The sequence below is a fragment of the Labeo rohita genome, chromosome 19 (assembly GCF_022985175.1).
Source record: "Labeo rohita strain BAU-BD-2019 chromosome 19, IGBB_LRoh.1.0, whole genome shotgun sequence".
Lineage (NCBI taxonomy): Eukaryota > Metazoa > Chordata > Actinopteri > Cypriniformes > Cyprinidae > Labeo > Labeo rohita.
The window spans coordinates 8,636,064-8,708,152 of NC_066887.1; the positions used below are offsets into that span (position 1 = coordinate 8,636,064).

Genomic DNA, 72,089 nt, shown 5'->3' on the forward strand with positions numbered 1-72,089 from the left:
TATATTGAGAATTGTGCCCACCACAAGGATTTAAAAAAATAATAATAAAATAATAAAAAAGGTAATTTTTTTAATAGGTTCTTCTTCTCACAAATCAGACCTTTTTGTGGAAGAAAATCAGAGTTGTGAGATGTAAACTAAGAATTCTGACTTTTACATCTTTACGTTTACATCTTGCAGTTTATATCTCACAATTCTTGCAGTTTATATCTCACAATTCTCACTTTTTTCTCTGGATTCTGAGTTTACATCTCGGATTTTTTTTTTTACTACAAAATACAGAATAAAAAAGGTAATTGCGAATTTTTCTCACTTTTTCTTACAATTGAGTGTATCTATGATTCAGATCTTCTCAAAATTTCAAGCTAATTTATTTAAAAATTGTGAATTAACATCGCACATAAACAAAGCTGGGTAGATTACTTAACAAATTGTAGTCTGATTCCAAATTACATTACATTACTGATTCCAAATTACGCAACAAAAATTCTAATTAGTAATGTAATCCATTAAATTACATTTTAGATAATCAGACTACTTTCAGATCACTTTTAGATTACTTTTGACCTAACTCGTTTATCACATTGACTTAAATAGGACAATCTTGTAAATACTGATATAAAAATATAAAGAATAAAAAAATAATATTCAGTTCATTGTTATTAACAACATGCAGTGCAGTAAACATTAAATTTTCAGGGTTTCTGAACTGGGATTGTGAAGGAACTGCAAGAATGTAATAATTAATTAAGTCATAAAAATTTTAAATTAAAATAAGGCATTTTAAAATAACATTAAAAATAAACCATTTACTACTTTTTTGTTTGTTTGTTTACTGCTAGTTTATTGCTGTTGTGTGAATAATATGTAATCATGTAATCAATAAAAAAGTAACTGTAGTTTGACTCAGAGTATCAAGTACTTAATTTTTGGGATCTGATTATATAATCCAGGTTACATATAATCAGTTACTACCCAGCTTGTGCACAATCCCAAAAAAAATTCTGAATTGACGAGTTGACTAAACTAAAAAATCAGTTTGTTAAACTTAAAAGCTGTGTGTGTTACTCGGCTGCCTTAAAATTGTAAGTTGAATCAATCCAAAAATCTAAGCTGTCACTTAGTAAAACTTAACATTTCAAGTTGCCTAAACTCTTTTTGAGTTGACTGAACTTAAAACAAATCAAAGCCAGGTAACAAATTATTTTAAGTTGACTCAAAAAAAAAATTTTTTTTTTTTTTTTTTTTTTTTTTTTTTTACAGTGTAGAAGATACTAAATGAAAAACCATTAAAAAGTCTGATAATTTACATATGAAATTTAAAAAAAAGGAAAATTAATTTTGTCATCATTTACTCACCCTCATGTTATTTCAAATTTGTATGACTTTAATCTGTGAACCTAAAAAGATAATATTTTAAATAGAATGTTTTATAGCAGAATGTCTCCATTGCTTTCCGTTGTATGGGAAAGAACAGCTTGGACATTGTGATAAATATATTTTGCGTGCCACAAAAGAAAGGTTTTGGAGCAACATCATTATAAGTAAATGATGACAGATTTTTTATTCTTTTTATTTTCTTTTTTTACTAAAAACTAAATTAAATTAAATGCCTGTAATCACCCATTTTTCCTTATAAATTGCAAAGACTTTCTGATTAATACTGATATCAATCTTGGTCTTGAAAGTACTTGGTAGCAGATCAAAAAGAAAATAACTGTTATCACCCATGGCTAGATCGTGGTGTTCTAGCCCTGTCTATGTGATGTCATTATAACCCCCTCCTTCCTGTGTCCTTTTCCTACCTAAACTGGAGCATTTCATAAATCACAGCAATCTTTCTGGAGAGCAGAAAACTGAAGAATCCTGGAATCACCTTGAGCGAGATTTCCTGCATGATGCAGCGGGACAGCGACTCATTTATTACTGTCCTCATCCTGGCTGAAAAAAAAGACGAGAGATGTACATAGATACAGTATGTTCACGATTTCCAACTGAGCTTTTCAAAAAGGCTCTAAAAATACATTTTTCCCACATGCACTGTGCCATAAAACATTTATAGTCCACCACAATCTGCTACACCGCCGTTGATGCAACAGTCTTGAAATATTCAAAGGTTGCTAGCTTGTTGGCTCGGAGAGAACACTGGGAAAAAAGGTAGAGGAGAGAGAGCGAGAGAGAGACGATGTGCTTACATAATACGCCAGCCGCAGTCTGAGATGAGGGCGCAGGTTTAGACACGCGTCTCCACGGCCAATATCAACAGCCAGTCTCTCCTTTCGCTGCAGTGCATGGTGACATTAACGCTCTTCATCCCTGCCCTGCTGTCGATCTCTCTTCCTCTCTGCAGTCTTACACAACCACACAGCTTTATACTGTGTGAGATAGAGGTCAGGTTAAGACAATGACTAAATGCACATTCAATTTTTTTTACATGTGGCTGCTGTTTGGTGACAACAGAGCAAAAGATATTGCTTTACATAATTAAGAAGACTGCAGTCAAACTATTTAGGACAAGAAACAAATTAAACATGCAATCAAAATGGACAATATTTGCTTTCATTTGTCCCTGGTGTTTTTATAAATGATTCATCTGTGCACATGGTTTCAAAAACAAGGGGAAATAAAGACATTGCTTGTGTTTGTAATGCTTAATTGTTACACGTGCACTTATAATAGCTATAGCGTGTTTTGTATTTGAGCTTCAGTTTAGTAGTATACTACTGTTCCAAAGTCTCTTATGCTCACCAAGGCATTTATTTGATCAAATAATGAAGTAAAAACAGTGATATTGTAAAATATGATTTAATTTAAAATAACTGTTTTCTGTTATAATATATTTTTAAAATGTAGTTTATTTCTGTGATGAATTTTCAGCTTCATTTCTCTAGTCTTCAGCGTCACGTGATCCTTCAGAACTCATTATGCTGATTTGCTGCTCAAGAAAGCTGGTTAATATTGATGTGGAAATTTATATATTTTTCAGGATTTGTTTTGATGAACAGAAAGTTTAAATTAACAGCATTCATTAGAAATAATATTTTTTTGCCAAATTACAAATGGTTTCACTGTCACTGTTGGTCAGTTTAATAAAAAAAAAGCCTGTTTCTGCCATTGAATAATTTATTTATTTATTTATTTTTTTAAGATCATTGTGAGTCTCACAATTCTGACTTTTTTTGGCAGTTGCAGGTTTACATCTCGCAATTCTGACTTTTTTCTCAGAATTGCATGATATAAACTCGCAATTGCAAGTTAGAAAGTCAGAATTGTGAGATATAAACTTGCAGTTCAGACTTTTCTCAAAACTGCATGACATGAACTCACAATTGTGAGTTAGAAAGTCAAAACTGCAAGATATAAAATAAATATAAAAATCGCAATTCTGACTTTTTTCTCAGAATTGTGAGATATAAACTCGCAATTGTGAGTTATATGGCCACCATTGCATGATATGGAGATTAAACTCGCAAATCTGACTTTTTTTCTCGTAAATACAATTCTGTATCTCACAATTCTGACTTTTTTTCTCAGAACTTGCAACTGCGAGTTAGAAAGTCAGAATTGAGATATAAATTTTCAATTTTGATTTTTTTCTCAGAATTGTGAGAAATAAATTTGCAATTGTGAATTAGAAGTCAGAATTGCATGATACAGAGATAAAAACTCACAATTATTTTTTTTTTCTCAGAATTGCATGAAGCAGAGATAAAAACTCACAATTATTTTTTTTCTCAGAATTGCATGATACAGAGATAAAAACTCACAATTATTTTTTTTTCTCAGAAATGCATGATATAAACTCACAGTTACGAGTTATATAGCCACAATTGCATGATATAGAGATACAAACTCGCAAATCTGAATTTTTTTTTAGCAAATACAAGTTTGTATCTTGCAATTCAGTGTTTATGTCTCACAATTTAGACTTTTTTTCTCAGAATTGTGAGATATTGTTTGAATCTTCAGAATTCTTCAAAATATTTTCTTTTGTGTTGCAAGTTTAGAACAACATGAGGGTGAGTGAATGATGACAAAATTTTTGGGTGAACTATTCCTTTAATGCATCCTTGCTGAATACAAGTATTAATTTCTTTAAAAAAACTCACTGACCTATTTTAAACAATAGTGTACATGGCAAAGTGTGTAACTGAATATCTGAAAGATTAAATAATAAACATCATGTATCATCTCATCAGTGTCAGTTGTAGAGCGGTTAACTTGTACATGCTAGAAACTGCTACAATCTGTTAGTCTGAAATTGCAAAAAGGTACAGTTTCACTCTGACTAAAGGTGTTTACATGTCATTTTCAAAAGCTGAATTACTGTTGTAGTCTAACTTTTGAAAAATGAATGTTGATATCTATAACATCGAGTCAATTACCACTGTAAATAATTCTGAATGAGCTCTCAGTTTGTCATTTGTTACAGTAATGCACTATGAGGCAAGGTACTGCACCAAAATAAACAAGCTAAATTCTAAACACATTTAGAGTATAGTCACATACTGTAAACTTATACTGGACTAGTGTAAAAAAAAAAATCACTTGGTAACCTCGTCTGTACAAAGTCATATCCAATTTCAATTCTTGTCATGAGCAAGTCAGTAAACGCTGCAACTTGAGACATGCAAGGATACAAGAGACAGACTTTTACATCCACCCATAGAAATTACATTAAAAAGTTCCAGAAACCAGGTGTTCATTTGTCTAGAACAGCAGTTCCACTGCTAAATGGACAATTTGAACAACTTACGGCTCAAATAAGACCCATTTTAAAATAAATATAATATTCGAACTGCTTTATAAAAAAATATGTTGCATATTTTTGCATTTAAAACTGAATTGATAGCATGCCGAGCTGTCAGTAGAGTTTAATTGGTGTTCATCATGGTTTCTTTAAGATTTGAGATTTGCATGGACGCTATTGCAAATGCCTCTGCAGACGACTGCTGCATCCCACAGCATTGGTTTTACTAGATAAAGTTATCTGAGTTTATTTCAATTCATTTAGTTTGAAGTCCAAAGCTTTGACTATAAGAGCAAAATAACATATTTCCCATAGGCTCACTTCACTACGTTCTGGATGCTTTACGTTTTTACTCATCTCTCTGAGATGTAAATGTATGGATGCCTTTTCCATTAATAATTGAACTTATGTCTTCGCTATGAGCAATGATTACTCGTTGGGGGTTGTCGAGATCTTCTGCTCAGCTTCTGGAGTGTTCCGAAGGCCTAATATGAATATGTATTAAAGAGCAGTGTGATTTGAAACACGCCGTGTTGCTCATAACGCCTCGCCGACCGTGACGCAGTCGTCATGGCCCAGAGGTCAGGAAGAAATCAGAACTGCGGCTGTCTTCTGAGATGTGCAGCAACACTGCAAACCAAATTAGCTCCACCCAGCAGCATTCAAATGGAAATACACCCACTCCTTTATCTCAGCCAACTGGGGTTTGTTGTTGTTATTTTGTCTGCTCTTTGAAGAAGTAACCTTCAGAGGGCTGGAAAATAAGGCCGGAGCTGTATTGTCTGCTACCTATCTGCTGTTTGCTGTCCAGCAGTGTTTGTTTACTGCTTTTTAAAGTGAATTTCACTATCTAGTCTGGTCTGCACTGCAGTCTGGGAGTAGACCAGGGGGCCTTTAATGCTGCAGATGAAATGTTCTCTTTCTTATATTGTTCAGATGTCCTCTATCGTATTGATTATCTGTTCTTATTCAAAGTAAACCATTTTAGTCTTTGATGAGCAGTTTGCAGTAAGGCTTTTTATCTGTGTTTATCCTGAACACAGAGACATGATGTTAAAAGAATTCTCAGTGTTGGGGAAAAAATGTAGCTAGCTGAGCTACAAACTACTCTATCCAGCTTATTCTTTAATGCTAAAGTAAGCCTGTGGGTGAGACTTCCAGCTCATTATACACTATAGGGAAATAATGAAGAATAACAATGTGCAGTAAACTGAAAATCTGTTTGGATTACAAAACAGCGTGTTCATAATTAAGATAATACATTAAAATAATATGGTAAGACACACCGATTTACAATATCAAGCAGCAAAACAAGCTGTTTTGTACAGCTACAAATAGCTGGATGCGGATGAGACCGGAAGCCAGACACAATAAATGTACAAATGGCTGCGCCCACTCTAACGGAAAAATGATCATATAAAGTAGGCATTTATACTACATGCTACACATTAAAAGCTGACTACATTAGAACTACTTTTTCATTTTTAATGTGTGATATATTACAAATAGTTAGATGCACTTTCTTATATATACCTCCTAAAGAAGTATAAAAACGTTTTATTGCCCTTGTTTTGTATGTTGTTTGCTGAGGCGATAAAACAGCTAATTCATGTCAGCTTACCTCATTAGCACATATAACAATGCACACTGCTTCTCTTCTAAAGTGTATTTTAGAGTCAATTTCGTCATATTACTGTTTAATGTATTTTACAAGTGAGTTTTTACTTGGATATTTGATTGCAGTCAGAAGATGCTAAGAATCATCCACGTTACACCAAGATTTTTCCGCCGTTTCGAAGCACCGTCCAACCGATTCAGCTGAGTGAGTTATTTATGCTAGAATCGCTCCAATCGATTCCAATTTAAACGGCTAATTTCGACCTGTTCGGATGATTCACTGAAAAGAACCGACTTAAATGAGTCATTCATTTCTGAACTGGACATTACTGCTTGTCATTCCAACTAGGTAACTGAGAAACAGTTTTCACTGATTAAATATTATTAATAAAATGTAACATTGTAGCAGTTCACAACTCTGCTATTAAATAGCTTCGCTGAATCGCTGATAAAAAAAAAAAAGCTACACTACAAGTCAAACGTTTTTTAATGTTTTTTAAAGAATTCTCTTCTTCTCACCAAGCCTGCATTTATTTGAAAAGACAGCAAAAGCATTAATGCGAAATATTTTTACTATTTAAAATAACTGCTTTCTATTTTAATGTATTTTAAAATGTAATTTATTCCTGTGATCAAAGCTAAAAATTTTTTAGCATCATTACTCCAGTGTCCCATGATCCTACAGAAATCATTCTAATATGCTGATTTGCTTTTCAAGAAATATTTATTATTATTATCAGTATTTAAAACGGTGAAGTACATTTTTTTCAGGATCCTTTGATGAATAGAAAGATCAGAAAGCTTTTATCTGAAATACTTTTGTAACATTATACACTATACCATTCAAAAGCTTAGAGTCAAAAATCTTTTTTAATTTATTAATTTTTTTATTTAGCATTTTATTTTAACTTGATCTATTTCAGATAAATGCAGTTCTGTTCATCAAAGAAACCTGAAAAACCTTGCTCAGCTATTTTCAACATAGTAGTAGTAGTAATATTAATAATAATACATGTTTTATTTAACAGCAAATCGGAATAGAATATTTCACTTTTTTATTTTTTATTTTTATTTTTTTTGCTGTACTTTGGATCAAATAAATGCAGACTTGGTGAGCAGAAGAGACTTCTGTAAAAGCATTGACACTCTTTTGACTGGTAGTGTACATGATTTAAAAAATAAATAGTAATGCTAACTACCTCGCTAGAGAGAAATGTAGTTGAAGTACGCTTTAAAAAAAAAAAAAAAAATATATATATATATATATATATATAAAGCTGCTTATTTATTAAATCCAAGCATTGAAATATATTTCTCTTGCATACAGGTTTACCAAACCCTCTGTCTCTTTCTGCATGGAGAGAAAGGTTTGAGAAAACTGCTTTGTGCTCTGGGATCAATTAGAGGTGCTTTCAGCACAGACAGACTGTGACTGAAGCTGGCTCATGTGAGAAATGTGTTTTGTTTGGGTGAGAAATGTGCTCGGACCTCATGACCTACCCACACGTACTTATCAGTGTCCTTGTGAGCCCCAGGGCAGAGCAACCGAGGCCAGCTGTCCTTCCTTCATCCTGTACACACTGTTCCTGGATCTGGAACGCAACTTCTGTACTCTGTCTAATCTGGGACTGGAGCTAATTACATTTTCTAACTCAATTTACATTTTCTGAGGGAAATTTGAGTGCTGCGGCCGGTGAACACCCTAGAAACATGGCTGCAACACTTGCAGCTATGTTTCTAGGGTGTTGCTAAGGTGATCTGAGTGGTTGCAGTTGCTAGGTGATTGGTTATTAAGTCCAAGATTAATATTAAGATTACTTATTAAATCCAAACAACCCTCTTCCACCAGGTGTCTGACAATTTGGTTGTTAAATTTGACTTGTGTCCCTCCGTAAATATGTGTGTGTGTGTGTGTGTGTTTTTTTTTTTGGGCGAGGTAAATATGTCTTGCCTTTAATTGCCTGAATTCAACTGAAATTATTGCAGATTAAAGGCAGGATCATCTCTAAGATTTTCAATAACATGGCAGGGTCATATATTATCCAAAAAAGGGCCATTCTACAGAATTGGTGCAAACTGCTTTCCCACAATCAAAAAACAAATTTTTATTACCTTTTGCAATAATATTCCACAATAATATTTCAAATATCAGTAAGCTTAATATATACATAAAACCATCCTTTAGTGGGTACTTTCAATTGGGAGGTGGCTGTCACAAACCCCTAAATTTCAGCTTATGAAAATGATATTGAAATAATTTTTGCATTTTATTCCATTGCTGTTTTTAGAAAATAATTTTTTTTTTTTTTTTTTTTAAAGTAATGTTAAATATGTATATGTATATATATATATATATATATATATATATATATATATATATATATATATATATATATATATATATATATATATGTATATATATAATTTAATTTAATTTATTTTTTTTTTTTTTTTTTTTTGTAAATTATGAAACAATGTAAAAAAAAAAACATGTTTCCCATTTTCATGTCACTACCAAAACAGTGCATGTTTTAGTCCATTGGCTGAGGCTGATTTTAACTACACCCCTACATTTATGATCAGAAAATATTTATGTGTCACTTTCTTTCATACACTAAAAAATTCTGGGTTAAAAACAGCCCAACTTGGGTTATTTGGCAACTCAGTGCTGGGTAAATATTGGACAGAACACATGTTGGGTTAATTGGTTTTTTTTACCAAACATGCTGGGTATTTTATTTAAGTCAACTATTGTTGTTGCTATTTATTGTAACTATTGTATTGCTGGTTTAAAAAGGACTGAACTTATAAAAACACACAGAATTACTAGAGGCAATAGCAAAAATCAAAGGATGAACATTTATTTTTAAGCAAGAACACATGGACAAAATACAAGACAAACTGAATTTATTTGTGTGGATACAGCATAGTTTACAATATTACGTACATTTAAACTCGTTTAGCAAGCATTTAGACATAAAAAATGTAACATTCAGAAGTAGAATTTTAATTTTAGTGTATTAAACCGTTTTCTGTAATCGCTTTTTACCGGAATAGCGCTAATTCTCATGTCGGTGTGTCGCCGATATCTGAGCCGGTGAAGGGCTGCTGTTCGCCCGGTTAACTGCGTACTTCAGACCGCGGCCACGTGCTTCACTCGTAGCTAAAACTCCAAAACCTGCCCATAAACAAACAGTACTGACATTAGAGAACATATTTTAAGATTAAACTCAGTAAAATAACAAATAAAATAAATTTATTTTAGGCAAGGCAAAAGGCATTTCTCGTCCTTTTGTTGTTGGGTAAAACAATGCAATTTACAACACAGTAAAGACTTTATAAATTAAATTAAATGTATACAAACCTTTATTTCGCTTTATAGTGCAACTCGGTCCTGTAAAGGACACAAAAAGCCAGCGCTCTTACTGTAACTCAACAGCCAGGGTTGCCAGGTTTTCACAACAAAGCCCACACCATTGCTACTCAAAACTAGCCCAATCGCATTTCAAGGGGGGACCAGCATCACCTGTTAAAAAACGCGTTCCGGCAGATAAAAAATACACCTTTTTTTGCCTGTGTTCCCCAGGTAAATTTGCATTTCAGAGGCTAAATATGACGTTATTGGGGTCACTCCATCCCGCGGACATCAAAATCTACCCGCACCAACAGTGTAAAAGTAGCCCAGTTCCACGGGAAAAAAGTAGACTTTGCAACACTGTCAGCAGCTGGGTTGTTCCGTTGGAGACAGGCTTAACTATGTGGTTGGGTAGAAAAAAATAACCAATGTTAAAAATGACCCAGCAGCTTCGTTACAAAAAAAAAAAAAAAAAAAAAAAAAATTCTACCCCGCAACTGGGAAGAAAAATATTAAAAATAACCAATAAAATGACCCAAGAAGTTGAATCCAGCACTTGGGTTAAAAAAAAAACCCAGCGCCTGGGTAGAAATATTAAAAATAACCCAATAAAATCACCCAATGGGCTGAACCCAACATTTTTTAGAGTGTAGCTATACATGCTGAGTAGATAGGCCCCATCATTTTGAGGTAAATGTGTTCAAAAGTATAAAAAATCTGTGTGTAGAATATAGAACACCATCTTTCTATTAAACCCATTTTTTGGGAGTTTTTCCACAACACTTAGTTTTTATATGTGTACCACTGTTCACAACTGTGCTAGCTAACAATGTGCTAATCAGCATCTTAGAGCTAGCTTCAAAAGTATCTAAAATGTTCACTACCAAAACAGTCAATCGAAACATTTGGCGGCGTTTCGATAGTGACATCTTTGGTTTTTTGGGTGTTGTCCCATAGAATTGTCAGTACCCTAACAATCACAACTAAAACATGTCATTTATTTCAGTAGTGGAAAAGTGAACACGTAATCCTTTATTTGGGAGAAACAGACAACTTTTTAATACAGTTGTGCAATTGTTTTTGTATTTCAGTATGTTTTGTAGTGTTTTAGTTTGTGGGTTAAAATTTTGTAATGTGACTTTGTCGCTACTGAAACATGGGATGTTTTGTCGAAAATAAAGTATATTGAATTATCAACTAAGATGTTATGATTTTTGGTTCAATGTGTATTCACATTCACTTTTTGCTTTTTACAAAGAATAATTGGATTCAAAATACAACGTATCATAAATCACACTTGAAATGTTGTTAAAATTAAAATTGAAAACAATACATTTACAAGGATGATGTAAGCAAAATCTTAGGTCAGTATAACCCTTCTTAATAAATTATATATTACTGTGTTTTGGTAGTGACACATTTAAGAAGAGGACAAATACTCCAAACCTTTCTGAAAATACAATATAAGAATTAACTGTGCAATTACTAGTGTGTCCCTTGGGGACCCATAACAGCTCGTTATTTTTGCTGCAAAGCAATGAGCTGTTACGTCAGAGACTTTTAATTTAAACATGCAAATGAACAGAGTTGTATCATAATTACTGTGACAACAAGTGAGCTACATTCTGAAAATGTGCACATGGTCTCGATGAGGGGAAATGCGGACCAGTGCACACTGCGTCGATGGGGTTCTGGTGAGAAGCTGCTGTTATCATTCACCGTCACGGGTGATTTGATATCCTCGAACCCACAGGGCGGAACAAAAGCGCAAGTTCCAAACCTCAGTGGCTGCGGAGAGCCTAGAGAGCAAGGAAGACAAACACAAAATTGTTCCAGGGTGGAATCAGCCTACAGCCTTTATTGCACATTCCTGTTTGGTTTTGCTCTGACCACATCCTGGCATGATGTTTATGCAGTGCAGAAAACACATTGTCTTGTAGTTTTACCTTTCACCCCGTGAAAGCCTGAGATCACTACATATACCAGACTCCTTTCAATTCAGGTACATATATTATATTTTTTTTCATTTATTTTTCTTTCTCTTTTTATCATCAGTGACAATGCCTGCAACATGCTTCAAAATCTTCATTTTGGCAAACTACAAATAAATTAAAACACATTCATAGAACACAATTTGACATTTAAAGACATTAATAAAGAAAATTAGGACAAACTCAACAAACAAACAAATAAAAATACAAAGAAGCGGCTTCTGCTCTTTTTCATTACTTTCTTGCTTTTTTTTTTTTAAGAAAAACAAAGAAAAGGAAAACAAGTTAGCTAGCTAACAATCACAGACCACATGCAGATATAATACAACAGAATCATCTCACTCGTTTGGACGATTAACTCTGTTAGTTAGTTTCTGCAAACTACTGATCTAAACTATATCACAAAATTATGCTTTAAACCGGAAAACATCCAATTTCGCGATATTTTTGACTGGTTATAATAATAAGTCCTTGGTATAGTATCTCCTCTCGCTAAATAGGAAAACACACGACCACTTTTCAATAATGTCCAAACAGAGTCTGGAGAAGACCAAATGCACTTCAGTAGTGATAAGAGATACCATCTGCGACCAGACACAGAAATCAACGATAATTTTACAATCGCTGCAGTGATGCGAACACAAACTACAGGTTCTCCGGTGATCAGCGTGTATTTCATTTCGATGACAGGATAAAACGATCACTCTATACAGCAAAATAGTGCTTGCCACTGGATTGCCTTTTGAAGCGCTGCACATTCACCATTCATTGTATTGGATAACCTTTAATATCAATAACACAAAAAGCTACTAGACAGAAATAAATACCAGTAACGAATCAACGGTGTTGTTTCCCCTCCATCTGCCTTCAGGGCATCAGCATTTCTGCTTTTATCATTTATACATCAGTGTCTTCATCATTTTTTTTTCTTTTTTCTTTTGTTCAAATGCCATAATAATTAGCAGCGTCTTGTGTGACATTTGAAATCTACCGAGAGCGCAGCAGTTACACACAAGAAAACACACAAGGAAATGATGACAATGTACATTAAGCTTTTGGCACATGCTGTTTCCATGTCTGGAGAAGACTATCCTCAAAATATCATGAAACGCATCTCACAACAAGGACATTTGACTTTTCCAACCTTGAGGCATCATTTTAAGTGAATATTTCACCCAAAAATGAAAAATCAGTCATAGTTTATGCACCCAAACATGTATGACTGACTTTCTTCTAGAAAACAAAAAAGAAGATATTCTGAAGAATGTAACTGCTGCTCTTTTCCATATAATTAATACTGATAGGGAATGATTCTATCAAGCTCCAAAATGACAAAATGCACCACAAAAGCATCATTATATTGGTCAAGTGTCACATGCGCAATGTTTTACACTTCCAAATAGGGCTGTACGATAAATTGAAACGAAATCGCAATCACAATTAAGCAGAATCTGCAATTGTCATGCGTTTCTTTCAGTGAAGCACGGTTCTGTGATCAGCAGTAAATCTATACTGTATCTTTACTATAAATCTATACTATGAAATATGTTGTGTGCCTTATTCTGTGTAAGAAGCCACATCATCTCACAGAAGGATTTATTTCAAACACTCGATTGACGTTATGGAGTGAGTTTGGAGTAAAAACGTTATTAAATGTGGTATTTTCATATAGTTTCAGATGTACTACACAGAGCCACTAGTTCACTGAGAAGCTACGCAAACAGCTGTCATTATCGCAAATGATTTCTTTCGATTTCACATTTGTGCAATAATATTGTCTGCAATGTTTTTTGCGTGACCTATCAGTGAACTATGGCTTTGTGTAGTAAATGCTGCTCCATCTGAAAGCAGATTACAGAACCTGCTTTACTGACAAAATGCACAATGGAAATCTCGGTTAATCGTGCATCCCTACTTCTGATGATAACATTGAGTGGCCAACAAAATCCAAAATCCTATAAAAAGGTGGGATCTTGTGTTATCTTCCCATATGCATTTCTACATATTCATACTTTAAAATCAATAAGGATTGACCATGTCAATGACTTTGATGGCACTGGGGTGGAACAATAAATCGATTCGTTGATAGATTCTGTATTTTTCCGAATGCATCTGAGGTGCAAGTACATTTAACCACTTACATTACTCAGTTAAACGCACAAACGCTCTTCGTGAGCATTTGAGTGTGCGATTAAAACTAGATTAGAGCGCCATCTTCCGGCTGCACAATAAATCGAAATGAATTCATCAAAAGCTGCAATTGTCATGCCTATCTTTCAGTGAAGCATGGTTGTGTAATCAGCAGTAAATCTCCATCCGAAGGCCAGAGGGAGCTCTCGTGCGGAAAACCCAAATATGCCTGAAGAAGAAACCCAGAAACTGCCTGTCACTGCAGGTGAATAAACATAAGATTTAACTGCTTTCATTGATCTAACGTGACTTATAAACACATGACTACAGCAATGTATCTGAATTCTTCTTATTTTAATTTTCACAGAGCCATAGTTCCCTAAGAAGCTACGCAAACAGCTGTCATTATCGCGAACGTTTTTTTCTGATTTCATAATCGCATGATTAAATCGTCTGCGATAGTGCATGCGATATAGCGTAGCTTGTCAGTGAACTACGGCTCTGTGTAGTAAATGCTGCTCCATCTGAAAGCACCTCCTGGAGATTTACCACTGATTACACAACCAGCTTTACTGACAAAATGCGCATGACAATCGCTTTCGATTAATCGTGCAGCCTTACGCCATCTGCTGTTAAAAAACTAATCACAGAATCATTCCACGAATCGATTTATCATTCCACCTCTACATCAAATATGACTTGTGGAGTTTAAATGCACCACATTTGGATCAAAGCAGACAGTGAAGAGCATGACTTTTTACTTATTATCTTAATTTTTGGTCCTTCCTTGTTGTATGTCCTCAGAAGAAATCAATAATGTTCTGGAAAAGAGCATCTAATACACCCTTCAGCATTTCTTAATTTGTGTTTCACCACAGATCTAACGCCATATTGGTTTTAATTGACACAAAGGTAAGAAAATGACAATTATTTTTTTTAAATGCCCAAAGTGTCGCCTCTATTCGGCTATCATGTTGTTTGTATTTCACACACGGTGTGGAGAGCGCCATGGGTAGGGTGGGGTCTAAAATAAACAGAGCTCTTCTACATCTCATCACTCACAAGATGCAGTCTGAGGCGTTCTGGATTCACGCTGACATTTGAAGGAGAAGTCAATAAACATCAAGGCGTCGAGCTGCGGCTCTCTCTCTGAGCATCAATCAGGCAACTAAACGAGACGCCCTCATTCCTCAAGGTTTCAGAACAAAGGAGTCGCCCCCTCAGCGTCTCTCTCTCTCTCTGTCCTTCTTCATCTGGCTCTCGTCAACAGTGGCGGCACCAGCCACCACAGTCCAGGTTTGAAGCCGACACGATTCAAGAGCGACGTTTCCACTCTTACATCCTGGGCCGTCGGCCATTTTGTCCTGTTGTTCTAGTCTAGTATTGATCAAGTACACAGCACAGTGATGCAGAGTCAGTGCAAGGTGGAGGAATCAGGCCCACAACTACGAGCGTATCGATCGATGAGCCGAAATAGTACAAGCGAATCAGCACAATTAATGTTTGATCGTGTTTGGGGCGTCGGCATGTGACGGTGCCAAGTTACGGTATTAGTCTAATGTTGGTGCTGTAGTCCTGTCGCTCGGTGCTCCATGGAGACAACCGCTCAACATCTCATGTGCAAACATCACCATGTCTGTCACATGCGCCTCTCTCCCGCCAATACTAAGATCCCATTGGGACGCTGACATTCGTTAATGCCATCTGGTATCTAAATCATTAGAATTAAGAGCTTTTGGTCTTCTCCGAAAACAAATAATAGAATGACCAACAGAGGTGCTTCACATTTTTTTTAATCTTAGACCTCTGCATAAGCAATGAAGGCTTTGTTCACACCGCACATCAATCCAATCGTTTTTTAAGTGATGCATTTGTTCAGACTGTGTAGTCGATATCCGATGTATCTACTTCGGTTACCACTGTAGTGATGCAAGCGTCAGCACGATGCCAGACTTTCTCATATGACAACTGAGAGCAGCTGTCAGTGTGGAAAGACAGGATGGAAAACTGGGAATTTTGCCTCTGCTCACTGTCTATCATGGCATCTCGTGGCGGTGCTGGACTCACAAGAGGCATTTTTACGCATTCATGCATATACTGTGTCCAAAACTGCTGATTTGTGCACTTGTTCACTACTCGAGTCACAAAATGATTGATTTAGATCTTAAAATGTTGGATTTCAATGCACATATGGACGTTCGGAATCTAAGTCGCAAAAAAATCCGATATTTGCTGCCTGTCTGAACAAAGCCCTAGAGTATTTATTCTCCATTGGAAATCAATGACCATCTACGCAACACAGTGATGTCTAAATTTTGCCACGCGTACGGAGGAATAGAAAGAGCACAGCTCTACATAAATTACAATCATCATGTTGCATCCAACCGTGAAAAACAGCACAGCCAATGAGGAGGAAACCAGAGAAACGGAACCTCAAATGTAGTGTAATGATCTGCTTATCTATTAAGTGTTAACAAAGTCATTTGCATGTAAATGGGGGCAATTCTGATGCTGTTCAGTGCAATGCATTGTCAGCTATAAAAGGAAAGAGGGATGGATGGGGGAAAATATAGACAGAGGCAACACAGACATATAGACAAGGATATAGGAATGGTGCACATTTAACTTTGCTTGGAGCCTCAATCGTATCCAGAGTCCATAGCTGTATGTAGCTGCGGTGACGCCCACTCATGAGTAATTGTGATGTCGCAGCGAGTGTTCGGTCCATGGCACCTCGATGGAAAAGAGTGAGGGACGGAGTGATGGTGAATGTGCCACGTTCATGTGTAAGATATGATGCGCTAGCTTGTTTTTTTTCGTAGTTAAGTTTGATGATGAAAAAGAAGAAAACCCAACTGAAAAAAGCCATGTCGGGATCGCCGTCGAAGATGCTGACATCAGCCGTCGGACACGGGAGGGGACACCCAACCGTACTTCTCGTGGGTCTTGACAAGGCTCTTGAAGGTCGCCTCGGCTTCCTTGCGACTAAAGGCCTTCTTAGACTTGCCTGCTTTCCTGCAGATACGACCCTGAAGAGAAAACACAACGTTTGGAACAGTGAAGATTTACAGGTGTCAAAAACACTAGTGAAAGACACTATAATGAATTTAATAACCTTTGAAATGAATAATGGAAATGGGACGGAGAGATGGTAAAAATAACCGGTAAATAGTAAAAAGAAAAATTAATTTTAATATTTAATTAGTGCATATCAGTGTATAGCATATTGCTGAACACATAACAAATGTATTATATTATAAATACACAATAAATAATGTACCTGAACATCAAACAGCATATATTCATCAATTGTAATGTCCATTTCAGCAACATTGTTACATATATATATGCATTTGTGTGTGTGTGTGTGTGTATTTGTTATATATTCATCAGTGTTACAGTTTTATCCAAAAGTTTGGGAACCCCTTCTAGAATCTGAAAATGTGAATCGCTTTAACAAAACGAGAGAGGTCATACAAAATGTGTGTTATTTTTTTATTTAGTACTGTCCTGTGTAAGATATTTTACATAAAAGATGTTTACATATTGTCCACAGGACAAAAAAAAAAATAGCTGAAATTATTAAAATAACCCCCTTCAAAAGTTTGGGAACCCTTGGTTCTTAATATTGTGGTTACCTGGATGATCTACGACTGTTTTTTTGTTTTGTGATGGTTGTTCATGAGTCCCTTGTGTGTTCTGAACAGTTAAACGTAGTACTGTTCTTCAGAAAAATCCTCCAGGTCCTGCAGATTCTTCAGTTTTCCTGCATCTTTTGCATATTTGCATTATGAAGCGGGGGGTGAAAACTTTTGAATAGGATGTTCAAATTTTCTTATTTTGTTGCAATCTCTTTTTTTTCCCATTTAGTACTTTTCTTCGGAAGCAACAGAAAATACTTACGTGTTTCCTGGAAGACAAATTAAGTTCAACTGACCTTGATCTTCAAATTTAAAAGGTTTTTACCCTCCGGCTCTTAATGCATCGTGTTTCCTTCTGGAGCATCAGTGAATGTTTGAACCTTTTTTAATAGTTGTGTTTGAGTCCCTCAATTGTACTCAGTGTGAAAAGATGGATCTTAAAATCATACAGTCACTGCTGGAAAGGGTTCAAATATGCAAAAGATTCTGAAAAACTGAAGAATCTGCAGGACCTGGTGGATTTTTCTAAAGAACAGTGCTCAGTTTAACTGTTCATGAACAACCATCACAAACAAGCAAACAAACAAACAAACAAACAAAAAAAAAACAGCTGCAGATTATCCAGGTAACCACACACAGTATTAAGAACCAAGGGTTCCCAAACTTTTGAAGGAGGTTATTTTAATAATTTCAGCTATTTTTTTGGTCTTGTGGACTATATGTAAACATCTTTTATGTAAAATATCTCACTCAGGACAGTACTAAATAAAAAATAACATGCATTTTGTATGATTTCTCTTATTTTGTTAATATTATTCACATTTTCACAGATTCCACAAAGGGTTCCCAAACTTTCGCATGCCACTGTATATGCTGATATGAATTATTATTATTAATAATATAATATAAAATAAAAAATATTTAGCAATTATTTTGCTGAATTTGACATTAATGTTGATGAATATTATTAAATAGCATTAGTAAATCATTGAAATATTTTTGAGGCACTTATATATGTGACCCTGGACCACAAAACCAGTCATAAGGGTCAATTTTTTGAAAGCTTTTATTTATTTTTTTTTTCCATTGATGTATGGTTTGTTAGGATATGACAATATTTGGCAGAGATACAACTATTTGAAAATCTGGAATCTGATGGTGCAAAAAAATCTAAATATTGAGAAAATCACCAGAGGAAACTGTCCAAATGAAGTTCTTAGCAATGCATATTACTAATTAAAAATTCTGTTTTGATATATTTACGGTAGGAAATTTACAAAATATCTTAATGGAACATGATCTTTACTTAATATCCTAATGATTTTTGGCATAAAATAATTTTTTTTTGCAATCTTAAACATTTGTTATATTTTAAGAGCTGGGAAGCAGAAAAGCCTCATTCTTTAGCATATACTTGACTTAAACAAAGGGCTGTTTGTGGATTGTTTGTCCAAATGGGAAATTATACATGATTTTAATGTACTGTGACATGTCCTGCTGGATGCATCATTTAATTTCCAAATATAATTTAGGCCTAATGATTTAAGGGTGAAATGTAATTTCATTATATTAAAATCCTTTCTACGCCAGTTTAATGTGCAAACTACTATAAGTAAGCCATTATGATTGTTTTATGTGATTAAATAAAAAAAGGCCATCTGAGGTTTACTATAAAAAATTCAAGAAGCTTATATCACAAGAGACAAGACTGTCAAAATCAACCTCTAAATATGAAATCAAAGTTGAGGGAAAGTGTGTAGGGGAGGAGTCTGACACCAGATTTATTTACCAGTTTTTGTGAGTCTTTTCATATATTATGTAACTGACATGCAGATGTGTGAATGACGGCTTGTGGTGTGATTAAATGGTCCTGGTGCTCCATTTTCAGAGGTTTTCCAATTTTCAATTTCAAAGGCGACTGCTCTGAGCTTTGAAGACACAGTAAATCAAGAGGCTGTGCTTGATAAAACCTCAGGCTGAATTATTTAAACAAGCTTCAAGAGCATTTTAACACCAGGTTCAGCCATTTTGATCATTGCTAAAGGATAATGGGAATAGAAATGATGCAACGGTGCATCCAGAATAGCAGCATCCCACATCCAGCTGTTATAATATGAAGTTCGCCCACTCAAGTAACCATTTCAGTATAAAAAGTATAAAAAAAGTAGATTTTAATGCTGCACATGCAAAGAAGAGGGATTCCCTTTGCCCTTAAAGATTAAAAACAATCCTGCTGTTTTTAATTATTCTTTATAAACATAGGAACCCATTTCACATTGGTTTTCTGAAATATTTTCTATTGAAAAAATCAGATGAAAAAGAAATAGAACAAGACTTATAATCAATTGGGAATTGATTAGAACATGAAAAATGGGTAAAATGAAGTATTAATTTTTGTTAAAGATTACAAAGGCAAATAATTGTGCACAAATCATGCACAACATGTATTAAAAATTTAAAAGAGTCCATTTTGGTTTCAATGTTGATTATGATCAGGAAACTTGATCAGGAAAGACTAAGTTACAAATCGGTGTTCATATACTTTGTAATATAAAATTCTAGTTGCCCATACTTGCATAGCAAAGAAAAAGGGTATTTAAAAAAGGCAACTCTCTGACTCATCAACCCCTGAAGCCTGTTCTGCCAGTGTGTTAAGGACAGGCAAAACTTTTTTTTTTTTCATCTGGCATGCTCAAAAATGCCAGCCAACAACCAGGCATGACCTAACAAATGATTTAATAGTGGACAGGCATTTTAAACAAGCCTAAGTGTGATAGTGAGACAAATTTATAATTCTGTTCATGGGTGGAACAAATGTCATATTTAAAATTATGACCAAATAGGAATTTTAAATTGTTTCACAAGTAGAGCATCTTTAGTAGAATAATTCACATCTTTTCTTTCTTCAGCAAAACACAAAATAAGAATGAATGTTCTTTCCAACAAAACTGGAAGACCAAGATGCTCTAAAATCTCATTTTGTGATTCATGGATGACCAATGACCGAATTTTCTTGAAGTGTTAACTCACCCAAAAAGGAAAACTCTGTCATTAATTACTCACCCTCACGTTGTTTCAAACCTGTAAGACCTTTGTTCATCTTCAGAAAACAAGTTAAGATGCGTCTGATGAAATCCGATAGCTTTCTGACCTTTTGACATGGGGGTGAGTAATTAATAGCAGAATCTTCATTTTTAGGTGAACTATCCCTTTAAAAACTTCAAAACTGCCTGGTTCCATTTAGAACATCTGTGGAACCTTTTCACTGCACAAAAGTTCTTTAAAAATTTTTTAAATGTTCTTCACTCTAGGAAAACCTGGTTCTTTGACTAACTGTTCACTGAAAGGTTCTTTAAGGAACCAAAAATGGTTATTTTATGGCATAACTGCGCAAAAAACACATTTATTTTTAAGAGTGATTGACTACATTTTAATTTGGCCTGAACTTCTCCTTTAAGACCAGCAGAAGGATCAGGTTCTGCATGCAGTGCACAACCACACGAATATGCCACTTCAGGCTACGTACGAGAGAAACAATCTCACAGACCCAGCATCCACTAAATGAGCAAAAAGGATGTGCTTTCGGATGCCCCAGGACTGAGGTCAGTCTAGCGCCAGTGCTGATGTAAGACAGCAGGGACAGTGAGACGGAAATAGACAGCTCTTCCCTCAGGCTCTATCAGTCAGGATGAGCTCTAATGGCCCAGAAGTAACCACATGAGCTCAATCGAGAAGAGGCTGCCCTATCCCCTCAGAAAAGCCTGTGATTTTTGGATTAAAAGGAACCATTGGAGCCTTAATTAAGCTTTATTGTGTTTACGGTCTCTCTTGGAAATCGCTTCCCTTACGCTTGAGAGGCGACGGAGGAGGAGGGCGCTAGGGAGGGAACAGCGTCGATGTTAATCCAGGTTATTCGCATCAGCGTTTTCCCTGCAGCATGCTAACGGCATCACCGACGTCTCCCTGCGCTATTTTGGTTTGGTGCGTATCGAGCGCAACGCAGTGCCCATGTGAAGTGCCTGATGGGTAATCCTATGAATGGAGATCAGTCAATGGTCGCGCTCGGCCTCTGTGCGTTCTGGGACAACACAGACGGTAGGGATTATGTAACCGACATGTGCCAGATAAGGGTAAACACTGTTGCTCTTTGCTCATAGCATCACATGAAGCGTACACTTGTTTGATGCCGTTTACTGTCTTATGGCTGAAAGGAAGTTGTCTGTGATTCAACAAGGCAGAACAGGAATAGCTTCTGATCATCTGTTTTCCATTGATGTATGTTTTTTTAGGATAGGACAATATTTGGCCGAGGTATAACTGTTTGAAAATTTGGAATCTGAGGATGCAAAAAAAAAATCTAAATATTGAGGAAAATCACCTTTAAAGTTGTCCAAATGAAGTTTTTAGCAATGCATATTACTAATCAAAAATTAAGCTTTAATATAATTATGATAGGAAATTTACTAAATATCTTCATGGAACATGATCTTTATGTAATATCCTAATGATTTTTGGCATGAAAAAAAAAAAAATCAATCATTTTGACCCATACAATGTATTTTTGCCTATTGCTGCAAATATACTCGTGCTACTTACGACTAGTTTTGTGGTCCAGGGTCACATATGGGATTTTTTTTTTCTTCATTTTAAACCCTTATCCTATTGGTCAATGCATATTCTAGTCTAAAGCAATGGGAACACACACACACACACACACACACACACACACACACACATATATATATATATATATATATATATATATATATATATATATATATATAAAATTTTCCTTTTTTTAATGTTATTTTGTGCTGTAACTGATTTTTTTTTTTTTTTACTTAAAAAACAGCAAGTCTTTGGAATGTAGAAAAATCTCGCTAAACCAAAGCAGAATTTAAACAATAATTAGCCTTCAGTATTTTAATTTTAATAACTGTCAAAGCACATCCATGTCCTCAGGTTAGAAGTGAATCAAGCCTTTTAAACACAAATTGGTAAAGCAGTAAAAATGATTTAAGTATTAAATCCAAAAGTGATAAACTATGAATGCTCTGCAGCAAAAGCCAAAATATGGCCCGTCGTTTCCTTTATAATACAATAGCTGCATGTTAATTGGGGTTCTGTTGTGTCAGCAGCAGCTAAAATGGTAATTACCCTTGAGTGCTTTGGGTCATTTGGGGAAAAATGGTTATCTAGTCACTGCTGCCTCAGGCTCATCATGAATTTGGCATTTAAGAGCTCTTGACAGGTTGAAGTAAGCGTAGATGAACAGGTCTTCCCTCTCAGATTTACAGCACAGGGTTAATGGCCGGTCCCTAGCTTCATTATGGATTCTCATCCATTTCCATGACCCACGTTGGTCTTTGCATTCATCCTTAGAATGGGACTTTCTAATGACCGATGTGATCTATCAATGGAGCCCATATAATCACATTACTAGTTAAGATCCAGGCTGCAGTACGTTCCTAAGAAAAAATTATTCGAAATAGCACCAGATTATGATCGTAACAATAGCAGGATCATTTTTGGTGCAAAATGGCTTCAGAAAAAGGCTTTTTAGGACGATATGGTAACAGATTGAAGAACCTATATAAAAAGTACCTTCATTTTGAGGTATAACGTTTGAAATGTAGTAGGAAATACCCTAGAAAACAAAAGAAAAAATAATGAAATGTCTGGTCATGAAACGCTGACTTTGGTTACCCAACAGTCCTAAAAATAAAAGTCCTGTTAAAGCCTGATGACATAAGAGACCCTTTTTTTAGGTTGCTACAGTGAATTATCATAATCTTTCTATGATAACCACATATGTACTAGTGCCTCAATAAACCCCAGAAAGCTTTGCTTTGCTCTGTTAATGGATGAAGCCAATACGTCCATATTCTCCAAAGAACCATACAGCCAATCCTATATAGGACCAAATGTAACATGGACCACAAAACCAGTCTTAAGTAGCACAGGTATATTTGTAGCAATAGCCAAAAACACATTGTATGGGTCAAAATGATTTTTCTTGTATGCCAAAAATCATTAGGATATTAAGTAAGATCATGTTCCATGAAGATATTTAGTACATTTCTTATCATAAATATATCAAACTTAATTTCTGATTTGCTAAGAACTTCATTTGGACAACTTTAAAGGCGACTTTCTTAATATTTCGATTTTTTTGCACCCTCAGATTACAGATTTTCAAATAGTTGTATCTCGGCCAAATGTTGTCCTATCCTAACGAACCATACATCAATGAAAAGCTTTCAGATGATGTATACGTCTCAATTTTATTAAAAAATGACATTTATGACTGGATTTGTGGTCCAATTTTCTACCGTAAATATATTAAAACTTAATATCCATAGCTAAGAATGGCTATTTTTTCAATATTTCGATTTTTTTTTTCTTTGCACCTTCAAATTCCAGATTTTCAAATAGTTGTATCTCGGCCAAATGTTATCCTATCCTAACAAATCCTACATCAATGGAAAGCTTTGAGCTTTCTCTCAATTTATTAAAAAAATGACCTTCATGACTGGTTTTGTGGTCCAATTTTCTACCGTAAATATATTAAAACTTAATATCCATCACTAAGAACATCATTTTCACAATTTTAAGGTGTTTTTTTTTTTTTTTTTTTTTTTAATATTTAGATTTTTCTTTCTTTTTTTTTTTGCACCCTCAGATTTCTGATTTTAAAATAGCTGTATCCCAGCCAAATATTGTTCTATCCTAACAAACCACACATCAATGAAAAGCTTATTTATAATGATGTATAAATCTCAGTTCAATAAAAACTGAACCTTACCACTGGTTTTGTGGTCCAGGGTCACAAATGGTTCTTGAGACCAAGTGTCCTTTGCCTAAGATGTAAAAAAAGACCATTCTACCTCAAGTCATTCAAACCCGTGTGGCGTTTTCTTCCATGAGACGCAAAAACATCCTCAGCCACCATTTACTTTCATTATATGGGAAAAAAAAAAATGCAACGAAAGCGAATGGAGACTGTGGCATCTGCTTATGTGTGGAAATCAGACGCATCTGGGACGACATGAAAATGAGTATGTTTCATTACCATGTAATTACACTCACACGCAATATATGTAACAGACACTATCATATGGAGCCGCGCTGAATGGATGTTGCATGTTTTCACCTGTGCGCCGATGCCAAAATGGAGGATGGCGTCAAGAAACATGATGAGATGTGAAGAAATCAATGCCGCTACGGGCAACAACCCATCCTCACCTGTCCTTTGACCAGACTGGCAGCGAACTGCCTCATCACGGCCTCGACGGTGTACGCGCTCGACCAGCCGCGGGGCGTTAATAACTCCATGCAGATCGCGCCGCCGTCCAGCACGTATCCGTTCTCCAGCCGCGGCGTCAGGACGCGCATGAACGGCGGGGAGAAGGGGAAATTGTCGGGGAAGGTGACATTCAGCAGTATGAACTCGGTGTTGGTCTCCTTCATGTCCTGCCAGAGCGCGGAGTCCTTGTCCACCTGGTGCAGCTTGACATTCCAGTCAAAGAGGTTATCGTCCGCCAGCTCCACCGTGATGAAGTTGTCGCCGAGCCGCCGGATCTCCTGCAGCTCCTTCATCAGCCTCCGCGTCCGCACCTGGGTGCAGTGCTGTCGGTTGGCCGCCGGCGGGGGCATAACGGAGCCGCTCGTCGCTTTGCTGCCTGCCGTTTGCTGCTTCTCCTTCGTGTCCTTGCTCGGTTTGTCCTGCTTGACGGCTGGCTTGTCCTTGCCGGACACGTCGAAGCGCCTGGCTTTGATTTCGGGCGTGCTGAGGATGTTGTTGGTCTCGTTGCTGGTGTTGCAGTGCTTCGTGTTGTTGTTTTTCTGGTTGCCTTTAGTCCCTTTCAGTGAGCCCTGGTGGTGGTGATGCTTTGGGTCCTCCGTGTCTCGGTCGTGCAGACGAATGAGCCCAATTTTTCGCAAGAGAGTCGCCATTTGTGATGCTTCGCCTTTTGAGGTGGGTGTAATGGAGCTCGCAAGATAAAACGCCCGTCCTCAATGCATCATTTCCCCGCGCGAGTGCACTGAAACACAAGAGCGCTCATTTAATACGCATTCCCACTCCTGTAATTCCCTGTGAGGCACAGACGCGGCGGCTGCTGCTGCAAAAGAGGCACGATAATAACGCTGCTCGAGATCAACCGATAATCTGGCGCGCGCACACAGGAATAGCGGAGCGGAGCACCTCAGGTCGGTTGGCTTCCGCTGTACCTGGACGGAATGAGTAATCAAGGGTCCAGCACGAGTTATTTTTTCTTCACACCAGTATTCCGACAAGTCCCTCCCTTGACCTGATCACTGTTTGCTGGAGTTGCCACAGCTATGTGATTGACATCTACACTGTCCAATCACAGGCCGGCGGTGGCTGTGAGGAGCTCACACTAGCCAATCCTGCCCTAGGAGGCGGGGCTTGTCTAAATACTGGTGGATAAAATAAATAACGCTTCGCTCTAAATCTGTATTAACGATTAGTTATTAGTGTTTAATGTGATTACAACTTTTACCCTGTTATAAGAAATTGCAAATTTGGCATATTGTCCATTTGTTTATCATATATATATATATATATATATATATATATATATATATATATATGTGTGTATATATATATATATATATATATATATTTTTTTTTTTTTATATATATATTTTTTTTTTTTTTTTTTTACATACACTACCAGTCAAAAGTTTTTTTTTTTTTTATGTTTTTAAAGTAGTCTCTTCTGCTCACCGAGCCTGCATTTATTTGAGAAAAAACAGTAAAAATGTTAAATATTTTTATTTAAAATAACCGATGTCTATTTGAATATATTAAAACATTTATTGCTGTGATTTCAAAGCTGAATTTTCAGCATCATTACTCCAGTCACATCCTTCAGAAATCATTGTAATATTCTGATTTGCTGCTCAAAAACATTTATTATTATTATTGTCGTTGTTGTTGTTATGAGCAGAAGAGACTTCTTTAAAATATTTTAAAAACAACTTTTGACTGGTAGTGTACATGTAATTTCAGTGTAAAACTCCACTCCTCTTGTATTTTAGTTAGTTTCGATCCTTGCTTTACATCTTTGTCGATCAGGAAAAATCCCAGAAACAATATTTGGTATCATTTGTTTGTCTCTCTATGTTTTTTTTTCTATATTCGCTGTAACATAATATGTCAGATGCCGTCGGCATTAATAAAAAACAATAAATAAATAATGAGTCTTTGCCCTAATGTTTGGGGGGAAGGGGATCGAGCTTCTCAGATGGCAATGAATACGATCAATACACCCACTTCTCTTAAACCTCGTACTGAAAAAGGTGAGTTCACATGAATATGAAATAAATATTATAATATAACAGTATAAAATCGTTTGTGTTTGAACGAACCATGTTACTAGCCATCAGCCAATGCATTATATGTTACTTTGAATTATATTTTAATGTAATATAGCCAAACTGATCGATGAAATCGTTTCAGAGCAATCCAAATTATCCCACAGGAACGTTTTCCAACAGTGCCTTTGCAGCAATTCGAAACGCTTTACAGCACAACGAAGGATAACGTTACCAGGGTAACAGTCCATTCTCGCACGCCATTGGATGAAACGCAGCCGGAAAGCAGTTTGCTGTCATGGAAGCTGCGTTGCGTGAACAGATGTCTGTCTTTTGTTAATGATTTTATACTTTTACCCCGATTAAATCAAGCGTACACTTATATTTATGCTAAATACAGCACGTCATGGCCGAGAAGTTTGATAATCTCGAAGAACATCTCGAGAAATTCGTCGAAAACATACGACAGCTTGGAATTATTGTCAGCGATTTCCAGCCGAGCAGTCAAACAGGACTCAATCAGAAACTGTGAGTTGTAGTTCTGCTCGTTTTAACACGAATCTGTTGGTTTAAACAAACAATATCCAGAAAATAATGGCGATTTTGAACTTTAGGCTTTCTTGGCTTGTTATACGTAGTTTAGCCTCGTTCAGTCACGAGTGAAGCCTGAGAAATGACGAGGTTGTTTATTTCCTCAGGAACTTTATGATCACAGGACTGCAGGACATTGAGAAATGCCGACAGCAGCTTCATGATATCAACGTACCCTTGGAAGTGTTCGAGTGAGTAATACATTACATAACAGAGATGCGTAATAAATATTTCTAGCTGCACAAACATCTTGAATAATTAATGTAAATGGATTTTGTCCACTCACGGTAGTCACATGACAAACGTTTAGAAAACGTTTCGTGTTCTATATCAAATTACCCTCCTTTTACTCTCATTTAGACTCTGTTTAGATTCTAAGTACCAATTTAATTGTTACATTCAAGAAATGTGAGATGTCACATCTGTGTAAAAACATAAATTGCTATTATTGATTATTGATGTTTTGCACAGATATATTGATCAGGGTCGTAACCCTCAACTCTACACCAAGGAGTGCTTAGAAAGAGCTTTGGCTAAAAATGAGCAGGTCAAAGGAAAGATTGACACCTTGACTGTAAGTATTGGTTTAGCGTTTGTATTCGGACTACAGTTTTACCATCATTACCATTTGGGAGTGCTAGCAGATTATTTGTTACAAATAGACATTTTATATATATATATATATATATATATATATATATATATATATATATATATATATATAAAATTGGGTAAGATTCTACCCGTCCTGCTTATAGAGAGTTTGCACTTATGTCACGATTTGGTCAGTTACCCGGATGCGTGGCCATATTGGCGATACTCTGATGTAAACAATAGCATTGATTGCATGATTAATGTATTACTGAATATGTTGTTCTGATATTTTATGCTGTCTAAACCACTGAAAAATTGTGTGGAAGCTGCTAAGTCAAATAGAAAAGGACTTACGCCGGTTTCACACTGCACGCGTAAGCAGGTCGTAAGCAGCGCGTATTTTTTTCGGCGCCCATGTTAACGAATGAGAGCATTCACACCGCCCGCAGTGGCGGTGCGGCAGCGCGTAGCAGGAAGCAGAGCAGAAGCGTCAGTGCAGCGATCGTTTCGGCCCCGAGTCTATTTTTGCTGCGCCGCTTACGCTCACTTTCAGTGGCAATGTATTGATTATGGCTGAAATACACAGGAAAAAGTAGCTGTTTTACCCCAAAAAGTACATTGATGATATCTACCGTGTTGTAAACACAGTATTATGTAATTAACAAGATAAAAAATATTTTTTTTCCTGAACTTCCAAAACAAGTTTAATTAATTTATACTGTTTTTTTTTCTGACGTTACTGATTAATTGTAATTATTATATTAGCCTATATATATATAGCCTATATTTATTATTACAACTACATGTTGCCATAAGAACAGGTATCATGATGTCACTTGTAAACAAACGCACGTGTCACAGGCGGGTAGTTTTCAGAGTGCAACTGCCAAGAAGACCATCATGGACGATGCTCGTCTCATCGTAGTTAATAACATATATAGCGCGATTGCCCTTCTTCTGTCAACTCTTACTACATGCAAAACAAAGTCAACAAAAACACAGATGAAACCTAAGTTTAAAAAAAAAATTAGCAATAAAATAAGCTTCTTGACCTCAATTACATGGAAATAAGGCAATGGCAACTAACCATATAGCGAGGTCTGTACAAAATACGCGGTTCAGGTGCGCGCTGCAAACACTGGCGGTGTGAATGCACGCTGCTTCTTCTCTGCTTACGTGCTGCACACGCGCTGCTTACGCGTGCAGTGTGAAACTGGTGTTAGTAAGCAGATAAGGCTGCAATATTTTGACAAACTAAAGTTAATAGGTGGTAAAGATACGTATGAGCAGTATTAATTAAGATATCAGCCTAATATTTCGCCTACCTGACCGGAAATGATAAGAAGAAACACAGATGTTGTCAAGATTCTTGCTCTGAAATTCCTGGTTCAGTTTGGTCAACCACAAACGCCTTTTGTTCCTCAGACAGTTTTTTTGCACTGTTATAACTTTTGGCAGTCTTTAGTACTCTAAATGTTTTTCCTGGTCCGGCTGATTAGCACAGCCCAAAGCATGACAATAATTGATCATTTTCAGCAGCAATAATCAACAAAATAAACAAATTTTGTTCGGTTCAGTGGCCATATGGCCGCCGGATGACGCATCATGAACACACTCAATAGTTTCATTATTATATGACTATAATAATTCTTGACCTAAACAGGCCTTCTTTTCATGTTCTTTTTTTTAGTGATATCGGAATAAAGATACACCACTGCCACAGAGCTTGTGAATTAAAAATAGACTATTTCCTTGGAAATCTAATAATATGTGTGTGTATTAAAGAAGGCTCTATTGCTTTATACATTTCTGTTGTGGATGGATGATTTCCTGGTATGTTGTGAATAACACAAACAAATCAAACATTTTTGCGGTTTCTTTTTTTTTCTCCAGAAATTCAAAAGCCTTCTCATTTCTGAGCTGGGGAAGGTTTTTCCTGAAGAAATGGCTAAATATAAGGCCATTCATGGAGATGACCCTCCTTCATGAGTTACCAGTGCCATAACACTTCAAACACAAGATGTACATATGTTGATATTAATATAACATGTTTTTTATGGTTCAAATCATCAGTCAAATATGCAACTTTTTACAGCTTTTTCATCTTTGTATTTGCCTTTGTAATTCATAAGATTATGGATTGACAACTGAGGGATATTTTGGGACATCCTTGAAACAGTGCAAAGCTTTTGTCCTCATGCATTGTAATTTTCGCAGCATAATTTTTATTTTTTCTGTTGAATAAATGATTATTTTGTGTAATGACAACCACCAGTCTCTGTTTCTGATATTAATGTGTAAAGTGTCAGTAAGTTGTTTATACAGCCTTTCTCTGGTGTTTTTTGGTTGCATTGGCTGTAGTGGCCCTAAGGTACTTCCTGCCATGCCCTCTTTCGCCCTGCCTTGTAATCTCACACTATTTGTCTGGTGCCGTGGTGATGGAATTGATTCGTAAGTGCCCTCTTTTAACCACATGAAATTATTCAAGATGAGGCCTGCAGATGAACTTAAAACTGACAATGAGACTTTACCCTAGATGACAATTTAAGGATTATAAACTCATGAGGCGTTCTTCATGAATGTCTTTCTGAACTGTGAAAGATAGGTCATTAGCAAAAGTAAGGCTTTTTACTTGGGTAAGAAAGACTAGAGATTTTTAATATTTGTGTCTGAAATGTCTTTTGTCCAGTCATTGGGGGGTTTTGTAATCTTTTGTGAGGCTTTAAGTCATTTAAGACTGGTCAAACTTTGAACATCTGCTGTATTATTAGTAATTTCTCTTCACAGAAGGAATCTTACAAGACTTTTAGCCAAAGTTTGGTTTGGAATACTAGTGTACTGCATATTGCACTGCCTGTTAAAAAAAAAAAAAAACTATGGGAAGTTTAGAATGCAATGACAGACATAGTATGCCACATTGCAGCTGTAGTCTGCTACGTTGTTGTTGCATGATGTTTAATTTTGTGAAAGTGCAATTTTTGTCTTTGAAAAACATTTTGTATTTTGCAGTCCAGTTTTCTTCTAGGTGTATTAGTCAGGTTACGTAGTGAGTCAAGAACATGTTCATATTGCTTCCGGTAGACACAAAATAGGCAGAGAGATAGCTTGGTAAAAAAACATGTGCGGAACAAGATCATCAAAGAAGAGAATCGTCTCTCTTAATTCTCCAATACTTATTCAATTTCTGAGCCGCCCGCTTTCTTAGAGCTCATCTTTTGTAAGCAGCCAAACAGAAAGGCTGTAGTAGGAGGAGAGATGTTGAAGTGGTACACAAAGAGATACTTACAATGAACACAATTTCCTTTTTGCTTTCTCAGGTACGTGTTTAAGCGGTGGTGTGCATGTTTTCTCATGCATGGCATCCTGCAGGCTTTGTTCAGAGCCTTGATGTTTTTGTGGGCGAATAGTGAACTCATCTTGTGACTCATGAGATGAATCATGGTATTTCTATAGTATGACCTTCATTTCACCAAACACCTCTTCCACCTCTTCTCACTGAGAATCAGTGATGCAGACTCGATCCTAATGAAATATCTATCCATCTATCTATCCATCTATCTATCTATCATCTATCCATCCATCTGTCGTTCTGTCTATCTATCGTTATATCTATCGTTATATCATTCTATCTATCGTTCTGTCTGTCCGTCTGTCCATCCATCCATCCATCCATCCATCCATCCATCCATCCATCTATCGTTCTGTCATTTGTCCTTTTGATTACTGTCTTTTTTGTCTGTCTATCTATCTATCTATCTATCTATCTATCTATCTATCTATCTATCTATCTATCTATCTATCTGTCCTTCTGTCCTTCTATCTTTCTGTCTGTCCGTCTGTCCATCCATCCATCCATCTGTCTATAGTTCTGTCATTCTATATCATTCTATCATTCTGTCTATCAATCTGTCATTTGTCCTTTTGATTACTGTCTACATCTATCTATCTATCTATCTATCTATCTATCTATCTATCTATCTATCTATCTATCTATCTGTCTATCTATCGTTCTATCTATATATCTATCTTTCATCTGTCTATCATTTGTCTATCTATCCTTCCATTCGTTCATCCGTCATCTATCTGTCTGTCCATCCATCTGTCCGTTTATCTGTCCATCTGTCCATCCATCCATCCATCCCATCCATCCATCCATCTATCTATATTTCTGTCGTTATCTATCTATCGCTCTATCTATCTATCTGTCTATTTATCCTTCCGTCCGTCCATCTGTCCATCTGTCTGTCTGTTCGTCCATCCATCTGTCCATCTGTCCGTCCATCCATCCATCCATCCGTCTATCTATAGTTCTGTTGTTATCTATCTATCTATCTATCTATTGTTCTATCTATCGTTCTATCTATCATTCTGTCGTTCTATATCTATCTATATATCTATCATTTGTCTATCTATCCTTCCATTCGTTCGTCCGTCCATCTATCTGTCTGTCCATCCATCTGTCGGTTTATCTGTCCATCTGTCCATCCATCCATCCATCCATCTATCTATATTTCTGTCGTTATCTATCTATCTATCTATCTATCTATCTATCTATCTATCGTTCTATCGTTCTATCGTTCTATTTGTCTGTCCATCTGTCTATCCGTTCTGTCGTTCTATATCTGTCTATCTATCTATCTATCTATTGTCCGTTCTATCGTTCGTTCCATTTATCTGTTGTTCTATCATTCTATTCTATCATTCTTTTCTATCGTTCTATCATTCTATCTATTGTCCTGTCATTTGTCCTTTTGATCACTGTCATTCTTTCTTTTTTCATTCTTTTGTTTTTCTTTCTCATTCTTTCTATCTATCATTCTGTCATTCTATCATTCTGTTATTCTATCATTCTGTTATTCTGTCGATACAAAATGTACTATGATTTACTGCCATTGTATCATTAAGAAAAACTTCTCTGAGAAAAAATATCAGTTTCAACAAATGACATTTAACAGCAGTAAATTGTAGTATTAAATGTACTTCTACTATTTCTATATAATATGTTTGTAATATAGTAATGTTAATATTATTATATTTAATATATTAGTGATTATATTTTGATGTGAGGTGTCTTTCAGTGTCGGTTTCTTTCATATTTATTGTCTTCCAGGTAAAAATCATGAATCACCAGAAAAGTATGTTGTTGGGTAATAATACTGATACTTGTTTTAGAAAACCCACATTTGTTGCTCTGTTGGCTCTTTCTTAGTGTGACATCAGGAAGCAAAATTACTTTGTTTACATACCAATGAACCAGATAAACAAGAATTGCTCTCCACAAATGCATGTTTAAAGCTCTATTAGAAGTGTAACCCACATCAAATATGTTCCTTTGATCCTCATTTGGCATGTGATGCCAACACAAGCAAGTCAGTATCACGTGCACACAGCTTTCTTAGTTAGCTGGCGACCCACTGCTGCCTTTGATAATGTTATCATAATGGCTTTGCAATGCAAATGAAAGGTGCTTCAGACAGACTGTGATTGCAGTTGTGCGTGCAATCCTGAAGAGCTCCGGACAGTTTGATCATTTTTTTTTTCTTGATTTAACACTTTCCAGATGAAGGAGAGTGCTGGCTCTATTTCAGAGACAATCACCCCCTTCTGTGAAGGTCATGAGGAAGTCAAACCCTTCAGCCTTCTGTTGCAGTAGTCACCATGGCGACGTACCCCGCCTTCCGCCGACGAAGACAAAAGCCACCGTATAGGGGGACGAGAAAAGAGGGGCATGTGTCGGAAGAGGAACCGATGCATATTCAGCAGACACACACATATGTTCTGAGCAAACCGCTCATCCCATGTGTGTTTAAGTTTGTCATTCATTTTTTTGCCCTTTAGGGCCAAAGGTTGCAATAGCTCTGAATTAGCTGAAATGGATCAGGTTTAGCGTGCATGCAGGCGTGCATGCTAATGTCAAAGCAGCTGTAGCATGGTGGTACTTCAGGGTAAATTTAACATGACTTTGACTCACTTCAAATGTAAGTTCTCTACAGGAAGGAAGTTTCCGCTGTGGTTGTTCAGCTTTTATGTGTTATACGGACTGGTCAGCATGTACAGCCGTGGACTCATTTGGAGGTAGAAAGTGTAGCCTTGAGGGCTGCTGAGAGAAAGGGCAAGGCTGTAGATCTCTCTGGTCTCCATGGAGATGGACGTCTTGCTCTCTCAATCCTTTCCTCATTAAAACGCGGCAAGGCACAAAGCCACGGATGATCATGTGATCCTGTATCTCGCCCTTTCTCTGGTGAAAGCCAATCCTTGAGTTGCAAAATAGATTACCCATGTTAGTGGTTACTTGAATGGAATAGTTCACACTAATATAAATGCTGCCATTATATACTCATCGTCATGTTGTTTCAAACCCAGTTTGCTGTTGCTTTGTAGAATGCAAAAGGAGAATATTAACGGTCTTCATGCAGCTCCTTTCCACATGAAGATTTTGCAAAAAATCTAATTTTGTTATGTTAAAATTTAGATTAATCAGTATTAGGGCTACTAAAGGGATTCAGTGAGTGATTTTCTGTCTTTCTTTGTTGCTTGATTAACATCAAAGCCAGGACAATAGCAACTAAATTAGGCTGCTGTCCCTTTAAACCCGAATGCACGGATGCAATGTACTGACACACATCAGATATTCTAACTGTGTTTACGTGAATACTCGTCAAAACGGACAATTTGACATCATTTGTATTGTGTGTTTGTCCGTTCACGAGATGCAAAAGAGTGCTTGTGCGCTGTTTGAGAGGCGCTGCTTCGGTGTCTGCACTCAGAAGACTGGACCGAAGTGACTTCTCTTTTGCGTCGTCAAATTTATCTGCAAGATTGATCTTACTTACTCCCAGATATTGACATTTTTTAACGTTTTATGAAGCTGCGTTCACACTAGCAGTGACTTCTGTTACTAGTGCGTGTTCTCACTACTGGTTGCCTTGACAGCGAATCAGGTTTCTTGCCGCTAAATACAAACATTTTGGAGGCAAAAGGCTAAATATAATATTTCAGGATTTCTCTCCATATAATGGATATGTATGGTGCCCTATGGTGCCAAAAATGCAGTTGGCTCTAAATGACCCCAGCCAAGGAAGAAGGGTCTTATCATTTGAAATGAATGAAAGTCATTTTTGAAACAAACTGACAATTTATATACTTTTAACCTCAAATGCTCATCTTGTCTCTGCAAAAATTGAATGTTAAAATATAGAGGGTGGGGCTTGATTTGAGCACACCTCCTATTTACATTTACATTTTACATTTATTAATTTAGCAGACACTTTCATTCAAACCAATTTATGAATGAGGAATACAACAAGCTATTAATCTTAGAAGGATAGTTCACCTAAAAATGAAAATTACCCCATGATTTGCTCACCCTCAAGCCATCTTAGGTGTATATGGCTTTCCTCTTTCCGATGAGTACAATCTGAATTATAATTTCTTACAAAAACACATTGATTCTCTTCAGAAGACTTTATTATCCCCCCTAAAGCTATGTGGAGCACTTGTCTGATGGATAGATACACTTTTTTGGGATTCAAAATCTCAACAGCCATTCACTGCCATTATAAAGCTGGGAAGAGCCAGGACGTTTTAAATGTAACTCCATTGTATTTGTCTGAAAGAAGAAAGGGTGTAATTTTCATTTTTGGGTGAACTATCCCTTTTAAGAGGCAATAAATCAAGGATTGTTAGGTTTCAGACTTTGTCCAGTTTTCAGGTATTTACTGAAAATATTTTTTTAATAAATATTTTTAAGATTATATAAAAACAAACATTTTTTTTTATGTGGATTAACATGCACAAATTATTGGTTCACCACAAGACTGGTAATGTGCGTTAGTAAATTTAAATAGGTTTAATTTTAATTCCATTATAACTTTAATAACTTTACAACAACGAGTAAACAATGACAGAATTTTCATTCGTAGGTAAACTGTTCCTTTAAGACATTAAAGTGAGGCGGCTTGTTTTTAGAAACCTCCTTTCCTTTTCCAAGAAGGAGAGAGGCTTTCAGTTGCTCATCCTGCAGCATTCATTTGAATATCACAGGCCCGCTGGGATTCAAACCTAATTTCTTCCCTTCCTCACTGTCTATCTTCCCTCAGCCCCAGGGCTTCTTATTTAATATACAATCAGCATGATTTCCTGACAAGCATCTTGCGCATTGCACAGGGCCAGAGCACAGAGGCTTACGCTGCTCTTTGAGTTCCCACAGGCTTAATTAGCGCTGTTTGTTGACAGCTTTCAGGTTTCCACCACTGTCCTCCTGTAGGAGTAATAATGGTGTCATGTTGGTTGCTGCACCAGTGTAAAATCTATCAGTGCCCATCCCTGTTTCACACAGGTACTTAGAGATGAGTGATGTTAGCAGCTGGATAATTAATATGGGGTCTACTGTTTGTATGCTTGTTTTCGGTCGAGCGGCTCTGCTGGGGTTGTGTAGTATTCTCACACCTCCTAATGCGATCCACACAAGTGTGATATCATATACAGTACAAACAGATAGGCGCTGTCCTGACTCGTTTTCTTCTCAAGGGATGATTTGATGTCTAATTAATGGTGAAAATTATAAAGATTTAAAGGGAGTGCAAGGTCATATGATTTAGTATGTGTATGTACTTGTAGGAAAATTGCATTCAAAAATGAAAATTCTGTAATATGTGTTGTTCCAAATTTATATCACTTTGTGTGTATGTGGAACACAAAAGGAGATGTTTTGAAGAATGTTCACGCTGCTCTTTTAACTACAGTGAGGAAAATTAATTTGGATTTATACTGTATTTATTTCTACCCAAAGTTGCGGATTTACCTTATGCACAAAATTGGAATATCACATAAAACATTTGTGAATAAAGCACCATTTCTATCCAGCGAATCAAGGAGAACAAAATTGTCACTTCCTGATAAACCGGTACTAAATATCATCAAGAAAAGTAGGAGAAGCAGCTGGATATAATTTTCATTTATAATAAATTACTTGCACTTCAGAACAAGCAGATGAAACACAATAAATGTGGTCTTTGCTTTCGGAGGTGGATGCCTGCTGTTTGGGAACACAGTTGTGCGAGACAGTTCTGCGAGGCAATTATACAGAAATACTTTGATGACAGACTTTGCTTGGGCATTTAGAAAAGACCATAACATTTCAGATGCTGTGCAACAAGATCCGTCCACTGGTTAGTCAGGTTATGACGTCCCATAGTGCAGTCACGTGACTTTTTTTGATGCTCATAAAGGAATTTATTCGCTAAATGCGTTTCTATCTCCCATTATTCACATAAACTCTTTTTTGCACAGGTCAAAAGCCACCTCAAGTAAGTGTGAAAGCTTTTTTGCAAATTAAGGAATTTTGGACTTGGCATTTCTGAGTTGTGCTTTCTGAGTTGTGTTGCGGTAAAAATGCTATTTGACGTCATCTAAATAGTAGAAATAGTCCAAAATATGTCTAAAATTATGTTGATTTTATAAGTAACATAAATCTTTCATGGGTTTTCTAGTGCATATTTCAGTAAGAGACATAATTTATGTTATATTAAGCCACAAGTCTTATTACCCAGGGTTTCTTTTAAAAATACACCATAAAATGTTCATGTTCATTACACAGAGCTAGTACTTAAATGGGTCATCGAATGCAAAGTTCACTTTTACATGTTGTTTGAACATTAATGTGTGTTGGCAGTATATATACAAATCTACCCTATAATGATAAAAATCCATGCAGTGGTTTTAATCTGTAAAAATAATATCCCCTTTTTCAAATCGAGCCATTCTCAGTTGCCTGTCACTGTGGCGTCACACCCACAGAGGCCGCTCCCACGATAGTTGATTGACATGAGTGTCTTATTTCAGATCAGCTGTAACAGTCCAACCTCCATTGTTTTGATGCTGGAGCAGGGATGTAAATTAGACAAGAATATCTCAGATTGAGCGATTGAGGTGTTGTGTTGCTGGATGTAATAATGAACATAGTGGTTGTCATTTACTCCAGACATCTGAGCAGCTGAAGATGCAGTGGATTACACTTGTTTGTGAAGAGAATGCGCCTCCCGATCTTCATAAATGCGTCTATGTTCGCGCAAATCACCTACAGCAGAAGTGAGTATAAGGTTTTTTTTTTTATAATCCTCTGCAATCACCTTCCCTAATAACGTGCTAGTTAGCAAGTTTCGCAGCTAAACACACTAAATGAGGCTAAAGTAAACAATCTCTCAGAGGAGCAGAGAGAAGAGTAGAGAGGGGCGGGGTGAGCAAAGCTCATTTGCATTTAAAGGAACAGTCCCTCAGAATGGGATGATTTTTGCAGAGCTCATTTTGACATGGTAAAAAAGGGAGTTGTTTTACAAAACCATTGAGAATTTTTAACCAAAGTATATACTTTTCATTAAGACCCTAAAGAATCATATCAACTTGTGGAAAATGGCCATCCGATGACCCCTTTAAGGTAACCCCTTAGTATAGGGACCTATTCTCACTATTAACTAGTTGCTTATTAGCATGCATATTCCTAGCATATTGGCTGTTTATTAGTACTTATAAAGCACATATTCTGCATGACCTTATTCTATATCCCTAATCCCACTCAATACCTAAACTTAACAACTACCTTACTAACTATTGAAGGAGAACTCCACTTTCAGAACAACAATTTACTAATAATTTACTATAAAGTATAGTATATATATACTTTATAGTATATTATATAGTTTAAATGCAGCTTCAAAGGGCTCTAAACGATCCCAGCCGAGGAGGAAGGGTTTGTATACTTTGTATACTTTGTATACTTTTAAACCACAAAAGCTCGTGTAGGACAGGCTGTGGAATGCGCGTCCACAGGTCACGATTTGTCCATTTTGAACGAACCTTTAATGTGAGTCATTTTGAGTCGTTCGTTCATCTTATGAGGCTGTCACGTAATGCTGATTTTGCTAAAATGAACGAAATGACTCGAAAAAAGATTTGTTCATTTTGCTGAACGAGACTCAAAGGTCAGAGCCGGTGAAATGATCCGAACTGTCCATCACTACTATGAAATCACGTCTTCGAATCACAACAAGTTTATCGTCTGTTTACTCCGGCTCAGATAGGTAGAGTATGTAGAAAAACTCCATCTTATTTCCTCCTACAACTTCAGAATCGTCTGACATCGTTGTACCTTTTTGTTTGTAAACAGTGTTTGACTTACTTGCACTTTCTTAGTCTTTGCACGTTCGCTTTGTAAACACTGGGTCTGTAGTTCCATCCAACGTTCCACATGGCCTTTCGACGTGATTCAATAGTACGTGAACGCGCATCCCAGAGCCTGTGCTACACAGGCTTTTGTGCTTAAACGGTATACAATTTTTTATTTTCATAAAAAAATGACAGATCGTTTCACTAGATAAGACACTTCTTCCTTGGTTGGGATTGTTTAGAGCACTTTGAAGCTGCATTTAAACTACATTTTGGAAGTTCAAAATCGGGGCACCAATGAAGTCCATTATATGGAGAAAAATCCTGAAATGTTTTCCTCAAAAACCATAATTTCTTCACGACTGAAGACAGAAAGACATGAACATCTTCGATGACAAGGGGGTAAATTATTTGTGAATTGTTGTTCTGGAAGTGGAGTTCTCCTTTTATAAGCAGCAAATGAGGAGTTTATTGAGGCAAAACTCGGTTAATGGTTTGTTAATGGCAAGAATTGGACCTTAAAATAAAGTGTGACCGTACTTAATTATTTTGTCACACACACGTCTTATGGCCATCTTTTATTGGACTATTTTATATTCTTTTTCATAAATTGCTTTTTTTATTGCGCAAATAATCCCCATTTACTTTCATTGCATGGAAAACCATCAGGGATGTTCTGCTAGATTTCTTACATTTTTTCTTCATTAAAACAATTAAGTTTGCACTCCGAACAATATTTAAGCCTCTGATTTGATTTAGAAGTCTTCAGCAGAAGGGGTCGTAATTAGCATGCCATAAATGCCAACTGGATGCTAATTTATTTAGTGTATAACTCAGCAGTGTCGTAAGACAGACGCTTATGTGAGCAGAATGTCCCCTTTGGATCCGGAAGGACGATGCCAGACGTACATCAAGCCCCATAAAACTCTACGGAACTGCCCTGCCTTTGTCTTGCCATTTGTCCCACACTTCTGTCCCCTTTGTAGACACGTGTGTGTGTGTGTGTGTGTGTGTGTGTACCTCAATTGGAACATAAACCCCATCTACCTCTTCAACCAGGAGAGACCTAGTAGACCTGGAGGACAGTGGAGGAAGGGGACACCCATGTATTAAATGTCAATGAGTAACTGCAGACATGAATGATGCATGATTTTGGAGTGATGTCATAGAAGAACCATTTTTGGTTCCTCAAAGAAGCTTTCAGTGAACAGTTCTTAAAAGAAACATTTTAAAAAAGAACATTTTAAAAATCTAAAGAATCTTTTTCCACTAAAAATAACCTTTTGTGGAATGGAAAGGTTCTATGGAACCTTTGATGCTAATAAAGAGCCTTAATTTTTGAGGGTACCTCAAGTAATTTGCATTATTGGTGAAAGGTATGGTACTGCTTTTTTAAAAGATATCCAATGTAAGATTTTATTGATGTCAAGATGACCTAGGAAGTAGGTACCCTTGCATTTCCTACAGAAAATGAAAAAAATGTAATTCAAGAGATTTTGAATGAGGAGCAGTCGTTTGGGGGGTTGTGGCTGGCAGGGGGTCACCCATCATGATTCGGGGACCCCTGCATGAATAGAGCAGGGGGGAGGATTTGGACGCCTGAATGTCTAATAGTCTGAAACAGGCACATTGTATCCAGCTCGTGCCTCGGGATCTTTAGGTGCAGCAGATGTGAGTTATGCATGGCCATTTGAACATAATTAATCTCTGTCTCCTCTGCTCTCTGCCCCCCAGATCATCAGTACAGCCCGTCTCTGTGTCTTTGCACACTTGCACACGTGTCCCACAGGGAGGATGTGCAGGGGGGCAACCTCAGTTTAATTCTGCACAGATCTGAATGTCATCAAGTCTTTATGGCTTCAGCTGGAAGGGAGGAGGGAGCATGAATCTCTTGTTGTTTCTTTTGCTCCTAAAAACAGCAAAAGCAGGGCAATAAGCACCAAAGATATTGATGGGGGACAGGTTTTGATCTTTGATTTGTTCCTTGCAAAGATTTTTCAGTGATTTTAGGAATGCATGGTAGTAAAATTCTGACTGATGCTGATGATTTTTGTGTTATTGGCGATAACTGATAAATGACTGCTGTTAAAAATAGATAGTGGTTTGTGTAAATAACAAATAAAGTACTAAATTCACTAGTTTTAAATATAGCAATTGAACTTAGGCATCATTATAATGTAAAGTATGCAAAATGGTTATTCATTTTGATTTGATTTGATGAAGATTACATTTAAGAGTGTTAAAGAAATTGTTTAAAAGTCAGAATTGCACGTTTATATAATTTTCAAAAGATCAGAATTGTGAGTATATATCTTGCAATTCTGACCTTATTTCTCAGAATTGCAAGATATGAACTTACAATTCTGACTTTTTTCTCACAATTTTGAGAAAAGAATTGCTAGAAAAAAAGTCAGAATTGCGAGTTTCTATCACAATTCTGAGAAAAAAGTCAGAATTGTGAGTTATCTTGTGATTCTGACTTTATTTCTCAGAATTACAAGATATACTCTTACAATTCTGACTTTTTCTCTCAAAATTGTGAGAAAAAAGTCAGAATTGCACGTTTATATCATAATTCTGAGAAAAAGATCAGAATTGTGAGTTTATATCTTACATTTCTGACCTTATTTCTCAGAATTGCAAGATATGAACTTACAATTCTGACTTTTTTCTCACCATTTTGAGAAGAGAATTGCGAGGAAAAAAGTCAATTTGCGAGTTTATATTACAATTCTGAGAAAAAAGTCAGAATTGTGAGTTAATATCTTGTGATTCTGACTTTATTTCCGAGAACTGCGCGATATACACTTAAAATTCTACCCTTTTCTCTTAAAATTGTGAGAAGAAAGTCAGACCAGCGAGTTTATATCACAATTCTGAGAAAAAGGTCATTTATAGGAATTTGAAAAAGGAGTTTATATCTCGCAATTCTGACTTTAGTTCTAGGAATTGCGACTTTATTTTATTCTGACTGTTTTCTCACAATTTTGAGAGAAAAAGGTCAGAATTGTACATTTATATCATAATTCTAAGAAAAAAAAAATCAGAATTGTGAGTTTATATCTTGCAATTCTGACTTCATTATTTCTAAGAATTGCAAGATATACAATTACAATTCTGAATTTTTCTCTTGAAAATTGTGAGAAAGAAGTCAGAATTGCGAGGTTATATCACAATTCTGAGAAAAAGTCAGAATTGTGAGTTTATATCTTGCAATTCTGATTTCATTTACAATTGTTGTCTAATGTCTAGTAATATGGGAGAACAACTGGGTTATAATCTCTAATTTTTATATTAAGTCTTAAATACAGTTTTTTATTGAATGATGCTGGGGATTTCAGACTTTTTTTTTAAATTGTAAACAGAAATTCCTGTTACTATGCCCACATGCACGACTCAAACCCACATCTCTTCAACTCAAGGACCAGTGGTCACAGTTGCCTACACTCATGTAGGTGTGCAGTAAGATGTCCTAATTTAAATCCTACTCAACGACAGATCCATATTACAAACGCATTGTGCTTTTACACTTTGTAGTGATCCTCTCCATTCATTTTGAGCCTATACTGTGTATGGATTAAAATAAGAAATTAATTTCTCCTTCCATTGTTCCAAAATTCCCTCCTATTATGAAACTATCTTGTTATTTTCTTTCTTCTAATCAGTAGTAGCCTCTCTAGCTTTAATTTTCTATCCCCCTCTGATCCTGGGATTTAATCCTCATTGCCAGTTTTCTATAAAATTCCCTTGTTCAAGGTTTGCCTTCCAAGTTGCTAATTGCTTTGCAAGATAACTATAGCCATGGCTCTGCTGATAAGTATTGATTCAGTTCTCAGACACGATTTCACCATCAATCTTATACTTATTCTGGGCAGGATTTTGCCCAGTGGGCTGATAGACCTACATCTCCAGTGGTGCATTATTGGTTGTGCTTCCGTTGTTTGCCAAATGTATCATGGCATGTGGGATTCCTCCCATCTTGTCTGTGTGAGGAATATACAATGAACAGACTTGAGACTTCCAGTTCAGAAGAGGATAAAACGAAAAGGTGTTCAAAAAATGTACCAAATGTTGAATCCTGATATGAAATGCTCTTATGAAAGGTCAATTGGATAGCTCTTTAAATGCTAGTGCGTGAAGGTTGCATCCAAATCTGCATACTGTCCATCACAGTATGTGAGATTAGGATTATCTCAAATCCTAGTATTTTAAAAATATTATGGCAAAGAGTTCAGCTAGTGTAGCATTTTTTAGTAGATTTTTGAAGTGTCTAATATCACCAAGAATCCTTTGCGCTTTGGAAAAGAAAAGCATTTGTGACGGTTATCTTTTGACATTTTGTAGGCCAACCCAGAAATTAGCATCACCCTGGTTCTCTCGACAAAAACCCAGTAAGTTATTTCCACTGGCTTTTAAACTGTTGTAGGTAATTGACCAGCATGTTTATTATTCTTACATGTGTTTTTCTGAATTTTGAAGTTTAAAGACAAGTAGCAGAAGTGAAAAGCTAAATATGTCTTTAAATGAACAAAGTCACCTGACTTCATCATAACCACCACTTTCAACATCTCTTACAGTCTTTTTTTTACATTTTCCATGAAAGTTTGTGTTTGAATAGTTTGCAAGTGTGCAATGATAAACACAATATGACTGTAAAAGCAGAGTAAAAAAAAAAAAAAAAATTGTAGACAAACTTTAAATTGGCTTGAAAAAGCCTAAAAAGTTGGAAGTAGTTTTAAAAGCTTGGAGTTTGATTTGGAGTTTGTTTTAATGTAGTAGTTTTAAAATCCAGCTAGACAGATAAATAGATGATTTAGCATGTTACTAGCATGTTTAAAGGGGTCATCAGATGCCCATTTTCCACAGGTTGATATGATTCTTTAGGGTCTTAATGAAAAGTCTATAATATACTAACAATTCTCAATGGTAGTGTAAAACAACACCCTTTTTACCTTGTCAAAATGAGCTCTGCAAAAAATCATCCCATTCTGGTGGATTGTTCCTTTAAATGCAAATGAGCTCTGCTCGCCCCGCCCCTCTCTTCTCTCTGTGGTGTGAGGTGCTGCTCTGAGAGATTTAGCCACATTTAGTGCATTTAGCCACGAAACTTGCAAACTAGCACGTTATTAGGAAAGGTGATTGCAGAGATTCATAAAAGACTCTTATACTCACTTCTGCTGTAGGTGAAGCTGTGTCACGAATGATTTGCACGAATATAGATGCATTTATGTAGATCGGGAGGTGCATTTCCTTCACAAACAAAGTAACCCACTGCATCTTCAGTGGCTCAGATGTCGGGATTAAATGACGACCACTATGTTCATTATTACATCCAGCAACACAACACCTCAATCGGAGATATTCTTGTCTAACTTACATCCCTGCTCCGGCATTGAAACAATGGAGGTCGGACTGTTACAGCTGGTCTGAGGTAAGACGCTCATGTCAATCAACTATCATGGGAGCGGCCTCTGTTGGTGTGACAGGCAACACCCACAGGCATCTGAGAATGGCTCGATTTGAAAAAGGGGATATTATTTTTACAGATTAATTAAAAACCACTGCATGGATTTTTATCATTACAGGGTAGATTTGTACATACACTGTCAACACACATTAATGTTCAAACAACATGAAAAAGTGAACTTAGCATCCGATGACCCCTTTAATATATGGTTAGCATGTTGCTAGCATGATTTAGCACATTGCTTATTAGTAAAACCAGTTGCTTAAAAAAAAAAAAAAAAACTTAATCCATCTGATTTCGAAAAAAAAGCTAAAGGCTAAAGCCAGTTAATTTAGCGAAAAAAGACTAAAACCCAGCTAAAACCAGCTGATTGAGCAAACAAACAAAGAAGAAAAAAAATAGATCTGATTTAAAAAAAAAAACAAACAAAACCAGCTGATTTAAAGAAACAACTAAAAACCAGATAAAAACAGCTGATTAGAAATAAAGCTAAAACCCAGCTAAAACCAGTTCATTTTGTGAAAACCAGCTAAAAGCAGCTGCATGAGGAAAAACAGCTAAAAACCAGCAAAAAATTTGACCAGCTCATTTATCACAAAAAAAACACAAAAAATCCCCCCCCGCCAAAACCATCTTAAAACTGCTGATTTAGCAAAAAAAAAAAAAAAAAAAAAAAAAAAAAAAAAAAATAAAACCAGCTGATTTAGCAAAAAAAGCTAAAAAAAAACCCAGTTTATTTAAAAAAAAAGCCAAAAACCAACTAAAAATCTTTTACTGGTTAAAACCAGTTAAAAACTAGTTAAAACCTAAAACCAGCTGACTGAGCAAAAAAGAGCTAAAACCAGCTAATTTAACAAAAAAAAAAAAAAATAAAAAAAATTGGATTGAGAAAAAAAAAAAAAAAAAAACCTAGATAAAACCCAACAAAACCCAGCTGATTTATAAAAAAAGGGGCAAAAAAACAGCTTAAACCTGCTGATTTTTGCAAAAAATAAAGAACTAGTAAATAAAGAAATTAATAAAATTAACTAATTAAATAAATACATAAATAATATTAAATAGCTAAAATTCTGTTTCTGTTACATAAGTTTTATGATGAATTTTGTGGAATGAATTTTATGGAAATGGATTTAGCTAAGCATGCAGGGTCAAAGAGTATGAAACAAAAGGCTTGATGGTGTCAAGACATAATTGTATGACACTGAAGTATGTCACAATAGTCAGCAACACAAGTATGTGACCTGTGATGCAGTCTAATGCTATACAATCAGCTAGGCTGTTTATAGTTGCTCTATTCGTCATTCTGCAGTCAGTGATTTTTAAGCCTCTAAGAATAAAACCAATTAACTCCAGCAATGAGGATGATGCTCTTACTTGCATCCTCCAGCCAGCAGGAGGTCAATGCAACTGTACTCGCTGTTATGCAATGTTATATAACCTTTAGCCTTTGTGACTGACTAAAATAGGATTTCCTCATGAAGACCTCATCATTTTCAGCTTTCTGATTTACTGCAGTAATCCAATTAATCCCCATTAAGCTTCTTGCATGTGTGCACATCCCACTCTGTTTGCATGCAAAGTCATTTATGCATATGCCCAAAATTATGTACACACCAGATTCAATTAATGTGCTTTCAAAAAAAGAGAGAAGGAAGACTTTGACATCGGGCTGACAATCAATAAAGACGTGGACAAGCAGCATTACCAGAAGCAGCAAAACAGATTATTAAATGTAGGAGTAGAGCTTTATTCATTCTGATGTGATTTTAAATGCAGTCGATAGATGCCAGACATAAATAACTTAAAGTACTGCACTGCGGAGACCAGGTAAAGGAAGGCAATGCATCATTTTATTATTATTTTTTCCCTCTTAGAAAAGTCTGTGCTGCTAGACAGCATTTCAGAGGCCTGGGAGACTGAATGACTGTATGTTATTGAGTGAGACAGACTGAAATAACACCTGCTGGAAGCAGTGAAGCATTCTGTGCAGTCTGGAGTCATACGCCTGATAACAAAGATCCTGTCTGCACCCAGAAGCGTTAGCTTATGTAAACTGTGCATTCACTGCCCTTGTGAAACAGAAGTGCTATTAATTGTACTGATTGTGCTCGTATAGTGTACTTCAAATCTTAAAAGTAAAAGAAAAAAAGCTGTAATTGCAGATAATATGTTAATTAAATAAAAGCCCACTGAAGTGTACTTAGAGAATACTTTCATGACTGTTTCATAAGGACACTAAAAAGTGCACTGTGTACTGTCAATCTGTAAAGTACACCTTTAACAAAGCATATGTACTGTACTAGATCATAATTTTGTAACTGTAAACTGTAGTGTGCTAGTCGATATTTATATACAGTATTTAAAATTAATCAATATTAATTTATTACTACATTTTGTTCTGGTTCTCAAATCTGATTGAGATATTGTACTGGCATCGCTACAGGAATGCACTTTTTTGTTCTAGCCGGGTGTTGTTGTTTTTTTTTTCCGTTAGAGCAAGTGTCATGGCAGACGCCCAAATCCTATCTCATTTTATAAATACAACTGTTTTTGTGTCATGGAATGTAGTTTTAAGAGGTTTTCAGGCGAGAATGTACTAGTTTATTATTTATTTCATTTATTATTTATTTATTATTTAGTTCAAATATGCAGTTTGTTATTAAAGACAACATCTATTTGAAAATTTGCTTCTGCGTTTTCGGACATGAGAGCTCCGGATCGTCAACGGCCGTTCTGCACTCATGAATCCGCCCGAGAGCATTTTACCTCAGTCAGATCTTCTGGAAGTCAGATCTTCTGATGTCTTTGTAGTGGTTACACATGATATATAGTTCATCATGGGCAAATCTAACGGTCTTTGGTGTCATTAATCTATTATTTGTTCAAGAGAAGAAGATTGTTTTGGCAAAATCACGTTTATTTAGGGAAGCGCGGGGCAGAACCTAACACTTTCTGAATTTTTCAGTTTGTGTAAATCTACGTGGGGTTCAGAATATGTTTTTTTATCCACATTAATTTCACACTTTTCTAGTACAAATATGTCGCTTTGTTTCATAATTACAGTGTATACGATTTACCTCAAAAGACAGGAAGTGAAAAGTGACAACATGCCCCGTATGTGGGGTACACTGTAACATGTGAGGGGCACATTGTAAAATTTTATCTGATCGAATGAAGAAATATACACAACAAACTGAAATATTTTGTCAATAAAATTAAATGATTAACTTTTTTTCAAATAAAATAACTGTTTTTTAAGAATTAAAAAAAACAGTTTTTGAGGTTCACAATGAACACATCTCAACCATGCGTGGGACGGCTATGATCGCAAAACACAGCTATATAGTATAGTTGAAAATATAAGAGAAATACAACTTATGAAAATATTACTTATATAAGAGCTTTACTACCACTGAAAGTCGCTGTGGGTACCAGGCACTTCTCACTGTACTCCTCCTTTAGCAACACCAGAACATTTTGGATGCTTTTGGATCTGAAATTATTGACTTGGTCTCTTGAGACCAGAGTATGGATTCCCAGAAGTCTATATTTTGTATATATGGGCCTTGGAAGAGGTTAAATGAGTTTATTGTGCTTTGGCTACAGTTGGTAATTCTAGTGGTGACAACAACCATCCATGTCACTTCTGCAGGCTGCGTCGTACTCTGTGAGATAAAGTGTCACTATTTTCATAGATTTTGCTGACTCTGGGACACTTGAATGGTATTTCTCCTGCTCTTTTTCTAGCAAAGATTCACTCATCACTAAATAAAAACTTAAAGTGATGACCTGATTATTTCAAGAGCCTTGTCACATTGATTTTGAAAGTTGGTGTTACTTCTGCTATATTTTCACACTTAAAAAATTTGCCATTCCTCTTGTACCATTGTCCTCATTTTTGCTCAGAAATAAGTCACCTGGCAGTTCTCCCAAGTGGTTATATTGTTGCCAGCATTAAGTCTGAGTATGATTCAGTGGGCTATAAAACACTTTTAATTGTCAGGAAATTGCTTGTTTTTAAAAGTTTTGGTTCAATATACTTACCTGTTGATCAAAAATGGCCTTAAACCTACACTATTTTTTTTTTTTTTTTTTTTTTTTTTTTTAGTAACTTTCAGGAGGGTGTACTCATTGTTGCAGCACAACATTTTATCACTTTGATAAGAAAATCTTATTTTCCTGAATAATTTTGACATTCTTCTTTGGTAACTGATCAAGCAGGCTTGTTGGAATATTATATCTCCAAAGAACCCTGATATGTCTTCTAAGTAAAGAGCAATTGCTGAATTTGTTAAGTTTTAGAGTTGGTGTACTTATTTATGCTGTGCACTGTATATGTATTCCTCAAAATGAATAAAAACAGTAAAATGCAACTCAGAATATGATGCAAACCTGCAATAATTGAATGTTAAATAATACAAATATCCTTTTTTGTATTTAATCCCATTTTATTAACCAGTGTCTTTGCTGCTGACTTTCGATGATCTAATTCAACCATACTAATAAGCAACATTTACTCAAGATAAACTAACATTTGTTCTTTTTTTGTATTGCTGAAAAGTGTTGAACTTTCTTCTTCTGTGTTCTACTGTACAGACATGAATTTACTTTTCCTTCAACCTTAGGCTTTTGGTGTAAAAGGGCTTTTATATTTGACAAAAATAGAACGTTTTATATTAAAAACAAACAAGCAAGCCCTGCCCAGATTTAAAAAGTAACGCAAAAGTAACGTGACATTACTTTCCATAAAAAGTAACTAAGTAACGTAATTAGTTACTTTTTTAGGGAGTAACGCAATATTGTAGTGCATTACTTTTACATTAAAGGGCTAGTTCACCCAAAATGAAAATTCTGTCATTAATTACTCACCCTCATGTCATTCCAAACCCATAAGACCTTTGTTCATCTTCAGAACACAAATTAAGATATTTTGGATGAAATCTGAGACTTGTAAACAGCGCTTGATCTGTGCAGATTTCTCTTCTGATTCACTGCAGAAAGCAATATTATGGATTATGGACTCATATTTTACCTGGAAGCAATGGTTTAGGGTTAAAAACATCTCGATAGATTTGTTTATTACAAACACACAGATTTTCACTTCACAAGACTGAAGCATAAGACTTTGAAATTGATGGACTGGAGTGGTGTGGATTACTTGTGGATTATTGTGATGTTTTTTTTTTTTTTAATCTGCTGTTTGGACTCTCATTCTGACGGCACCCATTCACTGCAGAGGATCTATTGGTCAACAAGTAATGTAATGCTACGTTTCTCCAAATCTGTTCTGATGAAGGGTGAACAATTTTTTATTTGTAGGTGTACTTTTCTTTAATGTGTTACAGGAGGTCACAGTCAGTCATGTGTTGCATTATGTAAATGTGTACATGTAGTTCTGCATACATTACATTTTCTTCATCCCACTATAATAATATTTGTCCCTCCTTTGTTTGTTCTTGGAGACTGTTAATGCTTTTTTTTACATGTGCATTGAAGCTGGCCAAATTTAGATTGGTTGAAAGCGCTGACTGGACTGTAAATCCTCAGTCAGCGAATTGTCCTCTTATGAACAGTAAGGCTGAAACGAGAGAGGGAATACTGTGAAATCAACCGACCGCCTCTCTGCATTTATTCTTACTGCAACACGGCCAGACCGCCAGTCCCTCGACAATATGATCTACAGAGCTGCGGCAACATTTGTACTCTGTTTTCTGTGCTCTCAGGTTTGTGTTAATAGTTTAGTGCCCTCTGACATGCAGTGTAAAAGATTTATGCTCTGGCGTACACTGTGAAACCAAGAGAGAAGTGTAGTTTCACTGCATGAGTCATCAGATCTGTGTTGTTCACCTGACATGAAGCTTTCAGAGCACTGCTTCAGTCCAAAATAACTCCTCACCATCTACACATATTACATGACTCAGCCTGATGCTGCTGTACCAGCCACGCATGGCAGTCTTCTGCAAAATACTCACTCTTTATTTATTGGCTACAATAATCTAGTATTTTTATATAAATATACTATTTATAATTTTACAAATATAAATGTATATTTATTTATACACTCAAGTATCTATTAAATAAAAGTTACCAATACTGCAATATTTTGTACATTTATTTTAACATACTTTTTATTTATTTTGCATTTTTTATTTACCTTTATGTTTGACACAGTCAAATATCAAATATCACTACAGTATTTTTTTGTCTTTATATTAACACAAATGTGTTTATATTATAAATTTTATAAATTGACATGTATTTGTTTCAACCTGATCTCACAGCCGTTTGTGAAAAATCAAATGTAATTTACGAGGTGGCAAATTCATAGGAATTCGTACGAAGGACGACACCTAACCGCCCCTAAACGTAAACATCGTACAAAATCATATAAATGAGCTCGTACAAATTTGTGTGAATTAGCCACCTAATAAAGATAGTATTGATTTATTCACAGTCAGCTATCATGAAGTTTTTATACAATTTTCTGTATATATACATTATTAATTTAAATAAATAAAAAATAAATTTCTTCTGCAATATTATTATGTTTATTTTACTGTCATTTAATAAATTAAAATGTTTTTTTTTTTTTTTTTTAATTTTACAGTTGATTCTCAACAAATTTCTAATATCATTAACATACCATTAATTCTTATTATAAATTAAAATGTATCTATTAGTAGTATTTTTTACAGTGAACTATCAACAGGTTTCCAGTACTACAATATTTTGTATGTCTTTATTAACAAACTATTAATATGTTATTCATTTTCAAATGAATTATGAAATTATTTCAAATGAATTCAGAATTTATTTTGTTGATTTTTATTTATTATAATGTTTTTGATGATTTATTATTAAGAAAGTTGATTATTAACACGTTTTCAATGATACAATAATTTGTACATAGTTGTATGTTTATATTAACACACTGTTCATTAATTTATTTTATAAATTAAAAATGTTTAATTTATTTATATCGCAATACTATAGTAGTATAGTATTTTTATAGAAAGATGCAATTTATTAATTTTTTAAATGAATTTTTTTTATTGCATGTAGTACTTATGAACTGGTATTCTGTTATTATTATTATTATATTAAAGGAGACCTATTATGCCTCTTTTTACAATATGTAGTATAAGTCTCAGATGTCCCTAGAATGTGCCTGTAAAGTTTCAGCTCAAAATACCCCACAGATCATTTATTATATCATTTTGAAAATGCCTTTTTCACTGTTTTCTTGCATGTCTCTTTAAATGCAAATGAGCTGCTACTCTCCGCCCCCTTGTCCTGAATAGGGCTGTGCCTTTACAGCTCATACCTTAGATATTCCGTTAAAAACATATGTTTGTTTTTGTTTTGTTTTTTTTTTTAATGTCTATTGCGTTAAACCATATCAGTTTAAACTTCTGGTATATGGTTTTCTGAGCACACACATCCGAAGCACGCACAAAAAAAGTGGCTGTCACACGGCATGTGAGTACTAAACATGAGTTATCTTTTATGTCTTATTGCGCTTAAACTGTCATACACACAAGTTTAGGTTAGAACAGCTGGTTATCTCTGTGAAGGTAAACAGCTGGGAAAGAAAAGCATGTTTATATTAGACCTGTGTGGCAGCAGCATAATATACAGTAAATAAATAAATGTCTCTTCTGAGGCTGGGACTCTAAATAGTGTTCAATAGTGAAAACACAATGACGGCGCCGTGGGTGGAAACGTGCAGATTAAGGGGTGCTAATATTATAATAAGATCCCCTTCCTACATCATGAGGGAAGCGAAATCTGAGCAGCTCGTTTTTTCAGATGCTTGCAGAGAAAGGCTTGCCATTATAGCACTTAAACACAGAAAAAGTCAGATTTTCATAATATGTCCCCTTTAATTGTTTTAATCATCATCTATTATTGACCTAGAAGCCCACCTCAAAAAAAATTAAAATAAAAAAGATTCTTTTCCAACAACCTGTTGTTCAGTGGTGGGTAAATCTGAATTAAAGCTAGCAAATCAGATTGGAAAAGAATATTTTTAGCCATCTCTTCCCATTTTTGTATGTTTCAACATCCCCTTCTAAACTCTAGCTGTTAAACCAGATAGATGGCATGTGTTAAAGGATAAGCTTATAAGATACCTTCATGCAGCAGGAGCACGGAGAAAAAAATCCAAATCCCATGAAGATTTACAGAGCTTTGCATTTCATCATTGCCATGTGTGAAATCCCATTGCTTGTGCTGGTGACAGGTTGCTAACAATCTGACGGGATATCTGTGTTATACAGACTGAAAAGTCCATTGATCTTGTATTTGCGGCATGAATGGACTTCCATACTGATTCTCCTGTTGGCGTCAAGTGTTTCCTCAAGGTTACTGACGTCACTGGGCCGTTGTGCAAAGACCCATCTGAGTTTGAACAAAAGAGCTGCAAAAATGGACTTGACACATTTTTAGGCCTTTGCATTAACATTTGGAAATGCAGTTTTCTTAGAAATATATTTGTTACTGCGCATGTTAAACTGTAACCACCTCCACTATTTATCTGATTGTATCAGCAATGTATTTACTACCAGTTAAATGTTTGGAATAAGATTTATACTATAACTGCAGTTAAGGGCCAAAAGTTTACCTACACCTTTATGATTGTGAGATCCATCTTTTCACACTGAGGACAACTGAGGGGCTCATATGTAACTACTACAGAAGGTTCAAAAGCTCACTGATTCTCAAAAGAAAAAAAATCAATGCCTTAAGGGGGGTGAAAGCAAGGGGGTGAAAACTTTTGGAATCTGAAGATCAGGGTACATTTAGCTTATTTTGTCTTCTGGAAAACAGGTAAGTATCTTCTGTAGGGCAGTTCTAAATGGAAAAAAAGGTATTTAGACCAAAAAAAAAATGCACATCTTCATACTGTTCAAAAGTTTTCACCCCCTGGCTCTTAATGCATGGTTTTTCCTTCTGGAGCATCAGTGAGTGTTTGAACCTTCTGTAATAGTTGCATACGAGTCCCTCAGTTGTCCTCAGTGTGAAAAGATGGATCAGACAGTCATTGTTGGAAAAGGTTCAAATACACAAAAATACTGAAAAACCAAAGAATTTGTGGGACCTGAAGGATTTTTCTGAAGAATAAAAGGCGGTTTAACTGTTCAGGTCAAACAAGGGATTCGTTTTTATGAATTCAATTTCCATTTCAAAATTATTTTCTCGTTGACTATATTTAAATGTCTTTTATGTGAAGGTCATTACTAAATAAAAAATAACATGCATTTGAGCCGTTGTATTTTGGTGAAACAATTAACATTTTGCAGATTATGCGACCCTGTTGAAAAAAAAGCGTATTCTGGTTAGGTAGGTTTTGATGCTGGGATGCTGGTTTTAGCTGGTCCTTAGCTGGTTTATGCTGGCTCTTTGCTTGTCCTTAGCTGGTTTAAGCTGGTTGTGGACCAGCACATGACCAGCTAAGGACCAGCATAAACCAGCAAAGAACCAACATAAACCAGCATAAACCAGCTAAAACCAGCATCACAGCATTAAAACCTACCTAGCCAGCATATGCTGTTTTTTCAACAGGGAAGGTGTATGTAAACTTTTGACCTCAGCTGTATATGCTATAAGCCAGTTTCAACGGGTGTGATCAAACCTGGATTTAAAAGCTAATTTTATGAGCCTCGTATTTAACCACAAGACTCACACACACACACACTATACTCACACAAACTGTTTCACTGTTAGCCTAAGCTAAGCAGATCATCCAGGCTTATACGGGTCAAAATAACTGCTGTTAAAAAGGGACAAGCGCAACATTGTGTGACCGCCAGACAGCGATAAGGAAAGGATGAACAGGTTTTTAGGGGAGCTGATGACAGATACTCAAGCTAAAGACCGCAGCTGCTGATCAACTGCAGAAATGCTAGAGCGCTAAGTACGCATGGCCTGCTTTGTGTCAATGTTTACATTCTGAAGCGTGCAGTTGACTGATCTAATTGTCCGTGATCGCTTTAACAACATTGAAATAAGCCTCAGTGACAGTGGCGGTCTGTTGTGTCTAGTGTGTTTTAACTTAAGCTGTTTACTGTATGAGGAGCTTTATTCTTTGCCAGAGAGAGAGAGAGAACATCCCGATAAAGATGATGTCCCCTCTGGGAAGGGTAAGTGATGGATAAGCAGGTTGTGTGGAGAACGCAATAAGTAGGTGTGTTGTGATTGGCTGTTGGGCCGGTGAGTCACAGTTGTGTGCTGTAGTGACGTAGCAAGCGAAAGATTTAGGTCTGTAACCACTGCAGATTCCAGGAAGAAGGAGAGGAGAGATTAATGCTGCTACATGAGCTGTTTGCTATGACTAGTCTAAGCTGGTTATCTGTAATCAACAGCAAACATTTCCTAGACTAGAGGCACAGAATACTGGTGTACAACTAACTGAACACTGCCTAGTATGTACACTGTAAAAAAAATATTTTTTTTTGAAGTTGTAAAAAAGAAAAAAGGATACATATTGGATAAATATTAATGTACTGAGATCATTTAAAACAACTATTTTGCATACTTTAGAGACATATAGTTGGAATTGAAATTGATGGAATTTTTGCAAAGGCAACAATGCAGGTGACATTATTAATTTCAAGAAAAATGTGCAACATAACATACTGTACACATACAGTACACACACTGTTTACAGCAGACTTGATAATGTAGTCATGTACTGTATATAGTAGTGTGACCACAGCCATATAGAATACAGAAAAGAGAATAACTGGACTTCAGGAATTGCATTTAAATCTACTGAATTTAGAAAAGGAAATGACTTCAAATCACATAATTGATGAATGTGATTCACTCAAAGTGAGTCAGAGTCCGTCAGCGTGACATCCTTACACACAAACACCTCTCTCAGCATCATGTAACTCAGCTTCTGAATGTTTCATTGACGGAAAGAGTTAAAGGGGCCATACTTAATCATTTACAGGGGAAATTAAATGAGCTCTGGGTTGGTCACCTGTAGTGCTTTGGTGACGAATATACTCGTTTGTAGGTACGACTGTCATCTCTTCCTGTGTGCGAGTGTGTAGAACCTGTAAAGGAAAGTATGGAAACCCATTTTCACCACAGGATGAAAAAATAAAAAAGGCAATTGCTTTTTATCTTTGAATATGCTTTTTTAAATTGACTTTTATTTTGATGCAATTCTGAGTTTCCATCTTGCAATTCTGACTTTTTTCCACAGAGTTCTGAGTTTACATCTCATAATTCAGTTTTTTTCACTGAATCCCAAGTTTATGTCACAATTCTGGATTTTTTCTCTGAATTCTGAGTTTACATCTCATAATTCTTATTTTTTTTCACTGAATCCCAAGTTTACACGTCACAATTCTAAATTTTTCTTCAGAATGTTTCCTCGCAATTCTGACTTTCTCTGAATTCTGAATTTACATCTCAGATTCTGAATTTTTTCCTCAGAATTCTGAGTTTACATCTCACAATTCTGAATTTTTTCATTGAATCCCAAATTTACATCTCAAAATTCTGACTTTCTCTGAATTCTTAGTTTACATCTCACAACTCTGACTTTTTCCCCCTATGAATTCTGAGTTTAAATCTCACAATTCTGAATATTTTCATAAATCCCAAGTTGACATTTTGCAAATTCTTACTTTTCCTTTTTATTGAATCCCAAGTTTACATCACAATTTTGAATTTTTTCTCTGAATTCTGAATTTACATCTCATAATTCTTAATTGTTTTCACTGAATCCCAAGTTTACATGTCACAATTCTAAATTTCTTCCTCAGAATGTTTCCTCGCAATTTTGACTTTCTCTGAATTTTGAGTTTACATCTTGCAATTCTTACTTTTTCTCTGAATTCTAAATGTACATCTCAAATTCTGATTTTTTTCCTCAGAATTCTGAGTTTACATCTCAAAATTCTGACTTTCTCTGAATTCTTACTTTACATCTCACAACTTTGACTTTCCCTGTCTGAGTTCTGAGTTTAAATCTCACAATTCTGAATATTTTCATAAATCCCAAGTTTACATCTCACAAATTCTTACTTTTTCTGAATTCTGAGTTTACTTTTCGTAATTCTGACTTTTCACTCAAAATTCTGAGTTTCCGTATTGCAATTCTTACTTTTTTCTCTGAATTTTGAGTTTATATCTCGCATTTTTTTTTAGATCAGAATTCTGAGTTTAAATCTCATAATTCAATTTTTTTTCATTGAATCCCAACTTTACATGTTGCAATTCTTTTTTTCTCTGAATTATGAGTTTACGCCTTGCAGTTTTGGCTTTCTCTGAATTCTGAGATTAAATTGCATAATTTGAATTTTTTCATTGAATCCCAAATTTACGTCACAATTCTACATTTTTTCTCTGAAGTCTGAGTTTACGTCTCATAATTCTGAATTTTTTCATTGAATCCCAAGTTTACACGTCACAATTCTAACTTTTTCCCTCAGAATTCTGTTTAGACCTAGCAATTCTGAATTATTTCTCTAAATTCTCTGTTTACATCTCGCAATTGAGAGTTTATATCTCACAACTGATGTGTTTTTTCTTTTGAATTCGACCTCACATTTTCTCACTACATCATACTATGTGAGCCATAAATGCCAAAAAAAAAAAAAAAAAAAAAAAAAAAAAAAAAGCGAAACAAAAAGAAAACAATAACAAAAACAACCAACCAAACAAACAAAAACTTGCTATAATTTATATTTCAGGCTTCACAGGGTTGATACCTTGTCCATGCAAAGTTTGTTGCCAGGCTGTTGCCATGTAGTTGCTAGGGTGTTCTAGGGGTCATTTCAAGGTGTTTGCTTACAGGCACATGTCAGAAGAGTCCACCTATAAATCTCTATGATATTCTAATCTTTGTCTAGAGTATTGAATTATCCAGTGACATTGTGACATTCATAATCTCCCCCCTTCCAGCACAGGTGTTGAGATGACAAAAGAGCACATGTTCGGGGGGACAAATGTACAAAACCACCACAGCAGAACACCTCCTGTAATTATGGCTCTCAGGAGGAGGTATGATTGAAGGGTAATGTGAGGACGATCAGAGAAATGCAGATTTTGCCTGTTGTTCTCCATATCCTCTGAAGATTTCTGCAGAATGACCCTCATTTATGTGTGTGTGAGTGTGTTTGTGTCAGACGTCCTCTCAATTCGGTCCTGTGTGATAGCAATCTGACCTTCTGTACACACGGCGGTTCACGAATGACGTGAGAGCCTCTGCTCTGCTGCTTGTCTTGACGTAATATATTGTTTTTCTATTAGAAAAAATACAATACAGTATGTCAAGATAAGGTTCTTTTTGCTCAGGAGAAATAAAGTCTGCTTTGTTCTGTATTCTTTAACATGCATAGAAATGGATTCATGAAGGTGGAAATGTTGCAGTTGAATACTGTTATTTATTCATGGTTATTTTGCACTTTAATAACAAAATTGCTTGCCTGTAGTTGTCCATTTATTGCTGTTAATTATAGAGCAACAAAATAGTGATTTAGCATGCTTAAACCACAAGCATAAACCTCCACACACACCCTTTAACTAGAGTAATAACTTTAAATGGGTTTTCAATTAGTTAAGAGGTAATTTTGCATTGGCCGCAGGGGTATTACATGAGATCATTCTATCCCCAAATAACCCGGTCCTGGGTGATATAATAATGCCTTTTGCTGCTTTTCATAATTTGGCTTCTAAGGAAAGCCTCATTTGATGTCATTCTGGTATGCTTATATTTCATATGTATGAGGAATCACTGCAATTGCATGAGGCGTTTGCATCATATATATACTGTCCGGTCTGTTTAGTCTGTTTTGATGTTGGCGTGTTATAAGAAGAGTAAAAAAATGAAAGTGAGTGGTGACCAAGATCTTCTAAAAAAAGCACTGTAAAATCTAAAGAAAAATGGTCCTCAAGACCAGTGATCCATGAATTAAGGTTGTTGAAGTTATTCACTGAAACCTTGAGAATCTCACCTTACAATCTTGGCCACTATTCACTTTAATTGTATGGAAAAGAACAGCTTGTACATTCAGATATTCCAGTGATTTCTTTTGCGTCCAATATGGTATACATTAAAGTATTTAAGTTGATTCTGTGATGTTGCATAATATTTTTTACTTGAATAATACTAGTAAATTTAGATGCTGTCATTGTGACTCTGTGTGAGTTTGTCTCTATATAAAGAAAACTGAAGACTGATGTCTCAGGCATTCAAGTGCTAAAATGGGAGTTCATAAGTTCAGTACTGGAACAGAGAGAAAAGAAGAAGAAGAGAGAGATGCAGGTGGATGAATCAGCAGGCTGTCCTGGGGTTAGCAGCAATTTCTGGAGTATCTCCAGGAGCAGGACTGGTACAGTATTTATAAACAAACCCAAATGCTTTATGTTCTCTGCCATTGCAAGCAATGAGAGCTGAGAATAAAATGTACTGTGCTTTTTATCCAGTGCGCAACAATTACCTGCTGGTGGAAGAACAGAGTGTAGCAAGGGTTATATGATGATCTTGTGTTTACAACAGACATGGAATCTTGATTTTGTGACCTTCAAATTGGATCTGGGTCTAAGGATGTGTTCACACTTCAGTTCTCTTTGTACCTTTTGGTCTGAAACAAAAAAAAAAAAAAAAAAATGACACATTTTGTTAACTTACACTGACCAAATTTATAAATGCAACACTTCTGTTTTTGCCCCCATTTTTCATGAGCTGAACTCAAAGATCTAAGACTTTTTCTATGTACACAAAAGGCCTATTTCTCCCAAATACTGTTCACAAATCTGTCTAAATCTGTGTTAGTGAGCACTTCTCCTTTGCCGAAATAATCCATCCACCCCACGGGTGTGGCATATCAAGATGCTGATTAAACAGCATGATTATTGCACAGGTGTGCCTTAGGCTGGCCACAATAAAACGCCACTCTGAAATGTGCAGTTTTATCACACAGCACAATGCCACAGATGTTGCAAGTTTTGAGGGAGCGTGCAATTGGCATGCTGACTGCAGAGCTGTTGCCCATGAATTGAATGTTCATTTCTCTACCATAAGCCGTCTCCAAAGGCATTTCAGAGTACTTGGCAGTACATCTAACCGACCTCACAACCACAGACCACGTGTAACCACACCAGCCCAGGACCTCCACATCTAGCATCGTCTGAGAGCAGCCACCTGGACAGCTGCTGCAACAATCGGTTTGCATAACCTAAGAATTTTTGCACAAACTGTCAGAAACCGTCTCAGGGAAGCTCATCTCCATGCTCGTTGTCCTCATCGGGGGCTCGACCTGACTGCAGTTCGTCGTCGTAACCGACCTGAGTGGGAAAATGCTTACATTCGATGGCATCTGGCACTTTGGAGAGGTGTTCTCTTCACGGATGAATCCCGGTTTTCACTGTACAGGGCAGATGGCAGACAGTGTGTATGGCGTCGTGTGGGTGAGCGGTTTGCTGATGTCAACGTTGTGGATCAGATGGCCCATGGTGGTGGTGGGGTTATGGTATGGGCAGGTATATGTTATGGACAACGAACACAGGTGCATTTTATTGATGGCATTTTGAATGCACAGAGATACCATGACGAGATCCTGAGGCCCATTGTTGTGCCATTCATCCATGACATGTATACTTACTACATTAAATATACTTAAAAATATACTTGAACTTTACTTAAAGGGGTCATTGAATGCCCATTTTCCACAAGTTGATATGATTCTTTAGGGTCTTAATGAATATACTTTGGTTAAAAATTCTCAATGGTTGTGTAAAACAACACCCTTTTTACCTTGCCAAAATGAGCTCTGCAAAAATCATCTCATTCTAAGGTTCCTTTAAATGCAAATAAGCTCTGCTTGCCCCGCCCCTCTCTTCTCTCTGTGGAGTGAAGAGAGTTACTTTAGCCGCGTTTAGCTGCTAAACTTCCTAACTACCACGTTATAAGGAAAGGTGATCGCAAAGATTCATAAAAAATCCCTTGTACTCACTTCTGCTGTAAGTGAAGCTGGATCACAAATGATTTGCACGAACATAGAGGGATATATGTAGATCGGGAGCTGCATTCCCTTCACAAACAAACGTAATCCACTGCATCTTCAGCGGCTCAGATGTCGGGAGTAAATGACGACCACTATGTTCATTATTACATCCAGCAATACAACACCTCAGTCTCTCAATCTAACTTACATCCCTGCTCCAGCATCGAAACAATGGAGGTTACTGAACTGTGACAGCTGGTCTGAGGTAAGACGCTCATGTCAATCAACTATTGTGGGAGCGACCTCTGTCGGTGTGTGGCATCTGAGAATGGCTCGATTTAAAAAAGGGGATATTATTTTTACAGATTAATTAACAACCACTGCATGGATTTTTATCATTATATGGTAGATTTGTACATACACTGTCAACACACATTAATGTTCAAACAACATGAAAAGGTGAACTTTGCATCCAATGACCCCTTTAAGTATACTTAATAAAATAAACGTAAACTTACTTTGGTAAGTGTATCCATTAGCATGCTAAAATCTTGAAAGAGTTGCCATTTGTAGTAACTCACAAAGAGCTTATAAAATGTGTAAAGGAGTGAAAAGTGAAGCAGAGAAATGTGTCTGTTGCACATGCAAATGAAAATCTGCTGCAAGGAGATGATGGTTATGACACCTATTGCGAACTATAATGGGTTTTTGGTCCATGTCGCATTCATATTTCAATCCCACCACCAGAGTTTGTTTGGAAACGGTCTGAAAAGCTGTCTCAGTCTGCTTGTTTGGTGTGGATCAAGGTTTGGATGGCAGCATTCACACTTTGTAAAGGGATCCCACTAACAGAGCAATCACAGCAGAGGTCATTTTAGTAAAACCAAACCTGCCTAGTGTGAACACACCCTTAATAGCTGGATGTTTTTTTGTTTTTTTTTTACTCGGACCAAATGTCAGCTTTGTCATGCATCTTTTTTTGTGCAGTGTATGGGAGTAACAAGAGGCAATTAACCTCTCATGACCTGCCGTTGGATGGTAGGATGAATTTCTGACAGAAATTTTAGTCCCCCCTCATGAGGGTATTGCACAATTGAAACAGAGCTATGAACCGATTGCCCTCAGTGTTTTTTCCCTCACTGTGCCTGAGCAAAAAAAATTTAAATTAAACCATGATGACACAGTATGCAGTATCCCTGTTGAAAAAACAGCATATGCTGGTTAGGTATGTTTTGAGTCATGGCAGTTTGAGCTGGTTTAAGCTGGTCCTGGGCTGGTTATTAGCTGGTCCTAAGCAGGAGCTAGTTGCTTAGGACCAGCACATGACCAGCTTAAACCAGCTGCCATGCAGCAAAACATTCCTAACTAGCATATGCTGTTTTTTTTTTCAACAGGGATGAACAAAAGCAGTGGATTCACATATGTGAGCAGTCAAGTTGGAGGTTAACAGTCAGACCCTACAGTGTGAGCACATGAATCTTGAGTTTTGGCTTTGGATCCCATTGATGAAAACGTTCTCACTCTCAAATCGTCACATATTTGACGCTTGGGCGGGGCCCCTTTGGCGTCACTTCTGAACGCTCTGGGTACCCCTTTAGCGTCATTTTTCGACGTGCATGGTCCTCCAGTACTTTACATAAGAAACCCTTGGCGTTAATGTGCTGACGCCAGAGGCACTGGGAATTTTATCATCATGATTTAATTTATGTATTGGGTAATAATACTGCTACTAATGCATATAGGTTGGGGCGTGATTTTTGTTTTTATTTTTTCTAATGCAAACAGTCAAAACAGTTTCATTTATATTACACTATTTACACATTTAACCCAACCCCTGCCCCTAAACCTAACCATTTGTCAACAAAACACAAAATATAACAGGCAGATACAACTATATTCATAATTCATCCAAAAAGTACTGATTAATAAATTGCAAAACAATTGATTTGTTAGAAGAATAAATGCGATCGCCATCTCTGTCCGCCGTTCTGCGATGCTGCAGTCTGTCTGTGCGTAAATTAAAAAAATGCCATCAGAAGAAGCGAGCCTTGGTTGTGAAATGCCATTGGCTCTTATGTGTCTCGTGACCGACTGCATCATGCTAAAGTTCGGGAGTATCTTTCTGAATGAGATATTGAGCGTGTTAACAGAGTGGGATCATTTTCACTGATTAAAACCTTTTGTTATCCGCATAAGGATATCCTATGGCTTTAGAAGACTCGGAATGCAATAGGATTTGTTTATAATGCTTTTATACTGCTTGTTTATGGTCAGGTTTTGCAAAAATACCTGTGACTGTACTTATATTTGCCTGTTGCGTGTTTTATATTGTTCAGAAGTGGGTTTAGGGTAGGGGTTTGGTGCTCCAGTGAAAGTATACATTTATATAAAATAATTTCTATTTTTACAAATGCATGCAAACCATTAAATTAAGACAAACGCGTCAAAAAATGACACTGAAGGGGTACCCTGAGCGTCAAAAAGTGACGCCAAGGGGTCTTGCCCAATCGTCAATATGTGATATGTGAGTTGGGAGTGAGAACGTGTTGCATTGATTTACTAATACAGCAAAAGTTGGTATTTAGCAAAAACATTGCTGAAATCACACACTGTATGCCAAGCATTAAGACCCTGTTTACACCTGGTTTTAAGATGCATTTTGGTCGATCCAATCAAGAGCAGACAACACTAAATATAGATGTGATTAGGGTGTAAAATGTTTGCACTTGTCCACTTTCAACCTCTTCCAAAGGTAGTCGAAATGGTATTCGGTTGGTCGTGTGGACACTCAAATTGCATTCAAACAGACACTAGACTGCCTACACTCCGTCTACTTACCGAACCAGTGTTGCCAGATCAGATGGACGATTTCCAGCAACCCACCCAATCCAAAAAAAAACCCCACAAAATTTTAACTGTCAAAACAATGTCATAGAATTTTACTGCCATGTCACAATCCCGCACAATCAAATTCAAAACCTCCCAATTAGGCACTAATGAACCAACACTGAACCAAACACATAATCAGGAATGTGTTGGTGGGATGCGTGCTAGTCAGACGAGATTTAAACTTTGCCAGGCACCATGTGAAAGGAAGTGTGTCTCCCTTGTCTACTTGTGATCCGATCGACCAAAACGCATCTTAATACGAGGTATAAACAGGGCCTAAGGGTATAGAATAGGTCTGGATCGGTTCTTGACTCCATCGCTGTTTTGAATGTGTTAGCATGTGATGCTCGTGAATGTGATGAGAATACATATGCACTGATAATATGACTGTCAGGTTTGACTGATGAGACTCAGGTGGATTGTGGTTAATGCAGTAATGTATGCACAGACATGAAATATACGCTCCAGTGAGTTCCCAAAACATGAAAGGATTATGTAATTACCATATAAATTCCAACTTATTTGTGTATGTGTGTGTATCTAACCGTGCCGTTGTGCTGGTTGTGCAGTGATGGATGTGTTTCGTGTAGTTTTGCGCAGGAGGGTTTTTTTAAGCGAGGGATCATTACAACAGCATCAATGCCCCCTTCCTGGAAAATGTCACAATGAAGCACTCGCTTTTTCTGTAATTTGCTCCTGCACGCAGTTACATAACTCCCCTTGGCCTGTCTCCTCCTGCTACGCTAACACAATCTCTTGGGTAACCTAAATGAAATGGCCCCGCAATCTCTCATATACTCATGAATGTACTCATCTACCACTGGATTGCATTTACATACTCATGAAGGTTAAGATCTATGCGACGAGAGCGGTGGGATGCAGCTGCGATTGTGTAAATCACCCTATGCGTCTTCATAATGCGTCACACGCTTCTATATTTAGTTCGAGGGCTTGTGACACAGCAAAAACTGATGGTGGCTATTTTTAGAAGCAGTCCCAGAGTACAGGTTGTTTGTGTTCCCCAAGAATCTTTGACGCAGACATGATGACAGCAGTCAATCAAAGGCTTAGTTTTCCTCCTACAGCTGTCAGAATAATGAAAAGAGAGATTTTAGTGTGTATATTCATGGAAGTAATTTTCAAAGTATGATTGGCTGAAGAAGTTATGAGTGATACTGTCAGGCCCTTCAGAAACTGCTGTGATGTTGCTGCATTCCAATAAAAGTCAGAATGTGGGAATATTATATTTTCCTGCTTATTTGATTTTCGACCATAAAGTTGTTTCAGTGGCTGATTCTTGGAAGATGATGTATAAAGAAATAAAGTAGCAGCATTAAAATGGGCTTTACTTTATTTTTATTTGATTCCCACTGGTGACGATTTAATGTCTCTCTGCAAACATTATTTTATTGCTTAAATAATTTAAATAATATATATATGGTAGGCTGAGTGCCATAGGTAATTACAGCACGCTGATATACAGCCATATCGCACAGCTACGAGTGTGATATTGTGTTATACAACAGTTTGACAGCACGAGTGTATAAATACATAACAACAACAGAAACAACAAGGAAATCTCTTTAAAAACTCCCTTTTGTGCAGAACTACTTCATAACTAATAAAAAAGTAACTTTTTAACTAGTACTGAAGAAACGCTGAATTGCTTCATTGAAAGCTTATTGTATTACTTTATTAAAAGCTCACTGTATTATGTAGAGTATTATGAGATAGAGATGGACTGGCCAAATGTGATTACCTTCATCTGATACAGCATTCATTTTTCAGCTCAATCGCATATTCACAATACATTAGTTTGAATGTCCGTTGAGGAAAGCGATATCTTTGTCGTACTATCCTTTCATCTGTTGAGAGTGATTTTCAATGACAGTCCTGCTCAGCACATTTGTTAGCTGCGTCTTACAAGGTGTTGTTGAAAGTAAAAAATAACTTCCTTGTTTACAACCCTGTTTCAGCCTCTTTCAATATAAAAGTCTTTACTGTTGAATCACTCATAAAATCAGTCTCTTGTCACCATCTAATGGCGGAATAATGTAACTAAAATCACCATCACTAAACACATACCATTTCCTAATACTAAATTCTATTAATAAGCACTGCTATTATTTATATAAAATATGATTTATTGGATAATTATATTTAATAAACAACAGCCATCGTAAAAGTTGCTAGGCAATTCAGTCAAAAGTACAAACGTAGCGTTCTCATATACAGCATTAACCCTTGTGCGTCAATAAAAAATTTTAAACGTAGGTCCTTAGTGGACAAAAATGTCCATGTCAAAAAACTGTCATAAAAATTTGAAGCTTGGGAGCACAGACTTAAGTTTGGTGTCATGCCAAGACCCATGGCAGATTATTGCTGAAGTAGAAAGAGTTTCAAATGATAGAGGTTTAAGTTTATGAAAATGCTTTATGAACAATATTTTATATATAATATATATTTTATGTAAAATGTTGAACTCTAAACTTGCTAGAAAATCAAAGCCATAGATCTAAACAAGTTGTGTTCCGAATTTGAGGTTGATATCTCAAAAAATGAGCTTTCAGTAAGATTTTGTTTGGACGCAGTTCCAGATTTTCAAATGCAGCAAAACTCCACTGGTGCACACAGTGGTTGGATTTGTGATTTGCAGTTTTTCTCTCTCAAATCTTACGAGAACACACATTTTTTTATGACACGCATACAAACCACACTCTGACATCCATACCAACACACCCACACAATTATAGTTGCATTATTTATCCAAATGGCTCTATAATGTGCAGAAGCAGAAAACAGGAATAAAGCGAGTATTTGCTTTATAGGCCAAACCTGAAAAAATGGCACCATCTGGTAAAAAATGGTAAATTTAATTCTGAAGCCTTGCCAACAGAATGAAAGTCTATTATCAAAAATTGCATCATTTTACAGTTAAATGGCACTGTGATTAAAAATAGCAGTTTTAACAGGGTTCAATGGGGACATTTTTGTCCTTAAGGTCCTGAGAGGAACTATTTTTTTGTACCTAGTGCAAAATAGATTTATTAAAAGAAATACCCTTAACCCTAACCCTAAATAGTAAAATTCCAATAAAAATGCACACCTGTGCCAAAATTTGTGCACCTGGCAATAACACAGGCAAAATGATTAAAAAAAAACAAAACAAAACAAAACTGAAAAGGACAAAAATTTCCAAAAGGTCGCACAAGGATTAAATTTACAAAAAATAAAACATGATGAGATTTTGCCCTCAGCCAAAATGATTTGCTCTGGAACAAATAATAGATTAATAAGACCAAAGACTGCCTGTTAGATTTACCCAAAACAAATTGTATCTCGCGATTAACCGCTATAGTGTAGCATATCAGAGCGAATCAGACAATTTAAGATTCGAGCAAAACATTGAAACACGAGGGCCAGGACAACATGGATGATTGTAAATTAGATCCTAGCGCCAACCAGCCTGAAGCAAACCTAAGTCTTTTACATGTGTAGATGCACCAAAATGATCCCAAAAGGACTTATAAACGAATATCAGTCCATTGCTTAACTCTATATCATGTATGTAACCCACACATTTGACTATGATGTTCTAATCACTCATTGTGTATGTCATTTTGAATAGCTATGATTTGAATAGTCACGTTTGGTATGCATGAGTTTGAAAATGCTTTCTTGAAATGTTTCTATCAATAAATTCTTTGTAAAACGTATCACATTTATGTTGTAGAAAACATTGTCCAAATTATACTCTGCAAGAGCGGGAAAATTCGGACCATGTGACTAATAAGATAACACGTTGATTTAAGTATTGAGAGAAAAATAGCAATACTCCAAGCTAAAACAATGTCTATTTGGTCAAGACACCATTTGGAATGTGTCCAGCGGCTGAGTTTAAAAACTCAAGACACCAACGAATTTAGCTTTTTGCCTTTAGGGCTTTTGCCATCACCTTTTTGCCTCTTCAGCTTTTGCCTCTGCTTTTTATGCTCTTCGAGCACTCGTCCAGCGTGCTCTGGCTTGCATGCCAGCTGTTCCTCTAAAAACCATTAGGAGACATGCCATCTAGTCTTGTTACATTTTTTTCCTTTCTTTCCGTTAAGAGTTTCATGTTCTCTTCTTACATAAGCAAATTGCGAGCACTTTCCACTGTAGACTGAGCTAACTTGTTAATCAGCCACTTCAGCCGTTTCATTGTCAGACTCTGGCTCGAATTGGTATGGTAAAATCGATGCCATCTTTCCTATGTATTGACAAGTATCCAGGGCTGTCAATCAGTTATGGCAATGGGCGTTTCATTCTCCGACATGCTGTACATGGTAAACCAATCATAAAGGACTGCGCCATCTGACCAATCACAGCAGTGAGGGCTCACAGAAAGGAGGAGACTGATTCTTCGAACTGCTTCGCATGAGTCATTTACGAATCATTTAGAAATGGGGTAAAAAATCTAAATCTATTAAATCTATTTTTAGAAAAAACTAAAGTGTTTTTTAACCTTGCATACACGTAAACCTGTTTTGAGAGTCTATTAAAACAATATTAGCATCCTTTAAAATGGCATAATAGGAGCACTTTAATAAAAAGTCTATAATATACTTTGGTTAAAAATTCTCAATTGTTTTGTAAAACAACACCCTTTTTACCTTGCCAAAATCAGCTCTGCAAAAATCATCCCATTCTGAGGGATTGTTCATTTAAATGCAAATTAGCTCTGCCTGCCCCGCCCCTCTTTTCTCTCTGTGGAGTGAGGAGCTGCTCTGAGAGATTGTTTACTTTAGCCGCATTTAGCACATTTAGCGCATTTAGCCGCAAAACCTGCTAACTAGCATGTTATTAGGAAAGGTGATTGCAGAGATTAATTAAAAAAAACCCTTATACTCACTTCTGCTGTAGGTGAAGCTGAATCACGAATGCTTTGCGCGAACATAGACGCATTTATGTAGATCGGGAGGTGCATTCCCTTCACAAACAAACGTAATCCACTGCATCTTCAGTGGCTCAGATGTCGGGAGTAAATGACGACCACTATGTTCATTATTACATCCAGCAACACAACACCTCAATCGCTCATACGGAGATGCCCTCCTTTAAAACAGGCAACGCAAGTATCTCCAGATTCTAGCTGAAGTTGTGAATTTAATATAAAGTTGGTTGTTCAAGTCTAAGCAATTGCATATATTGCTATAAACTTGGGATTTCATATTTTCACTCTCCTAAACTCATTCTTCCCTTATTTTCTCTCTTTCTGCATCTTGTGTGAATCTGTGAATGTGTGCGTCTGTGTTAGATTAGTTCATATAGCTTAAATTTGTCCAATAAAGTCTTATTTATATTAAAAAGAGAGTTATATTGTGCCTACAAGTTAATGTCTTAAACTGCCGAAATTGTTACCGTGCTAATACAGTAAATGTAATACAGGTTGTTCAGTGAATCGCGACCCGACTCAGTGGTCAGGCGCAGAACAAAGATTCTGTCCAAATTCAAGTCAATATCACTGTAGGGTGCCTTTTGGTGTCCTGTACATAAATAACTCATTTGCCACGATAACTTAACATAAAAATGACTATGAAAGAGTGTGTTATATTAGGCTAAGTTTTTATATTCATGACAAAAGCATTACTTGGCTCTTTAGAACATTTTCTAGATTTTCTAGATGTTTTGTGTAGGAGGATGTGTGTTATTTTGCTATGTTCCATGCACTGCTCATTAAATTTGAATCAGAGTAGAATATAGTCAAATCATAAAATTTTAAAATTTTGTTCGCCTGTTAATATTTTGGTAAATAAGAGATTACTCAGTTTGAGTGTACTGATCATTTGGTAAAAAAACAATATTTTTATTTAATAAAAAAGAAGAGTTTGTCAATGTCCCTTGAATGGTTGTCCACCGTGTCATATTGGGGAATCCGCCCCTTTAAGAAAAGGCCATACCCTTTAGTGACATCTGGACAACAGATTTTTTTTTGTCTCTTCAGTGGCACGAATTCAACAGCTGAGATGAGTAAATTGGTGACTGTTAAACTGACAAATGGACTTTTAAACAGACAAATTTTCGTATGAGTTTTTCTTAAACTTAACATATCCACCTTGTCGGCATAAAATATGCCAGAAATGATTAGAATACAGTATTTTCAAAACATGTAAGTTTAAATATACCAAATTCCCTTAAACAACCAGACTGAATATTTAGCTAGTCACAGTTTGTTGTAAGCTAATATGCTAATTGAAGCTAAAAATGTCCACCTTGTTGTTATTCCAAAATGTCCACCCTGTCGTGTCGGCCACTCATAGCATTAATTTCTAGTTAATATTGCCGGACTGTCACGTGCTGGTCCACCCTGTCATCTTGATATTTTAAAATAATGTTTTAAATAAAAATTTAATCATACCTATATAATCCACTGTGGGGCAATAACATGCAAACAAAAAACTGCATCCAAATATCACAGTTTTCTTCAAATAAGAAAAAATACTTGTGCGAATTGTATGAGTTTCTTTAAAAACACATGGTTTACACAAAATCTTTTATGTATTTATAATTTGAAAGCAAACAAATAACCCTGTTTAGGAAAGGGATACGTTTCAGAAAATATCATTTGCATCTTAATGTTGAAATGAAAATGTATTTAACAGTAATATATATGTCCATGACAGCGTGGACATATCTTAGGGTTTATGCTTCAAATAATGGCCCATAATTATCTAAAAAATGTCTGGGAGCTCAGCTAATATGTTTTTATAGTACTTGAGTGTTTACTATTTATGACATGACATAAAGCGAGTGGGAAATTAAAGGAGAAGTCCACTTCCAGAACAACAATTCACAAATAATTTACTCACCCCCTTGTCATCCAAGATGTTCATGTTTTTCTGTCTTCAGTCGTAAAGAAATTATGATTTTTGAGGAAAACATTTCAGGATTTTTCTCCACATAATGGACTTCATTGGTGCCCCAATTTTGAACCAAAATGTAGTTTAAATGCAGCTTCAAAGGGCTCTAAACGATCCCAGCCGAGGAAGAAGGGTCTTATCTAGCGAAAGATCTGTCTTTTTTTCTGAAAATAAAAATTTGTATACTTTTTAAGCACAAAAGCTTGTGTAACACAGGCTCTGAGATGCGCGTTCATGACACTACGTACTATTGAATCACATCGAAAGGTCACACAGAACGTAGGTGGAACTACAGACCCAGTGTTTACATAATGAACGTGCAAAGACTAAGAAAGTGCAAGTAAGTCAAACGCAGTTTACAAACAAAAAGCTACAATGATGTCGGACGATTCTGAAGTTGTAGGAGAAAATAAGATGGAGTTTTTCGCCATTCTCTACCTTTTTGAGCTGGAGTACACAGACGATGAACTTAGACGTGATTCGTAGTAGTGATGGGAAGTTTGGATCATTTTACCGACTTGGACCTTTGAATCTCGTTCAGCAAAATGAACAAATCTTTTTCGAGTCATTTTGTTCATTTTAGCAAAATATAATTAAAATGTTACGTGTTACTTCCCTAACACATCTACTGCTTACACAAACGTTGATCACACTACAAACAAGACAAAACTATAATGCTATAAGAAACAGAAAAGATTAATTCATTGTTTACCTGGGTCTTTAGTCTATGATTAGCTCACCTCACCTCTTATCTGACAAGTTTTCGGGTTTGAGTCGTTTGTTCATCACGTGACAGCCCTATAAGATGAATGAATGACTCAGAAAACCAGAAGACTTGAAACAGGTGAACTAATTCCAGCACAGAACCTAATAAGTTGTTGCGCATGCTTGACTGAACGAATCACTCCCAAGATGACTCGTTCTTCCCGAGTCACATTAAAGATTCGTTCAAAATTAATGAATCATTCAAGAACGACCCATGACTAATTCGTAGCATCGTGGACGCGCATCCGAGAACCTGTGCTAAACAAACTTTTGTGCTTAAATAGTATACAAATCTTTATTTTTCAAGAACAAAATGGCAGATCGTTTCGCTAGATAAGACCCTTCTTCTTCGGCTGGGATCGTTTAGAGCCCTGCATTTAAACTACATTTTGGAAGTTCAAAATCGGGGCACCAATGAAGTCCATTATATGGAGAAAAATCCTAAAATGCTTTTCCTCAAGAACCATAATTTCTTCACGACTGAAGACAGAAAGGAATGAACATCTTGGATGACAAGGGGGTAAATAAATTATTTGTAAATTGTTATTCTGGAATTGGAGTTCTCCTTTAAGACCAAATTGTGAGGCTTGAAAGGCACTCTATGGTGATATTAAAAAACAATATCACTGCCATGTTTACATGACATCAAGCATCTTATTTTAAATATTTGTGAATATGAGGTCTAGAGTTTCCTTGTAGTTGAAAGTCATATTTTTTTTTTCAAGCAGGACTATGTAAGTTCTGGCAGCTGACTGCAAGGCAGCATTATTTCCCAGGTGCTTTCGCTGATAGCTTCTTTCACACAGAGCAGTTCTGGCCTGTAGCAGATTTGCTGACGTTTTGCTAAATGGTCATAATGGTCTGTCTGAGGTACTAATGGTGGCCGTGACTGGTTGGTGGTGATAATAAAGTACTGTAGGCCTGTAGCAGTGT

At 36.2% G+C, this 72,089-nt stretch overlaps 2 protein-coding genes across 2 annotated transcripts; one reads left to right on the forward strand and one right to left on the reverse strand.

The window, feature by feature from the left end:
- Window positions 1-12,273: 12,273 nt before the first annotated feature.
- Window positions 12,274-25,810, reverse strand: ube2ql1 (ubiquitin-conjugating enzyme E2Q family-like 1). The gene is made up of 2 exons (XM_051136018.1): window positions 24,730-25,810; window positions 12,274-16,872 (listed from the first exon to the last, which is right to left on the reverse strand). Exons 1-2 carry the CDS (start codon window positions 25,438-25,440, stop codon window positions 16,741-16,743), a joined length of 843 nt encoding a protein of 280 aa, XP_050991975.1. The 5' UTR covers window positions 25,441-25,810; the 3' UTR covers window positions 12,274-16,740.
- A 1,275-nt stretch (window positions 25,811-27,085) lies between these two features.
- Window positions 27,086-30,279, forward strand: med10 (mediator complex subunit 10). Its single transcript, XM_051136023.1, has 4 exons — window positions 27,086-27,354; window positions 27,525-27,608; window positions 27,889-27,991; window positions 29,905-30,279. Exons 1-4 carry the CDS (start codon window positions 27,233-27,235, stop codon window positions 29,998-30,000), a joined length of 405 nt encoding a protein of 134 aa, XP_050991980.1. The 5' UTR covers window positions 27,086-27,232; the 3' UTR covers window positions 30,001-30,279.
- Window positions 30,280-72,089: the final 41,810 nt, after the last annotated feature.

Coding starts and splice junctions, on each gene's coding strand:
- ube2ql1 (XM_051136018.1), bottom strand. CDS start 25,440: ATGGCGACTCTCTTGCGAAAAATTGGGCTCATTCGTCTGCACGACCGA. Junction 16,873..24,729: donor CCAGTCTGGTCAAAGGACAG/GTGAGGATGGGT, acceptor TTTTCTCTTCAG/GGTCGTATCTGCAGGAAAGC.
- med10 (XM_051136023.1), top strand. CDS start 27,233: ATGGCCGAGAAGTTTGATAATCTCGAAGAACATCTCGAGAAATTCGTC. Junction 27,609..27,888: donor GTACCCTTGGAAGTGTTCGA/GTGAGTAATACA, acceptor TGTTTTGCACAG/ATATATTGATCAGGGTCGTA. Junction 27,992..29,904: donor GAAAGATTGACACCTTGACT/GTAAGTATTGGT, acceptor TTTTTTCTCCAG/AAATTCAAAAGCCTTCTCAT.